This window comes from Lygodium microphyllum, chromosome 27 (assembly GCF_053477565.2).
Source record: "Lygodium microphyllum isolate KBCC chromosome 27, Lygodium_microphyllum_v1.1.10, whole genome shotgun sequence".
Taxonomy (NCBI): Eukaryota; Viridiplantae; Streptophyta; class Polypodiopsida; order Schizaeales; family Lygodiaceae; genus Lygodium; species Lygodium microphyllum.
The window spans coordinates 13,316,846-13,377,793 of record NC_141161.1 but is presented as its reverse complement, the minus strand read 5'-3'; the positions used below and the strand labels follow the sequence as shown (position 1 = coordinate 13,377,793).

The 60,948-nt window shown below is 41.5% G+C and overlaps 1 protein-coding gene across 2 annotated transcripts; it reads left to right on the top strand.

Moving 5' to 3' along the window:
* Positions 1-456: 456 nt before the first annotated feature.
* On the top strand, positions 457-51,427 carry LOC148012062 (lysM domain receptor-like kinase 3). 2 transcript variants are annotated; one of them, XM_087668946.1, is made up of 12 exons: positions 462-1,073; positions 5,375-5,717; positions 18,862-18,906; positions 19,247-19,555; positions 20,042-20,184; positions 48,540-48,629; positions 49,505-49,610; positions 49,723-49,874; positions 50,022-50,122; positions 50,229-50,379; positions 50,696-50,797; positions 50,945-51,427. In XM_087668946.1, exons 1-12 carry the CDS (start codon positions 747-749, stop codon positions 51,107-51,109), a joined length of 2,034 nt encoding a protein of 677 aa, XP_087525072.1. In that variant the 5' UTR covers positions 462-746; the 3' UTR covers positions 51,110-51,427. The 2 variants fall into 2 exon arrangements, with proteins under 2 accessions (XP_087525073.1, XP_087525072.1); XM_087668947.1 differs by lacking the exons at positions 50,696-50,797; positions 50,945-51,427 and having other exon boundaries at positions 457-1,073; positions 50,207-50,365.
* Positions 51,428-60,948: the final 9,521 nt, after the last annotated feature.

The following is a 60,948-nucleotide window of genomic DNA, read 5'->3' as shown; positions in this document are numbered from 1 at the left end:
CACTCTATTATTAAGACAAGACGAAAAGTTAACCGAAAACTCTTTCCACTCTTTGATTGTTTGCTTGTAATAAGGGAGAGTGGGGCAGATACATGCATCCAAAGTGGATGTATGGTGTAAATTTACTTCGGTTTGTAAGATAATAAAACCTATAAAAGATATTAGGAAAACCTTTTTGCATGCCGACGTGGCATTGTCCCATTGGTTCATGTTCCCAAATACTTGTTAGGCATACCGATAGTAGGCCTAGGTTATAGTGGGAGTGAGGCTTTCCAAGTGGCTTGATATAAAGGGAACGTAATATTATAAGGTGGAGGGATGGAGAGAGACAAACCATAAGAGTACAAATGCGAGGAAGCTGTCTACTCGCTGAACCGTCCACAGCCGGCGGCCTCTCTCTCTCTCTCTCTCTCGTGTGTGTAGAGTGTGGTAGTTCAAATACAAGTCAATGAAGATTCTTGTCCGACTAGCATCAGAATTGGAGCGATTACAACTCTCTGTCGACAGAGCGTTGGTAGCAATGTAAGGAAACGTTGCCCGATGCCATGGCGGCAATGTAAGCAGGTGACCAGAAGCGCAGACACAGAGAGAGAGAGAGAGAGAGAGAGAGAGAGAGAGAGAGAGTGAGTGAACGAACCCACAGGGGGAATATCATTAACCAGCGCATGAGCTTGACGATATAGCAGATCGCAATACTAACGCCGGATTGTTTTCGAGACAAGAGGAGGATTACAGTCAATCCATCAATGGCCGCAGTGCTGTCATCAACCGCGAGCTGTCAACTATGGAGGCTGCTGATGATCATGATGATGATGATGATGGCGATGATGAGAACCAGGAATTATATGGCCGCAGGGCAAGTCCAGCCTCTCGCCTGCACCTCTTCTGCTCCTCCTTCCTGTCCTGCCATCCTGTACGTAGCCAATGGTAGACTGCCAGCTGGCCCTACTACTACCCCCGACGACCTGGCCCGCTTCTACAACGCCAGTAGCTTGCTTACCAGCTTCTATGATGGCGTGTTGCTGCTTGTCGACTGTGACTGCCGCACCCTCACTACCCCTCTCGACACACAGGCATGGCATCGGTTCCTTGTGTAACCCGCATTGATTTTGGATTATGCATTACCTTAAAATTATGGGTATCAGTGCAATTCTGTTAGATACTCATGCATTGTGCTTAGATTAATTCCTAAACAGCTTCACTATTCTATGAACGCAAACAAATCCAAAGTTAATTATCACATCCCTTTCAAGAGTACCCTTGTAAAAACCATAAGATCCTCACATAATGATGGCCCCTTACATCCGGCTAAACATAATACCCTTGAGAAGATATATCCTCAAAACCATAAAGTGGTATTATACCCCTTGGTTCCATAACATGATACCTTCACAATTCTCATATTCCTCCACTCTTCCTTAGTAATATCATTTTTGTCGATTGCTGCAATTCTTTTATCATCTCTAATGCCTCTCACCAATATTTCTTACATCAAGCGCTTGAGAATGCTCTCCCAAAATTCTAGTTGTAGAAGCTCAAAGAGCAAATGCTTTGACTTCTGTATCCCTCTCATAGCTGGTGATAAGTGGTGAGACTATGGAAGTTTCACCCCAATATCAATGTTTGTCAAATGTGTTGCACAATACAAGTGCTTAAGGTTCTTGCTAGAAGCTGATAGATAACCTTCTATGTAAGTAGGATTGAGATGGCTAAGGAGGATGTCCATGCGCCTCCATCTCACAATGCACATAGTTTGATAAAGATACGTGTATGCACTCTTTCTCTCCAAGTTAGCCCCAACAACCAAGTGTTGACAGCTCATGGGAGGTACTCCTTCTGTGTGTAATATCCCTTGAGGACATGTTGGTTCACCCAAGCTAAAGGTTCTAAAGGTGTCAAACCAAGGGTGGCAAAGTTACATCTTTGACCCCAAAGGAACTAGTACAAAAGCATCAATTATCATAGCATTGTTAATCTACATGTTTGCCTTTAATATGATGGAAACAACATTGTTAATCTACACGTTTGCCTTTACTATGATGGAAACAACATTGTTAATATGAATATTTGGTTGATTTTCTCTCATTAGTTAGTTTGGCCATATTGTACATAAGATCTATCTATGTCTTGGGTCTTGATCACTAAGAAATTGAATCATTCTTTAACTAGAGATGTCAAATAGTTATCTATAATGGGATTGCACATTTTAAAGGTTAAACTTTAAGTTCGAGTAGAAAATGTGTATATGAAGTTTAAATTATATAAATCTCAAGATATTTGAGCTATACAAATGGTTATTCTACCTCTCTCATAAACAAAGTGAGCCCTTTGAATTAGAGACCTAAACATGTATAGGAATCCACATATTCCACCTTCTCCTACCCATAAGTAAAACTTGGTGGTGATATCCTAAACCTCTATTGTGTGGTATTAGACATCATAACCTTGGATTTTACTAAGGTTGATTGAAAGCCCACTATCTTATGTATAGGACTAATATAGTGCATCTAAACCCTGTGAAGAATCAATTAATAAACAATATACTACACATAGCAAGAGGGTTATATTCTGAGTGTTTATCAACAGGGCTACGCTATTCCCTCCCTTAGAGATATAGTCAAAGATCTCATCAATGTATAATCCAAAAAGTATTAGGGGAGAAGACATATCTACTTCATTCCAATAGTAGATCTAACACATTTAATAAACATAAGGGAGCTAGAATGCCCCTATTTAGAGATACAAAGCATCATTTGGACCCAAAGCTTGGTGCCCTTTCGTGTATTTATTTTAGATTACTAGAACATTCAATCTAAGTACAAAGAACTTGATTTTTGCTATGAAACCTTACCTTTCAAACTAATAGACCATAACCAACATCTTGTTCGTGTACCTACTCTTCACAAATCATCACAACCCTTCTTAGTCACTAAGTCAAAGGTTACCTTCACCGATTGAGACTAATAGAAATAAGAAACTAATAAGAATTTCCTTGAAAATTTCATTTCTACACAATCTGATCCTCAAAAACACTTGCATGCAAATCAACGCTGCTACCTACAACAAACTCTATGGCCTCCAGAGAGAGAAATAGTGCACACATTTTCATGTAACCTAGATAGCCATTCTATGCTAGATAAATACGCTTTAGGCTATCTCTAGTGCCAAAGACTTCAACTCAACTTTCAAGCACAATGTTGTCAAATCTTGTCCTTCATGTACAGAAGAGAATATAGCAAGTCCTTTGCAATAAAATGGTAAAAAACCAAAAAAGGCACCGGTGTGCCATCTAAGATACTTTTCAACATCAACATTGGTGCCCATTGAGGAGAGAGAGTTATACAAAGCCTAAATGCGACCATACAACAAGTCTACACTATCCAAAGCAACCCATAATTGTTACTAGCATAATACCACCTTTTCTAGCCATGCCCATTGATATAGTGCCTTGACCACACATGGAGGAGATGAGGAAACAAGATATCTTTTCATGCATGCTCATGGTGGGGAATAGAGAAATCTACCACTAAAAATAGCCACAACATCTCCCTTGCATGCCGCGATTGTCACAAAAATTGCCTCCATTTATCCAAAAATCACACACCAAATTGATTTACAAATTTCTAGCTTTTTCTTTAACATTTCACATTAAAAAGCATATTTGAATCCAAACATACTAAGTTTTCAGTGTCCAAACCCCAGATCTTGGTCCTAATGCCCGAATTTAATATTTCAACAAAAACTTGGTATAAGGTTCAAAAAGGCCCAATTATTTAAATGTGCACTTTTTACATGCACATTAAATATTTAATTAATATTTGGCTATCAAGTATTGAATCTCTACCGTTGATGGATTTACCTATGTCCTGCATAACTTACACAATAACTTGCTTGCCCAAAGAGCTAGGATTTAATAACATGTTAATTCCTAGTGTGTGCACTACCTAAACAAGGAACAGGATCTCGATAGAGCATAAAGCTCATTTTCTTTCTAGGGAGACAAGTCTACAAGCAAATAATTTTTTTAGCTTTAAGGCAATGTTTTCTACCTATATCCCTTTACCAAAAGGCTACTTTTGTTTGTATCACATGTGAACAAGAGAGCTAACCAAATATAGGATAAAAGTTTTTGGGTTGAGTTTTTATGAAAAGCACAATGTGGTAATAATGTCATTTTAAGAAGTTGATAAATGTCAAGGCCAAACTACCCATGCAAAGCGCATACTTAAGGGTAGTGTTCACTTAGGTATAAATTATATGATTTGAAAACTAGTAGGAAATTGCAATTTGCTTACTTTTATTCTTGTTGTTATAAAGTACATGCCATGGCTTGAAATGGTGTTCAAATGTGTAATTAGTTACCATGTTGCAAAGAATCTCCATGGTTCAATTGACCATTGTTAATTATTTTGTATTGTTGCTACCCTCTTGACATGCTTATTCTATATGTGCATTTTTCAAGCATAGCCAAACCCACTTTTAGGGATGTTCATCTATCTACTTGATTTTACAAGTGTGGAAAAGTTAGCTCCTTTATGTGATAGCCACTTATAAAATAATATTCAAAAAAGGAGTGTCTATTGAAATTTTCCTTTATATGTCAAAGATGCGCCTTCTACCCATTGAGTCCTCTATCATACTTTTGTTTATGTGTATATTGATAGTAATATATAACTTTTGCTAGGGTTTAGACATTTACTTAAAGAATATCTTCAATAAATCAATGAGTAGTTGAGTGTTAGTTGGATAACCTTTTGTCATGAATTGTTGATATTTAAGTAGGTTGTACACTTAAAACTTGGCTTTTTCATGATATGTCTTATAATATCAACATACTTATGATGCTATTAGGATGTTTACTCACTTGCTTTAGAGACATTCTATGCAAAGTCTTTATATTTTAACCATAATGTCTTGAATTGATGTAATGGCTATGGTGCTCATGTGGTGGGTAACCATCTTATGTCTCAAACAACCACATTTGGACTTTAGAAAAACTAGATCCTTTCATGATCCCATCAAGTATTCCCACTATAGCGTACTCACTACAAATATGAGCATGTAACTACCACTTAATATGACGTGAGAAAGAATGAAATTGCCACAAGATTGCTTAGTAATCTTAAATAATAAACAATAAATGCTTGGGATAGACTTAGTTTCCCATCTAGCATTAGAAAGAATATACTATTAATAAAAATTATAAATATATGTAAAATGAAATCTTACACAAGTGTATCTCATTAGCCTCAATTATTCTTCGATGTGTTGTTTAAAAGTGTAATGATCTAGAAATTGCATAAGATCCTCATTGGTACTTGATTAGGAAATTGATCATGTGAATTCTAATGGTTTAAAATATGTTTGCATGCAGGTGTATTTTGCATCAACAACATATGTAGTAACAACATTAGATAGCGGATCAGGAATCGCCCAAATATCAAGTGAACGCTTTGATAATCTTGCAACAAATGAAAGTGATGGACATGTACCAGTAGTAGGGAAACCTTTAGATATCCACCTTGGTTGTGGTTGCCCTCCATCGACACAATACAAGTCTTTGATCACCTATTCCGTGCAATATGGGGATATTGTTGCAGACATAGCCAACAGGTTTCAATCAATTGTTGATGCAATCGTACAGTTCAATAACCTACAAAATAGTAGTCAAATACAAGTGGGACAAGTCATATTTGTACCATCAACCATTGCACCCAGTAAGTTGACTTTTTTTGAAAATTACATATCTACTAACAATGTTGAAATTAGGAACAATAAGACTTAATTGTGAAATTATTGAACCTTCTCCTTGTAGTGCAAAAAGTTAATGGTTTATAGGAGATTCATGCAGTAATTTTTCTTTTGAGAAAGTAAGGACTTTTACAAAGAACAATTGAAAATGATACTTGAAAAAATAATTATCTGAACCATACATTCTAAAGAGACAATCTTATGAATGTAAAACCTATTGAACTAAGCTTCTTGCAAAAATTGTCCAACTACATGCCACGAACGCCTCTTGCTATTAAAAAAGTCATAACAATGTGCACACGTATGCAAGCTTACAAACTAATACTTGCCTTTGCGAGTTTTTTTATTTTTTGTACTTGCTCTTCATATTTTCCATTGATGCATAAAATTGCTTTATGGGGCCTAAAAGACAAACAAGCATCCACGAATTCAAAGGATTAAATGTCTCTAACAAAAAGGTTGTACACTTTATTATGTTGACAATAAGCAAGGCTCTTCAACAACGATATTCTTTGATTTCCTTCTTGCCCATTTTTTAATTTCATGCATCTCTTTTTACTATTACACATGTTAGATGCTTATAAACTAGTCTCCTCATCAATGGACCAGAAAATAGGGTGGCCTGACCCATAGAATCCATGCTGACCCCCACCACAAAATAGACAAAGTGAAAGCATATGATAAACCAAAGTAACATTACCAAAATAAACATCAACACTGCACTAGAGTAACATTACAACACTACACATAACTCAATGCTTGCCCATGCATGTATGTAGCCTAAAACCCTTGGATGTGGGAGGATAGCCAAAGAATTGTACTGCTGACCTATCCTGTTAGTCAATATGCCATGAACTAGGTAAGGGCTACACGATTAGTCCTAGAGAGATTTAAGGGCTACCCTTCCACAACATGAGAATGTGAAAGGAGTGGCCCTTGCTAGGGGTCGTTAGAGATGTTTACCTCCTATGAAGAGCCTCTCACTTAAATATTGATCCTCTTTCTTTAGAACTTTTTATTTTTATAAATTAGTGAGATATTGTGTTGGCTTAAAGAGGCAAATGTAATAGCATTGATTATATTTGTCACCTAGGAACTTGCATGGTAGCTCATAAGAATAAACTATTCCTTTCTTATCTCAAGGCTTGTGCCATCCAAAGGAAGCCAAGACATTGAGGCTAATTTGAACTCCATACTTAGAAACCTACCAAGTACCTTGCCTAGGGTGGTTACCTTTTGGTATAATTATTTAAACCTAGTTCTTTTTATATTTTTTAACATAGATATTATCACATTTTTTCTTTTCTTCGAAAGGCCTCAAACATGGTGGACTTATCAAAATTTGATATTATGCCTAATTAGGCTCTGCTGGGGGTTAAGGCACATGTGCCTAACTGCTCTGTATTCATTACACTAATAATACCCACACACCTATACACTTTAGGTGGCAGGCACCCATCACTGTCACTTTATTCTTTTATTTTAGTGACATTTGAATAAGGGAAGGCTGATCACACATTGTGACTATTGGAGTTCCAACATCCTTTGTCTCTTTCTCTCTTGTGTCTTCTACCATAGCTCTTGCTTCTGCTCGCGTACTTCCACTCAGGGCTTCTCCCTTCAATTGGTGTCAGAGCCACCATTGAGAAGCTTCACCCACCATTACTTTAGCCCGTGACAATACCTACAACTCACTGTTTCAAGGCAATCATAGTTTTCCCTTCTCAAGATATGCTATGATCTTAGCTTGCTCTAGGGTGGTTTCAACTTACATTAGAACCTTTTGAGGGTCATATTCACCATTGGTTGAGCCCAACCCAACTAGCAAACACTCTAGCAATTAGGCATAGCTTGCATGTTTTTTCAGTGCCCTGTTGTATACTTCGAGCAGCTGCACACTCTCTTGTGTAGCCTTCAATACTTGGACAACACTCTTGGGCATTAGATAAAGCCTCCCAACATTGGTTGGCATTGATCTTTGAGTTTATCAACTTCAGTTTGTGGCTTGATACTCAAGAGAGCTTGTTGTCATAAAATAGGGACAGTCGTATCTTTATTGTTTGAAGCTTGTACATGCTTTTCGAGATGCTCATTTGATGCTAAACACTTGGGAGATGCTTGGTACATGTGTTGAGATTCTTGGCACATGTATTGAGATGTACAATCATTTGAGTGTTGTAATAATAGGGCAGCACACCATGTTATTAGTATCCTCATATACCTCTTGCTCTCAAATGCTATTCCAACACTCTTTTGGATGCATTGATGTCTAAAATGGATGCTACATACTTGATCATGCCCATTCAGAGCTCTTGAGCTATGATTTGGGCTTGGTTACATCACCATTGGTTGTAATTTATGCTATTGGGTACTACTTTGGATGCTATAATAAGAGGTTGAAGAAGATATTGTGTCTTATGCTCTTGGATGTGTGTCACATGTAGCTTGGATGTATGGATGCTACACACATGATGCACTAAGTTGTTTTGCTCATTTGGCATTCATTTTCTGTTCCAATGAGAGCTTTCATGCATTTTGGATGTTGAATAAAGCTTTAAGCACTCGCAATTGAGCGTGACCTTACTTTCATCAAGACCATGGAACACTTACTTCGTGTAAATGCTCTCTTAATATATATTGGATGCAGTTACCCTACTGTGGGCTAATTTGACCACTTACTTTGGACCTAGTACTTATGTTTGTCAGTGTGTTGTTAGTGACACTTATATGCTTCTAGGTTATGTATTGAGCTTTGCTCAGTGGGTTATGCATTATTTGGTAGTTCTCTTCTTTCACCCCAAGATCTACTATGTGCATGATGTCTATGCCTATCCCATGTATGGCTACTGGCACACTATATTTGCGACAATTTTTTGTGTCAGTCATTCCTAGTCTTTCTTTCTTAGTTGCTCACAATTGGTTATTTGCGTATTACTATAGTTTATTACAACAACATGTCATTTTAGTTGTATGCATTCTATCTGAGGGTGGTCACTTGGATTTGACCATTGCTTGATTACACTTTGTGGATATCTTACCATTTTGGTAGTTCCTCTTGCTTAGCCCTTGATTTGGTTGTGATTTTGGGGTCGTTTATAGTCATTTACAATGGCTTGTTTGCACCATATTGTGCCTTCATTTCTTTCATTACAGCTGGTGGATCGAATGCCAATGCTATCTTCAATATTAACAAGTTGAATGGTACGAATTATAGCTATTGAAAGGCACAAATACAATAGGTTTTAGTGTAGAAATTGCAAATTAAGCCATTGAGACATGAGGTTATAAAGCTCAAATGCTTTGATGTAGAGAATTAGGCTAAATTGGAGGAGTTATGTAAATCTACAATCATTTTGTCACTCTCTAAGTAGGTCTCCTATAATGTTGTCTCCAAAGGGTAGACCACTGCTGGCAATTATGGGGTGAAATTCGTAATGTCTATGATAAGTAGAGCCTTACCTCTAAAATTTATTGGTTGAAGCAACTCATAGACCTTTGTATGAAGGAAGGGACTTCCATGTTTGCTCACTTAAATGAGTTTTATTCTATTTTCGGTCAGTTGTCTTTGCAGGGGATTGAATTTAAGGACAATCTTCCTCCCCTATTCTTATTGATCATATTGCTTGTGTCATGGGACACATTCTGTATTGCTATGTGTGCAAATATGCTTGGTGATGGGCTGAATTTGTAGGATGTCAAGGGTGCACTCTTGAATGAAGAGGTCAATAGAAAGAATGTAGATGCTTCTTGCACCTCTCATGCTTTGATAGTCAGTGATCGCCCTGGAAGAGACTCTCAGAAGTCTCATTCCTCAATCACATGAATAGTCTTGCAATAAGACCCATGGTCGCAAGTCCGCAGTAACTTGTTATTATTATAAGAAGTAGGGTCATATTTGGTCTTAGTGCTATAAAATGCATAATTACAAGCATAAGGAAAAGGGAAAGGGTAAAGCACAAGAAAAGAATGATGATTATAACATTGTCTGTAGAAGCAAGTCCAATGTCAAGATTGAAGAGATTAATGTTGTGTAGACTGATCTAATAATGACTACATACTTGCAACTTCTTCTCTTAATGTTTCATAGTTTACTTATGCATTGTCCACTTATGCTGTGTTAGTTGATTGATTCAAGGAATTCATTTCATGTTACCCCTCATCAAGGATGGTTCCACTCCTACCATAGCACAACAAGATTTGTCAAATTGGGTAATGACTTAGCATTATATATTGTTGGTATTAGAGATGTCCAACTACAATTTGCTTTAGGCAATATGTTTACCTTGCATGATGTACACCATGTTTCTGCTTTGATTAAAAGCCTGCTCTCAACTGGACAATTGGATGATGCAAGTTATGTTGTATATTCTTGTGATTCCTCATGGAAGCTTACACGTGGGAATCTTGTCTTAGCACAAGATGCCAAGTTTGGTACTCTTTATCCCTTACTTCTATCTGGGTCTATCGACCATGTTTTAGTAGTGGCTGAAGTACCACATGTATTGTTATGGCATCGTCACCTTGGGCACCTATCATTAAAGGGAATGAAAATGGATACCCGATTGCAATATCTTCTGCCCCTTGACTATACATGTTTTGATTCTTATGATCATTGTCTTTATGGTAGGCAGACCTATAGTTTACATAAGAAGTCCGGCATTATGCACACGGGTGACCCTCTAGCTCTTGTTCTTCATTCTAATTTTTGTGGACCTATGCCTTGCAAGTCCTTAAGTGGTGCAATGTGGTTTGTTACTTTCATGGATGATTACTCACATAAGATCAGGGTATATCCCATAAAGCAGAAGTCAAAAGTCTTGGCTACATTTCACTATTGGCTTGCTTTTGTTGAGAATTAGTCTAGGTATAGGTTGAACTGCCTACAATCTAACAATGGAGGCAAGTATGTATCTAAAGCCTTTGAGTAATTTTGTGATGAGAGGGGTATTAAGTGTCACTTGACCATGTACACCCCACCATAGAATGGTATGACTGAGTGTATGAATATGACAATTTAGGAGTGAGTCGTAATGAGCTAGATCTTAAGTCTGTGAAATGCATCTTTCTTAGTTATGGGGATGTAGGTGAGATGGGCTATCGCTTATGGGATCCGTAGGCTCAAAAGGTCATTTGCAACCATGAGGTTTTTTCCCGTGAAGAGAAAATACATAAGTAGCCTAAGTAGGTCATGGAGGTACACATGGTGATATTTTAGAAGGAGTCTCTTGTTATTGTATAGCCAACTAGACAGCTTGCAACAACTAATGCTCTAGTGGCCCAGGACTCTAATGTTAGATAGGATATATAGGCCCCACATCCTGTTTTGCGATAGCCTACTAGAGATAGACGTCAGTCTGATCAATTTGCACCCTTTATAGATTATATTATGGTGAAAGATTTCGGCGAGCCTCTTACCTATGATGAGGCCATATGTAAAGGTGATAGTCACTCTTGGGAGAGGGCCATGCAATCAAAGTATGACTCACTACAGAAAAATCATACGTGGGACTTGGTTCCTTTGCCTAGTGAAAAGTGTACTTTGCCATGCAAGGGGATGTTCAAGTTGAAAAGTACCCCTAGATACCCCAAGCTAGCTTATGAGGCTAGATTGGTCGCTAAAGGTTTTAAGCAAGAGCATAGTATTGACTTTGATGAAGTCTTCTCTCTTGTAGTCAAGATGACAATGCTTAGTTGTTTTGATCTTGGTTGGACAGCTAGCTCTAAACCTCTATCATGTGGATATCAAGATGGCTTTCTTACACGAGGACTTTCATGATGAGTTTTGTATACAACAACCTAAGGGCTTTGAGAAAAAAGGCCAGGAACACCTAGTGTGCCAATTGAGAGAGAGCCTTTATAGCCTTAAGCAAGTACCTAGGAAATGGTACCACAAGTTAGATACTTTCAAGCATTAACAGAGATATACCCATAGTGACATGGATTTGTGTTTATATATATAAAGAAGGCCTGTGATGGCAACCTTATGATTTTGGTACTCTATGTGGATAATATATTGATTACTGGGAGTGCTCATGATGAGCTCGATGCCTTGAAAAGTTAGCTTAAGAAGACCTTTGAGATGAAGGACATGGGACATGCCTCACATATTCTTGGGATGTGCATCACACTTGATCGCTCTAAGGGGCTCCTTTACTTGTCATAGAAGGAGTACATCCAAAAGGCCCTTAAGCAGCTTCATATGCATGATGTTAAGCATATTGGTTGTCCCTTACCTTCTCATGTGAAGGTTAATCATGCCAATTGTCTGTAGTCTGATGAGCAGAAGGATGGGATGGCCAAGATTTCTTATGCCTGTACAATGGGGAGTTTGATGTAATAGCCACTTGTCCTCACATAGAATTTGCAATGGGAGTTGTGGCTCTGAGAGATAGAGAGAGAGAGAGAGAGAGAGGCTGATGATGACGACAACATCGAAGGAGGAAGATGATGGAGTTGGAGTGTGCACCTACTAAGGAAGGAGGAAAAATGATAATGCAATTGATTGCCAAGAAATGGCTATAAATAGGCAATAACCCCAAAAACTGGTCGACCTGAAATTTGAGGCAAAAAATACTAGCATTTAATGCTGGTAAAAATGCCATGAATGCTCACAAAAATCTTGAAAAGGGTGGACAATGTCCGGCAGGTTGAAGGATTCAAAAATTGCCCCTGGAAATGCACATAAAATATCGACTTGAGGAGAAAATGTACTAAAATGCAATAAACTGAGTGCTCTAGAATGAGCTACCTCCTCCGTCAAAACAAGTGATAGACAAGTCAGAGCTCCTAAGGTCCCCGTCTGACTCAGATTGAGGCTCATAGGCAAGAGATGACAAGGCATGTCAAACATGACTGCTAACACCCCCCTCTCAGATATTGGATGTGGTAGAAGGCCAAGGGAGAAACGGATCTTGGGGAGGCAAGAGGAATGCCAATGTCAATGAAGTCCGTCGATGAAGATTGCCGATGCAGAAGCTCCTCATGATCTTGAAAACCCCCCTCTAAAACACTAGGGGCCAGGAAATCCACAACCGCATCACCGAGATCGTCCCCCTTTGAAAGGGATGGGGGGTACGAGGGAACCACTGGAGGAGAGAGTGGGGGATGGGAAGGAACCCATGGAAAAGAGGGTGCACAAGTGGGAATAGGTGTAGCAATAGACAACTGCCTCACAGGACCCTGCATAAGAGAAGGGGAATGGAGGTTGTAAAGCCCACTCTCCTGTTGACCTGTCGCGATAACAGCCCCTGTAGAAGAATCCTCGATACAAACAACGTGCTCAATGAAGACAACCCGAATACTAAGCCTAATAAGGCCATAGACTGAGAGGAGTGGAAAGCCCAAGTCTGGAACATAAAGAGCCTGGGAAAGGGAGCTCGATGTGTAGTCGGGAAATAAAGGCAAAGTGCGGACACCACAAAGAGGCATTGAAACATTGACCCTCAGAAGGGCATAGATCCTACAACAAATCACGTCGAGGAGTCATATGACTAGAAGCTCCACTATCAACTAGCCAAGGTCTCTCAAAAGATGAGGCAACCAGTGAAGAAGGCTCCTCTAAGTCAACAATATGAAGGAACACTGACTCATGGGTAACCGTTGGAGTAGAGGTAGAAGGCTCGGATGTTTTAGCTCCATCCTTCGCTCCCGGACAAAGGTGAGGGTACTTCTTTCAAGTTTTCTCCTCTGGATGTGTCCCCTTCCCATAGTATGGGCATTTAGGCTTCTTTGAGTTGGAGTTAGAACTTGAAGAACTCTCTTGTCTTTTAGCCTGTGACTTCCCTTTCTTCTGTGTCCCCCCTCCCGAACCAACAACAAAAGCTTTGATGGAGGTGGATCCACTAGCTACCTCTTTGGCACGCTCGCCATGCTCCAAAACAAGCGGGGCAAGCTCCTCCCATAGAAGCTTCTCACAGGTCCTCAATATAAGAAGGCTGGTGTAGAAGACATCAAAACAGGGAGATGGCAACTGAGTCAAAAGAATCATGGCCATATCCTCAGAAGAGATCATCTTGCCAAGGGACGCAAGCTCACCCCTCATGTCCTCGATATGATCCTTCATGGAAGAAGAACCATCAACATCGAGCATCTGTAATTTCTTCTTCAGAGTAATCCTATGGGAAAATGTATTTTGATGGTACAAAGAAGCAAGCTTTGTCCACACTTCTGCTACTTTTCGCAACCTGCACACATGCACCAGGACAAAATCCTGTAAGCTCATAAAGAGGAAAGATAGAGCTCTTGAGTTGAGCCGATCCCATAAGGCCGCACGATCCATCGATGATCCAACGGTGGGATCCTCCACTGGACGGGGAATAGGGTGGGTAACAAACTCCCAAAGATAGAAGGTATCAAGGATACACTCCACCTTACACAACCAAAGTAAGTAGTTGGAACCATCAAGCCGGTCTTCTTTGGGCAAAGAAGGGAGTGAAGGCACCTGTATAGAGGGTGCCATGGAAGGCATATGAAGGTCAGCAGAACAAGACTTTTGTGAAACATGGAGAGAACGGGGAATAGAGGGATCTCGTACAAATGGGCTAGGTGACCTCCGGTCATCGCGTGAACTAGCACAAAAGTCTCTCCATCTCTTAGAGGAAGGAATAGAGACCTCATCCTGTGAATTAGCAAATAATTGGTGATAAGAAATATTTGTATATATTTGCAATCACCAAACAATCTGCAACCAACAGACAGTCAAGATGGAGCCGCCTATGTCTCAGAAAAGACCCAGAATATGCTGTCACTTGCAAGAGGAGAGAGAAAATGGTGCCGCATGGAGAGAAAAAACTGACGTCTATCCTCTAGATGATGACACCTTCTCCTCTGCTGATGTGGATGACCTCCTATTGGCTGCGTTTGATGCAAATGCAGGCTACAAACACCTAGAAAACAATTGCCTACTCCTCTTGATGCTGCAAAACAGCAAAACACAAGTATGGAAGGCTACGTTTCAGCCTAGATAGCACCAGCAAGGGTTGGAAAGGATGGAAGAAGGGCTACACTTGATGGTGTCCTCCTCTGCAATGGAAGCTCTCCTTTGTGCTCTTAGTTAGGCTCTGATACCATGTGAGAGTGCGCAACAGAAGAAGAAACACGAACATTAAGGGAGGGAGGGAGGAAGAGAGAGAGAGAGAGAGAGAGAGAGAGAGAGAGAGAGAGAGAGAGAGAGAGAGAGAGAGAGAGAGAGAGAGAGAGAGAGAGAGAGAGAGAGAGAGAGCAAAAAATGAAGGAAGAAATACTGCATTGACGAAAATGAATGTTGAATACAAAGCTATGGACCGATCAGTCCCTGCACATAGCAGCTCGGAGCGTTAGTGAGGGCACCAGATCATGCTGATGATGACGGCAGCACCGAAGCACCAAAGACGGAGGATGATGACGGAGTTGGAGTAGGACTATCCACTACAAAAGAAAAGTATATTGTATCCACTAAGGCTTGCAAGGAGGCTCTCTGGTTAGACCGTTTGGTCGCAGACCTTGGTATTACTAATACCTTGCATTTGAATTCTATGAGTGCTATACAATTAGCCAAGAATCTGATCTTCCATACTACATGAAGAAAAAGCACATTGAGACACATTACCACTTTATCCAATAGGTCATCAAGGACAAGTCCATTGAGCTTGTCAAGATTTCGATTGACCAAAATCTTATAGATTTTCTCACTGAAAGTCTCTTAACTGAGCATTTTGCCTTCCTTAGGAAGCTATTGGCCATTGGATGAAATGACGTATTTCCTCATCCTATTGTACTTTATGTATATTTGTACTTTGTCACTTTTTTATTCTTCTCTCCTCACTAGGGGTACATCCTCTTTAAGTGGGAGGTTGTTGGGGGTAAAGGCGCTTGTGCCTAACCACTCGTGTATTCAATATACTGATAGTTTCTGCACACCTATACTCTATAAGTGGCAGGCACCCACCATCACTGCCACTACATTCTTTATTATTTCAATGACATTTGAATAAGGAAAGGATGGCTACATATTATGACTATTGGAGTTCCCACATCCTGTGTCTCTTGCTCTTGCTCTCTTGCTTCTTCTACCATAGCTTTTTCTTCCACTTAGGGCTTCTCCCTTCAAGCTCTCATATCAAGCTTGGAAAATACTAGGCTCCACTAGGAATAGCCTCGTATAATGCCTACCCCAAGATGGATAACTACACAAGGATAGGATATCATGGCCCCCATCCCTCTAAGGCAATATGAGTCTTAAACCAAGGCCTTCAAGCTACAAATTACCCTTATCTAACCCTTGCAAATAAAAATAGACAATAGAATATGACTTGAGGAAAAATAGGGAAAGGGGATGAGTATACTTGATTGGAAGTTGTATTGTCACTCTCCTCAAGCATCATACCATTGAATCACTCATGAAGAGTGATTCAAATTAAAGGTCTCTAAAACCTACTATTTCATTAAAGAAAACATTTTAGTACCACATGCTCTGAAAGGCATATCCATGGTTCCACCAAACTATTTTTCCTTAGTGGCAGTGTTGCTCTAGGATGGGTGCTCATTATTTCATTTCGAAATCAATCCCTTTGTTCGATTGGTCATTTCTATAAAACAAAACTACTAACCTTCATAAGTCCACATTTATTCAAAACCAAGACACTTTCATTGTAATGGGATTAATTACCCCATAAAACCATCATAGTTTCCTTGTAAGTTTGGCCTACAATGTCAAGCACCTACCAGGATATCAAAGTATATAGGGTCATAGAGCCATTTTTCCCTAGATGAACTATTTTATAGGGCCTACCCCACTTGGGCTTGAGCTTTTGAAGGACCACAACACAATATAAAACCAATTGAACCTCCTTATGGCTAAATTTCTTAGCTCGAATATCATGGAGTGCCTTTATGCAATTCTTTGCACCCTCTTTGTATAATGAGGCTTGCCATCGTATCTTGTTGAGGTATGCCAAAGAGGTGAGACTCTTGGCTTAAGCTTCACCATCCCCTAGAGAATGGTTTAACCCAAAACAAATTGCAGGCAACATAGTCTCTAGGTATAATATGCATTTCTCACTATAAAACCAATTTAAATAGTGTATAATTTGTAGCTAATTTGAAAGAAGTATTGTAGGACCAAACATCCAATATAAAATTCTTATCATGACATGGTCTTGGATAAGATACAAACTGTCAACTTACTAGTAGTCTCCACTTGATAGTTAGCATGCTTATAATCTTATTCAAAATATAAGTGCGTCTATCTATTACCAACTCCTAAGGGTGACCAAATTGGCAAAACAGTTTGCTCCATCAATAAAGTTGGCCATTTCCTTGCATTATCTTTTCAAGTCTAGCCCAAGTCTCTAACCACTTCATAAAGTAGTCTCTAGCTATAATGATGAACCATTTACATGCAAAAAACAATGGGTGATTTGGTCTCACAAGATCTATACCCAATTTGTCAAATGATAGGGCCACTACGATTTTCACAAGGGTCACACCTCTGACAGATGTTGCATCGCTTCTTAAGTGAGCACTTCGTAAAAACTTGTTGGCCATCAATAGCCAAGATGTAAGGCTTTTTTGAGTAGTGAAACAACCATCAAATGGCCACCACACATTAAGTCATGGCATTCCTCCAAAATGAGGGGAACCTCATGAAGGACTATACACATGCAAATAAACACCATCCACTCCCTTTCGATATAAGCTCATTTCTAATAAGGAAAAGTTTATAGCTTATTATTGATCTTGTGATGTTAAGTTTTGATAAAAATGAGGCTGCATCCCCCATCAATAAATAATGAGTAATTGATGCATATCTCAATGAAATAGAAGATGCATCAACATTGTACTTCATAAAATTTGCTAGGATCAAGAATCTCCTTCTTAGTCTCCCCAAAATGAATCAAGCACTTCACAATAAGGTACAAATTTAGTAGTTTACTTCCTATTTCATAATCAAAATCTTGAATGGAGATGAGCCACCTAGCTAAATGGTCGAAGGATTGATAAATATTCAATAGAAGGTGTAATCAATCCACCGTAGTAACGAAAATAACCTTCTTGTAAAGGATATAATTCCAAAAGTTCTTAATGGAAAAACCATCACTGAGCATAGTTTTTTAATGTAACTATATTGAAGCTTAGATGCATCCAACTTTTGACTTGCAAATACAATCAAGTGGTACATTTATGCCTCCCAAATTTAGAGCATAGCTTACATTGTGTACTGCAACAACTAAAAAGATGTGGAATACTACATTTCTTTTGGGTGCTTTGAGGATTGGTGTCTTTGACATTTTATCTTAGCATCCTCAAAGGCCACTTTTTGAATAGATGGTTGTACGATAGTGAATTGATAAAAGGAGATGACCATTTGGCCAATGCATTAATGAAGTGTTGATAACACCCCATTGATGAATAAAACTATGTGGCGAGAAATTGGACAAGGGAGGAAAGCCCAAAATCTAGTTAAAATTTAATGCAGTATAAGTAGAGCTTTGAACTTGATATTTGCAAAGAAGACTTGGAAATTTGAGAATTTAGTTGGTTAGAGATAGAATGAATGGGCACATAGTTTCCTTGCACCTGTAATGCCTTGGAATATGACAAAATTCACGCCCTCTTCCTCAATATAGATTACTTTATTGTTGGTATGCTTTGTGCTTCATATTTCGTTCATTGTAGCACTTGTGGGCAAGGGTGCTCAAGAAAGAAAACATCTTACTTCTAGCAAAAATATGAAGGTTTTTGTGTTGTGTGAAACAAGCATCCCAATTCCTTCATGTTTAGCATTGGGATGGATCTTTTGTGCATATATAGTATGTAAGCATTGTTGTTATACTTTCAAGCAAATTAGGTGATTTTGCTTGATAATGCTTCTAAAAGAAAAAGAAAGAGAAGTGATATTAAGGATAGGATGAATCTTGTATAATTGTTATGATCTATGATATATGCATGCAGGTGTCATTTTATGTCAAAGTGATCTTTCATTTCTTTGCATGAGCACATGAGCATATAAGAGAGAGAGAGAGAGAGAGAGAGAGAGAGAGAGAGAGAGAGAGAGAGAGAGAGAGAGAGAGAGAGAGAGAGAGAGAGAGAGAGAGAGAGAGTATCAATACTTACTGGTCATCTTAATATTAGGCTCTATACATGATCCAAACAAGCCATTAGGAGCGCCAAACCCAGGTTAGCCAATAATCTCATGTTTACAAGCACATATTGAAAGACCATGAAAGAGAAAATTACAATAATGCATCTAGCCTTGGGGAAATTCCTAAAATGCTCATTATTTTTTTCCCTTATGGAAAACCAGTTGAAGCTTTGCTTGCCGATCTAAAGTTAATTTGAACAAGAGAATCAAAAGATGAAAATGTAATTGCTAACATGGGGAGATTCTTTGCCTTGCATGTAATGTGAATATAAGAAATCAAAATTCTAAAGTTCTCCTTGCTTGTAATTTTAATTTTAAACTAATAAATGGAAACTCTTAAAAAAAAAAAGGCCATTAAATTAAAACTAACTACAGTGCCGAGTAAGAAAGGGCATTACGTGAGCGTGGGGTTTGCTGTGGGGGTCGGGATCTTGCTGGCGATTGTGCTGGCCTTCATCATCATAATCGGTCACGCCATCTCCGTCAGACGCAAGAGGAGGAGAAGACAGGAGGAAGGAGGCCAGGACAGCCATGGCCATCAGAAGAAGGTTGCAAGCGCTGGCTTTGTCGACGTGGAGTCCAACTGTCCGGCCAGCAAGGGCAGTTCCAGCTTCTGGAATGCTTTCTTTCGACGGCCTGGGAGCACTGACAAGACTGCGAAGCGGACCGTTAACATGCCTGGAGGTAATGCCAGTTTTTCCTGAAGATAATCTGGTGCCTACCGTACCTTGTATGTGCAGTTTCTTACATCTCCAGGGATTCATTGGTTTTCAGTGCATATACATATGTTTTTTCTTGAGCTAATCTGGTGCCTATGTGCAATGTTACATCCACATGGATACCTAAGTTCTCAGTGCATGCGTGTATGAACGCCTGTATGTGTGTGCATATGCACGTGCTCTATGTGCATGCGTGTGCGCAGATGCATGGATTACATTTATTACAAAGATTTAGTAGGTTATGGGCACATATCAGTGTACTTGGACATGCATGTGTGCCTGCATGATGCGTTTGTTTCACATTTAATGTTTACTACGTTTTAGGCACATACCAATGTACATATGCATGAGTGTGTATCTACATGAAACATTTGCTTCACATCAAATAGACATACAGATCCTAAATGGAACATTAGTGATTAAAATATACCTCTGTCGGTGTGAAATACAGAGGCTAAGGATGTCTTTGAGTCTGAAAAACCGGTTGTCTTCACATATGAAGAAGTTGTCCAAGCTTCACACAACTTTTCGGACTCGGTCAAATTGGGTGAAGGAGCTTTTGGTGCAGTATATCGGGGGCACCTTCATAATCAAGTATGTGGATACCCTGAAACTCATACATACTTTAAGGATGCAAATGCTTTTGATGTTTGGCTTTGCCTGATTGATTGTGCTTGACTGAGCTAATAGATCTTACCTAAAATGCAAACAGAGCACACAAAGTCCTTGGCTATGAAGGAGTGTAATTGGTTTTGTTGTTATTGATAATGCTTTGAACATCAGTATAGAGCATATTGGAAGTTAGTAGACATTTGGAAAATTTACTGAAGTTTGCTCTAGTAAGCCTGCAGAATGGGGAAAGTAATAGGAATTTTGCACTGAAATTTCCTGCTGATTGATCACACACATTTAGAGTGCTATTGATATGAAGTTCTTCATCAACCTTGCACTTACAACTACCAAGGTCTTAATTCAGACTAGGGTATTCAATGTTTAGAGTGAGAGAGAGAGAATCCTCAACTTTTAAGCTCTCTACTTACTCAAACTCTCAAACCCTCAACATCAACTACGTTGCCCTCAAGCTCTCCACTCCTCTACCCTAGCACCTTTTCTCTATCCTCAAGGCTCAAGCTTTCTACCTCTCAACATTAAAGTTCACTATCCTCAAGCTCTCCACGGAAGTAAAGTCTTTAAGTATTTGAAGTGTATTGTTTGAATTCTCAACATGAAGTGTAGGCCTTAGATTATGTCTTGGATGTAGCATTGGATGTACATTCAAGATTTTTTTAGTTCAATTAGCATCGTACTAACATTGGACAAAACTAATTGGACACTGTTGGATGTGACAAATTTGAGTGTCACAAGCCGAACTTAGCAAAGATTGATGCTTCTAAGGCAATTGAAAATATCCACATTAGGAGCATTGACAGTGTATTTGTTCGTCACTTCATTTGTCCTAGGGATGTTAGGTGGAAGCCTGTTTTCCTCATTTCTGGGTAAGCATTCTTTGTCTTGGGCAGATTGGACATTATTTCAGTCATGGACAACATTTAGTACATTTCCTCTGGCATTTTAGGCATTTTATGCTGATCTGACCTGCATAAAACGCAGGTTGGCCAGTTTCAAGGGTTTATCCTATTTATAGCTCCCTGCCTCTCCACCATCATTTACTCAATTGTTGTGCTTGCCCTCCTCATCATTATTATCATCTCTTACTTTTGTTTGGCACCCTCATTGATGCTTGTGTTGGGGTGGGGCCTGAATGAGAGCAGCCTTGCGTCTTTCAGATTTCTGTCAGTTTCATTCTGTCATTTCACTGCACTCCTCTTGCTTCATTCTTCTCTATTACAATATTCTAATTGTTCCTTTCTGTTGTGCACTGTCATGTGGTATCACTTGCCTCGGTGGGAGATGGAGTTGATCGAAGAGGAGCATTTGTTTGTGGTGAAGCTTGCTAGGTGACATCATTCAAGTGCTGATCAGCTGCATTTCAAAGAAAGGCGGCCCTTTTGTGGCTGTGGTGATCAGATTCAGCCTTCCAAAGTTGCAAATTTTGTCCCAGCCCACCTACCATCCTGTGTTTTGCAGTCATGCACCCTCCACAAGCTGCATTTGTGGCGAAAACTGTGTTTTGGCTGTTCGCCACCTCCTCTGCCTGCATTTTCAGGCTGACATCAACATTTCTACCATAAATCAGTCAGGTGGGCTCTTCTACAGGCTGATGTGCATCATTTTGTAGGTTGCCTATAGCATCCAGCCATTTTCTTCGTTTTTGCAGATATCTTCGAAGAACTTAGATGACAAACTAGTATGATTGGCAAATTGTGTGGGTCGAGATTGCAAGGAATGTTGAAATGATGACCAAGACTGTGAAGACGCCATTCCAATAGCTATGACCGTGAGAATCATTGCAATGATTGCTGAGATTGAGATAGAGATCATGATGTGGATCGATAGGTGGACCGTGATTAGGATCCCTCTCGACCACGTTCATATCATCCTCTCTCTATTTCCTCTTTTGTGACATTGAGTCCATGATTGGCGATTATGGCACCACTTGTGTGGGCATCCATCCTATCCTTTCTCTTTGTTTCTGCAAAGCTGGATGGGATAACCTAGTTGTTGTGGCTGTCCAAAGTCGAGTGTATTCTTGATACTTTTTGACCTTTGGGAGTTTGTCATAATTCCTCATCACTAGTCTATTGTGGATTTGAAGTTGGAGCGACCCGGGACTTGGCGGCTTTATGGGATTGGATCATGTGCTTGTGCATGTAAGACATATTTGCACTGCTCTAGAGGTCTGGATTTGATTGGCTTTCTTATATCAAGTTTAGACATTTGGGCATTGGACGACCCTCGAGTTGAAGCTATGGCTTCTCTTTGTTGTAAATTTCCCTATGATGAAGGATTACATCAACAAGATGGATCCTTGGGGAATATCATGGCTTTAAAATACCTTGTTGTGACATTTTTGTTACATATCTTATCATGGAAGTACAATGTGTACTGGTCTTCTCATCTCTCATATATGAGATACTATCATTTTGAAGAAGCTAGTTCCTATGGTGCTAGAATTGGATTCATCTCACAACCAAACAAATTCTCGTGGAGCCAGTGCACAAAGCCATGCTTTTGTGGCCTTATCATCATGTAAAAGGCAATCCAAGCAGAACAAAGGGAAGAAGACTAAGAAATCAAATTTATTTTTCGACTTTGATACAAATATAGATGGGAATCAAAGGATATCCGAAGTGTCCACACTATGGAAAGACATTGCATCTCAAGGAAAAGTATTGGAAGAAGTGCTCTCATATGTCTAGGCATGAAGGAAGGAGTGGCAATGGAGCTTGCATCTATATCTACCTTTATTTCTACCATTACAACAATGTGTGTTTCTTTACATAATTAAGTGGAGACGTGTTCTTCAATGAGCTTGTCTTCAAAGAGTCCTTGACTTATTGACAATGGTGCTTTGAGTCATATGACACACAAGCAGATTGGCTTGGGAATCTTTGTTCTCGAGAGAGTACCATCACTATTGGTGACATCTTGTTGGTGCCTATTTATAGTATTGGCACCTTGCCTTTGTTTCTTGATCATCCATTTGAGATATCCATAGGAGACTTGGTACCTAGGTTTTTTTGGTTAGTTACTATTCATCCCCTTGTGAACACATACTAGTGTGTAAAAGTTTGTGTCTAGGTTCGAACACCTTTTACACCACTTAGCATTAAATAAGGATCAAAGGTGTAGGTGGATACATCAGCCTATATATTCAGGCCCTAGTAGTTGAACTTTCATCAATCCTTCTATTATCATTAAACAACCACCCCAATTCCCCCCCCTCCCCTGCCCACCAAAAAAAAAAAGACGATCACATTCGCGAGCTCCTCCAATTGACGGTGGTATTAGAGTAGATTCAACTCATCATCTCAGCCATCATTGTCTACACATCTCAACCAGCTGACACTAATATTGGCCTTGCATCTCTAGTATGTTTACCTGCTATTGCTGAAGAAGAAGAGCGGCAGTAGCAACAAAAAAATAAGAACGAGGACACGAGGAAGGAGGAAGAGAAGTAGACCTATAGCAACCACTTGACGGCAGCTTGACATCTATTAGCTTGTAGTTGCCACTTGCAACCTGTCTATGCCTGTTTAAGGCATGCTCAACAAGAAAGCAGAGAATACATAAACACACCATCGGGCTAGAATAAAGAACATAAGCATAAACATATTCTCTGTACACACTTCAGTATCCATAACCAAGAACCTTTCATGATCCCATAATGCAGAAATAGAGATTCATACACGTAAAGAACATGACTCAAACATTGAAAACAACCAACAACGACCATAAAAGCATGGCGTTGTTCATTCCTGTGTATTAGAATCCACACATTGACATCAGGAATACTCACGCCTGCATAATAGAATCAGCTCCTAGCATACAGGTATTTTGTCCCATGACATTTAAAGACGCAATTATATAGGCTAATCTCAAACCACTATATCCATATATGAAAGTAAGAAACTAAGGTCACGTATGGAATTTGAGTCCTAGGGATTTGTGCCCCTAACACCTGGCATAGCCCAGTGGATGACTGGCACAGGCATGACCCGAACCTACAAGCATAAAGTAAGACACTGGATGACATAAAGAACATACTTATACCCTGCCAGAGGCCTTGCGCCCCTTGACAAGCCACATTGAGCAGTAGTGAGTAGAACCCCTCTAGGATACTCAAAGCTCTCTGGTGCAGTTGCATAAGCAGTTCTAAAGTCAATCAAAAAGATAGACAAAATACAAAGATCCAAAAAGAAATAACGGCATGAAACTATGAGCAGCTAGAAAGAAATAGGAACATAGACTATGATGTCTCTGCAAGATGACAATTACACTCCAGAAAACTGACCATCATGTCCAACAGGTATAGCTCCTCTTATCTCCTGAAACTCATCATGCACCTCATGCACTACCTCGTGCACAATGTCACTGCTATCACCGGCATGAAAATGCTTCTCCTGCAACAAAGTAGCAATATAATCCTCATTGCTTCTCTTGGCTTCCAAAGCCACCTGCAATTTAATCTCCAAATCATGACATTTGCCCTCAAGCATAGATATCTTCTTATGCAACTCTTCACTTCCATGACTATCAACCGGCTGCTCGACCCTAAACACATACTTAAACATAGCAAATGGGCGAGAAACCAAAGCATCCAAAGTTTGAGCAACCCTCTGCCATGACTATTTTACTTCCAAAAGCAAAGCATGATGAAGTTCTTCATACTCAGATTTAAGTACTACTGACCCATCCACATCCACATCCAAATTTTGAAGAATCTGCTACTTAAGCTTAACCTTTGTCAAAGGATCAAACCTATTCAGCAACAGCATATAATCAACCTGCAACTGTGCATACATATCCATAAAATTGTGCATACTATTTGAACACTGAGACTTCAATTCTTTGGTCCATCTTTCAAAGACATTCACGAGAATTTTGTTATGCTCTATCTACTGCTGCAATGCTGAAACCTGCCCATGATGCTTAGCAAACAGAGCATCATAATCTTCTGCTTTCTGCCTCAACTGCTGAGCCAAATCCTTAGCCCTCATCCTCTCAGTAGTCAACTAATCTTGCAAACTCAGAACGTGTGCTGCAATACGTGAATGATCTCTTTCATGCTGTCTCAAATAAACCATAATTTTCTGCATCATACTCATGGCATCAGTCATATTAGCAATGCAAGAAATATTAGTATCCAACTTTGTTGAAACGAAAGGAGAATCGGCTACATGCACAGACTCAAAGTCTTTGTGCAAAACTTTCTTAACAGCAGCATGAACATCAACCGAAACCTGTTGTGGCTATTCATCCCCCCTTGGACTCACCTTTGAGCCAAATCTTATCAATCTTTGGCTTCTTTTTCCCCATATTACCTGCAGAGTTTAACCCATCCACCTTAACCTTTGCATCCAAATGCTCCACCTTCTCATCATACATTGGCTTCCCATGATCTTTGACAAAATTCATAGCAACTTGTCTTGCATAAGACTCCTGATAACCTTAGGTGAAGACCTTGGTGTTGATGCCGCTTCTAGCTGCTCTGAGGACTCCTCCTCATGCGGATCATACTCGGTGTCATCATCATCATCCACATGAGCTCTTTTCTTCCTGGATAGTGCTTTGGTAGATGTACGCCGAGTATGTGTCATGACGGCCAATGTAGGTCGACACAGACGAAGATGGAGAGAAAGAAGAAACAACAAAAAAAGAACTCTTCTTCTCCATCTCGAAGCTAAAGTCCAAGTCCTCTATGAGTTTGAACCTCGTCGTGCCGGTTGTCATATCAATATGACACAACTTAGACCACTCCATATAATCACTTCATGTCACACTTGAGTTAACAAACCATGCTAAAATAAAATTAACCTTTGCATAATAAGGTTGCACTAATCTTTTGAGCCTAAATCCATTGATTGCAGACTGCAACACCTTGCCTTGCAAATCTTTAAGCAAAAATGTGCCTTGCCCAACATCCTTAAAGATCACAAATGGGCTTGCATAATGGAGTTTCAGTTTGCCTGGAAACTTACCGAGTCGGGAATTATACACCACAACCCAATCACCTTCCTAAAATTAAACCTGCCTGCAATATTTTTTTGCCTGTTATCTCTCCTGGAAAATGACATCGTGATAATCCTGAATGGGCTTTATGCAAAACTGTTGGTTGCTCGAATTTAGGAACACACCTTCTTAGCACATTATCAACTCCCCTTTTATACAGTGTGTTCAAAATCACTTGAAATGATCTACTCTTCAATGCTAACCTTCTTCTCTGATTTGCTGAAAGGTGTATAGGCATAACTCCTGACTCAGGAAATGCAACATCTGGTCATAATATGAATCAGGGTCAAGCACCTGAACCTCAAAAAGTTCAACATCAGGCAATTGATCATGAATTCCTACTTCAGACTCATCAGTTTGCAATCTACTTAGGTAATCGTCAATGGCATGCTCTTTCCCGGGGGTGTGAATAACCTTGAAATTGAACTCTTGCAGCAATAACATCCATCTACCTGTCAATTGAGGCTTATTAATAAAAAACAATAGTGCTTGATGATCCACATGGAAAACAACTTGATTTTCCAATAAATAATGTCTGAATTTTTGCACTGAGAAGACCATTCCAAGGGCTTCTCTTTTAGTAACAGAATAGTTCTTTTCAGCAGCACTCAATCTTTTGTTTGCATAATAAATTGGTCTGTAGTATGTACCAACCAGGCACTTTGTCCTGCATAAGAACAGCTCCCACCGCCGGATCAGATGCATCAACAAAAACATGGAAAGGCAATTCCCATGCTGGAGGTTGCAAGATTGGAGCCACAACCAATATCTTTTTCAAAACACTGAAGGCTCTCTCTTGATCTTCCCTCCACACAAATTGCATCCCTTTCTTTGTGAGAGTTGTAAGAGGAGAGCAAATATGTGACAAATACCTTAAATACCTGCTATGCCACTTAACTTACCCCACAAACTGCATGATTTCCTGCACATTACTTGGAGCCTTAGCCTTTTGAACAAGTGCAATCTTTCTGGGATCTATACTCATACCCTCTTCAGACAGGATATGACCTAACAACACACCCCTTTTGGCTGCAAACACTAATTTGAAAGGATTTAATGACATGCCAAACGTTCTGCATCTCTGAAAGCATAATCTAAGGTGTTTTAAATGTTCTCGTTTGTTGCCAAAAACACAAAAATCATCAATAAATACTCTCATAAAAGTTGTTAAGTATGGTTCAAATGTTTTATGAGCAGCTCCCTGAAACTTAGGCGGTCCATTTTTCAACCCAAAATTCATAACTGTACTAACATAAGCTCTCCACTCTGTAATAAAAGCTGTCTTATCCATATCTTCTGGATGCATCCTGATTTGATTATGTCCTGATAGAAAACTGTACATCTCATGGCCTGCCACATCATCTAGGAGAGAATCAGTAAAGGAATTAAGAAATGATCAGTAATAGTAGCTGCATTTAATTTCTTGTAATCCACACAAACTCTGATCTTCCCTTTTTTCTTTGGCACTATAACAATAGGGGATAACCAAGTAATCTCATTAACCCATTTGATAAACCCAACTCTCAAAAGCTTGTCAATCTCTTCCTTGACTTGTTTGGCATAGTTAGGATTCATTCTATACCTCTTTTGAACTATAGGCTTAGCATCTTTCTTCAAATTTACCCTATGCTGACACACAGTTGGATCAAATCCTTTCATATTTGTATAATCCCAAGCAAAAATATCTTGAAACTCTTTGCACAACTTAATCAAATCTTGCTTGAAATTGTCTTTAACAAAAATACTGACCTTGATAGGTTTAGGCTCTCCTTCACTATTCAGGTTAACCTCTCGGACCTTATCTTCAACTACTCTTGCAAATCTTCTCATTGTATGCTCATATCTTAGTTCAGCTTGAACAATGGCTTTTTGCCCTTCCTCTTCCAGTACGCGAGAACTGTCCATACCAATTTGCTGTTTTTCAAGTCCTTGTTGTATAAGAGTCTCCAATCTCCGACATTATCAACACAACAAAACTCACCCTGAACTTTAGACCAGCCACTTGAATTTGTTGATTCCGTAAAATACCCAAGGGCTGAAACCTTCTCTAATCTGCCATCCTAACTTGAAATGGAGCGGGCAATAACTCTTCTTGCTTGGTTGACAAATATGTATGTTCAGGGAGTATATTAACTCTTGAACCTCTATCCAATAGGACATCATCATGTTTTCTTCCTGCATACTCAACTTGAATAGTAGGCACTTGGTAATCCACAACTTTTTATTGAGTTGGTATAACTGCCTGACAGTCAAGAACTTCCTGATCTTGAACTATTGTACTTTCAAGGACTTCCTATTGCTTTTGCCTAATCTTTATAAGTTACTTCTCTTTAAATCTTGGTATCAAGTCCAAAATTTGCTCCAAGGTTAAATGCAAATAACACTTTGCTAAAGCTTGAAATAACTCTTTTGAACCTCCTTGCTGTAATTTTCCAGCAACAGTGCTATCAGAAAACTGTTCCTAATCATTAGGAAACTGATTCTGCTGTTCAAGAGCATACTCCTGATATTCAGGAAATTGCTTGTGCAGTTTAGGTTTCTGCACACCTGAATCCCCTACATCATCAACTTGATAAGATTCAATTTTTGTAGCAAGTTTTTGCAACTTTCTAACTTGCTTTCCTATATTTTTCCTTGTCTTCTCTTGTTCCTGCCAATCAAGCTTCACTCCTACTTGGCTTCTAGTTACCGCTAAGACCATTGGTTCCTCTTAACATTCGTGTACTTCAATACAATTAGAACAATCACAGTGAACATGCATTCTTGTAGCATTAGTGTTACTTGACACCTCCTTTGCCTCTTCTTGAACCTTCACTTGGTGAATATTCCTACAGCCAACAGTTCCTGCACCTTCAGGAAATTGCCTTTTCTCATCTTGATCAGGTAACTCTATAAGGAGTGCTGCAACTGGGGCAGGTGGATGCTGTTCATGAGATGCTTCTGCAGGTCTTCTGTCATTGTGGGACCTTGCTACTGGCATTCCTCTCTCAGTCAGATGCTTGGCCCAAAGTTCACAGTTTGGTCCAACAAAGTGTCCTTGACCTCCACAATAGTGGCATGCTTTGGTTTGGGTGGTTTACTGTTGTGCTTGAAAATTTCCCTAAGGCTGTCTTGCCTGCATTTTTCTAGTTCCTCTGACGGGTCGTGGTGGTATAGTGTCAGTAATAATCTGATTCACTGTAGCTGGCTGAATAGGTCTTGGCCTAGGTTGCATTACTAGCATCTGCTGTGCCATCCTAACATTAGGATTATACCAACAAGTCCTAGTTTCACGGCCCTTTCTCTGACAAATTTCTCAATTCTTTTCCTTCTTCTTAGTTTCAGAAAGACCCAAATCTTTCAACTTTTGTTTAATCATCTTATCCAACTTGTTGTCCTTTGACTTCTTCTTATCTTTGTCCTTTACTTTTTTCTTTTTAGTCTTGGCTGAACTTGATTTCTTTTTTTTCTTCTTATGCTTTTTCCTACTAGACTCTTCATCATTAGAGTCGCTGGAATCATCATCTGAATCTGAACTGTCATTGCTGTCCTCATTAGCACTATTTGTATACGAATCTGAATCTAAGTCTTCATCAGAATCTAAATCCGAAGAATCCTCATCCTTACTGGTCTTAGATCTGAAAATACCAAGTCTCCTTTCCACTCTCATAGCTACCCTAATCAATGTATCCAAAGTATCATTTCAACCCATCTCCACATTGGCAATGGGGTTCCTAATCTTACCCCTCAAGCCCTTCATAAAATAAGTGATTTGCATTTCCACTGAAGGTGTATCATCAACATCCAACTTGTTCAATAGATTCTTAAACTTATGGGCATAGTCCTCCACCAACATAGTCTTTTGTTTGATCTTCTTAATCTTCCTAAGAATATCTCTTGGAGTCTTGTCCTTACGGAACCTACCCAAGAATGCTGTTTTTAAAGCATCATATGAATTGAAGGTTGCCATACCATAACTGGCAAACAAATCCATGGCCTTTCCTTGGAAGGTAGTAGCAAACTGCTGTTTTTTAACCTGATTCCCATACATCTGGTTGAATCCTCTAGCTGTCCACCTTGTCTCGAATTGTGCCACATGGTAGTCAGGGTCCTTCCTTTTGCCTAAAAATTTAGATGCTCGAACCTGGTTTGTTTCTTAGGCTTCCTTTGAGGTGGTAAAGGATTAAAATTTAGAACCTGTTGAGTTGGAATTCTAGCGTTCCTCAACAAAATTGTTCTTCCTAGCACTATATGTTGTAGCCTCTCAAATGCCTGCCTAGGAGGAGTATCCTGCTGTTCAAGAGGTAATATTGCCTCATCATTTGACAAACTTGGAGAGTCTGTTGAAGTGGCAGGGGAATGATATGTTGTTGAGGTACCTATTGAGGTACCCCTTGCCACAGAAGTCTGCCCTGCCTCACTAAACTGCTCGTCATCTAGCCTGCCCAAGCCTTCTAATTCACTCCTATCATTCAGCCCTGCAACCTATTGTTGCTGTCTTGCTAAGGCCTCCCTGATTTCCCGAGATCTGCTCTTGGTGAGGATAGGATTGGATAAATAAGGGTAATTGTCTGATATAAAGACTGCCCATAGAAGGCACCTTATCCGGTCTCAATGCCATTAGCATTCCAACAGTCTGATTTAATAACTGTTCATTCCAGATTTGCGCCTTAATCAAGAAATGACTTCCATGAAAATTGGTAATGATTGAATATTAGAGCCCCTTTATTTCTTGAATTGAGATCAGCCACAAACAACGCTTGATTTTTTGAATGACATATAGATATATAATATACAACATAATTGTTCACAGCAATATGCTGTCCTAAAAATTGCAGATCAGATATTTCTTATCTTTGAACTTCATGACTGCCTTTCTTTATGAATATGCCACCCTAAAATCCTGATATGACGGCTTCATCTTGCAACTCTCAAAATGATTAGAGATCTGAAAATTTCAACTTGAATTAGAAGCAAGAACTTCAAATTGGAAGATAAAACCTGCACGATTTGCCTTGAATCCCTAGCATTGAAAATTTTTGAAGAGATCGAATTCTTCAAAAATAAGAACTTCAAATTGTCCTCCTTCAAACAACTTGACTGCAGGATGCGTCTTATGCAGAGATGACGTGATACCTGCCACTTGTAGAAGTGCAAAAAAATGCTTGAAGATGCAAAAACGCCTTGAATTTTTGAAAAATCTTGCTATATTTTCCATAAAAAAAGAAATCATATCTCCCACATCTTCTTGAAAAAGATCGGCTTTCTTTGATCAGCAATTACATAACTGCCAGTACTGTCCTCATTCACAGGCTGAACCTGACAACCATATCCCTTTCTTTCTTCCCAGGCCTGAAGCCTAAATCATGAGAACTTTTTCCATGAAACTGGCCGGATTGCCAAAGTGTTTAAGGCACGCTCAACAAGAAAGCAGAGAATACATAAACACACCATTGGGCTAGCTTAAAGAACATAAGCATAAACATATTCTCTGTACACACTTCAGCATCCATAACCGAAAACCTTTTATGATCCCATAATGCAGAAACAGAGATTCATACACTAAAAGAACACGACTCAAACATTGAAAACAGCCAACAGCGACCATAAAAGCATGGCGCTGTTCATTCTTGTGTATTAGAATCCACACATTGACATCAGGAATACTCACGCCTGCATAACAGAATCAGCTCCTGGCATACAGGTATTCTGTCCCATGACATTTAAAGATGCAATTAGATAGGCTGATCTCAAACCACTATATCCATATATGAAAGTAAGAAACTAAGGTCACTAATGGAATTCGAGTCCTAGGGATTTGTACCCCTAACAGTGCCCGTCAGCTTGGTACCAATTGGTCGCCACGCCAGCATTGCATGCATAATCACACGCCTGTTTGGCAGCTGTGCGTTATCTGTTCGCATGTAATGGATCGTTGTTAGTTGACACTGTGTGAGTGTGCAATGGAAGAGGAACACGGACATGGAGAGAAAAGGAGAAGAGAAAAGACAACAGGAAGAGAAGGGAAATCTGGACTGAATTGGAAATAAATGCTGAATACAATGGATTAGGCTGATGAAGAATGGAAGCATGGGAGACGGAGAGTATGTCAAAGTTGGAGTGTGCACCTGCAGAAGATAGAAGAGAATAAGATGCCCTGCCTGGTGCCTGCTATAGGAAATGATGAAATCTGGCCAACTGCTGCCTGTCTGACCTGCTAATAGCTGTCTGACTGCATCTAATGCAGTCCAATTGGCTGAAAAACTGCCAAAAAATGCTGACACGGCAGGTCTGAGGCTGATCACAGCCATTTGAAGCAAATCAGTGACAAACAGGTGGCATAGCCTTTGGTAGGACATGAGAAATGGCTGCAAACGTGTGAACATACCTGACACTGACTGGAGAGAAAAGGAGAAGAGAAAAGACAGCAGGAGGAGAAGGGAAATCCGGACTGAATCTGAAATAAATGCTGAATACAATGGATCAAGCTGATGAAGAATGGCAGCACCGGAGACGGAGTGTATGTCGAAGTCGGAGTGTGCACCTGCAGAAGATAGAAGAGAATAGGCTGCCCTGGTGCCTACTATAAATAGCAGGAAATGATGAAATCTGGCTGACCTTCTGATAGCTGTCTGACTGCATCTAATGCAGTTTAATTGGCTGGAAAACTGTGAAAAAATGCTGACATGGCAGGTCTGAGGCTGATCACAGCCATTTGGAGCAAATCATTAACAAACATGCAGCACAGCCTTTGGAAGGACATGCGAAATGGCTGCAAACAATGTGTGAACATACTTGACACTGATTGGGGAAAGAAATGCACACAAAACTGAATGAAAAACACAGTCAAAGCTCTAATATCTTGGTTAGACTCTAATGGAGCTCACAACCAAGAGATGACAAACTGACATAATAAAATGGTAGACTAACACCCCCTTTCAGATCTTGGGAGTGTCTACAACCTCATGTGATGAAGCATGGAAGCCTTAGTCAAAGGTTTCGTAAAGAGATTCGTCACATTGTTCTCTGTGGGACAGTAGGACATTACTAACTTGGAATCCACGAACTGCTCTTGTACAATGATACTGAACATCAATGTGCTTTGTGCAAGCATGGAACATAGGGTTCTTCACTAGAGCTAGGGTACTATGGATAAGCATGCGCAGCTGAGTGGGTCTTGTCTGTGGAAAGCCAATATCTGCTAACATTTGATGGAGCCAAACTACAACTTGAGCTGTAGAACAAATGGTGCAGTACTTTGCCTCTGTAGAAAAAGCACCACAATGGGGTGCTTCTTACTACTCTATGAGATAGCTCCCGAACCAAGGGAGAAAGCATAGCCTGTTGAAACCATATCACTTGCCCAATTTGAGTTACTTCATCGAGAAATAGTGGCCCCCTCTTTGTACATGATCCCATAGGATTGAGTCCCTTGTCAATAGCGTAGAACGCGCAAAGTAGCTCTCTAGTGAGTCTGAGTAGGAGTCCTTATAAAAGAAGATAGTAATGTCTCTACAAATGAAATACCCGGGTGAGTGTGAATAAGCTAGATCAATAACAAGGCACTTGTAACGGGTAGCATTTAGGAGGCGATCCTTAGTAGCCAAAAACTTGGACTCTGGGTCCATGGGGCAAGAAGTAGGTCGACATTTGATCATACCAAACTCCAAAAGAAGCTCGAAGCTGTACTTGTGTTGGGAAATGAAGATGCCCTGTGCCATTTGATAGATCTCTAGACCAAGGAAGGAGTGAAGGATTCCTAGGTCCATCGTGTTGAAATCCTACTACAAGATCTCACGAGTCCAATTAATCCCTTGAGTCACTCCATGTGGTAATTAGGTCATTCACATACAACAAGATGACTAAAATACACTCGTCATCTGCAACCTTGTAATAAAGGTTGGGGTCATGATTAGATCGATGGAAGCCATTATTAGAATTTGCCAATTCTATGGGCAGTGGCCAATGTTTTAGTTAGTTGGTTTGTAGTGTAAACACAACTACATTAGTAAGTTGTGTCACCACTTCTAGAGTTAGTTTTGGAGTTAAATTAACTCTGGTTAAGGTAGGAATAGGTCTAAGTTACTTGAGACCTATTGTACTTTCATTCTATCATTCTAGCACTTGTATCTTTTGAGTGTGGAATTGCTGCCTACTCTTGCTCAGTGTCTTGTGTTCACACATACACTCTCTCCCTCCATTTTCAACATTTTTTGCAGCTTTGATAAAAAATGCAAAAACCTTGATTTTTTGAATTCGGGGGGTTTTGAAAATTTTTGCAATTTCTCATCCATCTTGCTTGTCTCATATCCGATTTTGAAGAAATTTCCAATTTCTCAAACATTGTGCCAAGAAATTTGAGGATTTTCGGTTGACTTTCTCAATTTTTAAAGTTTCTCAAAATTTCTTTGAGAAAATTTAGGGCTTTTGCTCGATTCAAGTTCCCATGCATGAATCTTCACCGAAATTGCCAACATTGCGCAATTTCTTCGACATTGGTGTGAGATATTTGGGGCTTTTCAATTTTTGGGCTTCGGCCTACATCACAAGGTGCATTACAGCTGTTGGTTACTATCAACACGTGTGTTGAGGCAAAATTTTTGCAAAGATTGGGAAGGTAAGGCATAAGTTTTTTCAATTTCTTTGAAATTTTGCAAAGAAATTTGGGGCTTTTGCTCGACATGCATTCCAAGGCAAATAACAGGTGGTACAACAACATTAATTTGCTATGACAGTCAGTTTCGACATCAAAATTTGGGGAGATTCAGTAAAATTTGGCGAGACTCAGCATCAAGCTTTTGTAAGCTATATTTTTGGGTACACATTTCAAGGCAAGTGTGATACAACAATGCACGGCTAATTCTAGACCGCCATCAAATAAGGTTGTCCAAGACACAAAAAAATCCAAGCAAAAGGGAAAATGTCATTATTGCAAGAATCGTGGTCATTATATTAATGAATGTAGGAAGCGGTTGGCCAAAGAGAAGAAGGACTCCGGTTTGGCTTTCTACGAGACATCAGCCAGCAAGTCTATTGATAGTGATGCTTTGGTCAACTTTGTGGAGGAGGACTATGCATTTCTTACATGTAGTTTTGATTCTTCGATGGTTGATTTGGTGTTTAATGCTACTAAAACGCAGCACACATTGTATTTTGATAGTGAAGTGTCAAAGCATATCACTTCCAAGAATTGTCTCTTTAACTCTTTGCATACAACCCTTGCTAGGATGAGTGTCACATGTGTGAACAACAACAATTATGATGTATGTGGCATTAGTTCAGTCACGATTACTGTTGCAGATGGTTCAGGTCATCTTTCAGGATAACAAATGCATTGTCAAAGATAGAGAGATGGATTATGCGCTTAGGCTATCTCACACCTTGTATAAGGGTCTCTTTTTTTTGTTGGCTACGTACAATAGATAGTTGCATGATGCTCAAGTAGTTAGTACTTTTTCGCCTGCATCAGAATGTGGAGCTACGGCAATCCTGCTATGAACATATGAGTTTTGGTAGTATGATGACCCTTCAAAGGTGTCAAATGATAGATGCATTGCCTCCAATGGAGACCCCACCTCCATATACATGTGCAGGATGTATTTTGGGCAAAATTGAAAGTTTGCTTTGAAGGATGGTATAGTGTGTTCTGTCCGGAAAATGCAGCTTATTCACTCTAATGTTTGTGGTCCCATGAGGATAGGTGTACTTGGGGGTCATATTTATTTTGTCACCTTTATTGATGACTGCTCTTGGTATACACGGGTGTATGGTTTGAAAGAAAAATCTGACGTGTTCATACATTTTAAACATTTTATTGCAAAGCTTGAGGTTGAAACTAGCTTGAAAGTGCAAACACTTCATACAGGGGGGGAGTACATGTCTCTTGCTTTTGAGACATGTTTGCTTGACCATGGCATTACACATAAAGCCATTGTTAGAATGACACCTCAGCAAAATGGTGTTACTGAAAGAAAAAATTGGACACTTATGGAGCTGACTCATCGTATGTTGAAAAGCAGGGGCTGTCTCATAAGGTTTGGCTAGAAGGCCTTTAGTGTGTCTCATGTATTAAATTATACACCCACTAAAGCATTGAAGATGATCACATTGTTTGAAGCTTGGCGGCATGGTAAGAAACCTAGAGTTGACTACTTTTGGGTGTTTGGATGCACAACCTATGCACATGTTCGAAAAGAGGTTCGTGGAAAGGTTGATGACAAGGTTGTAAAATACATATTTATTGGCTACAGTTCAGAGAGCAAAGCCTATCATTTGTATGATTCACTCACGAAGAAAGTTTTTGTCAGTAGGAAATTGGGATGTCATATTTGTGGAAAATGTTGCATTTCACATGATGAGTTTCAGATGCTAGCCACCCATGACATTGTGATGTCTTTGAGGGTCTTTTGTCTCTTTCTTTGGAGTTTATGCTTGCTGTAAATGGCCTGACATACATAATACAACAAGCTCTTACTGCACCACATTTTTTTGCAAGTAAAATGTGGTTGATTATATTACTCAAAAACTGATTACAACGGAGTGATCATACTCAACAGACTAGCTGGAGCCAATGCAAAGTCACAAATACATAATGTATACAAGCTTCTCAAGGTGGTCTAGGGGAAATGGGGGCAAGAAGCCATGGAGGGGGGGTGTATCGCCACCTGGGGCTGCTTGCCTGCATCATGAAGAACAGGTCCTGGTCGTCCTAGGTGTGCAGGAAGTGAAAACGAAGCTCCTGATGAGCTCGAGACTTGCCTTGCACTTGGTCCCACTGGCCATGGAGGGAGTGGATGATGGAAGTTCAAAGCTCTGCCAAAGTCGCCTGTGCTAAAAGGCTCTCTCCGCCAAAAACCTCCTAACAGCGTGCCTTCCAGATGTGCCATTTAGTAAGACTCCCTACGATCTCCCATACCTCAGAGCGGTCTGTTGTGGGCTCCAGTACCTGGCGGTTGGGTAAAGCCTCCAAGCCGACCATTGTGCAATACCCAGCCTCAATGATGAAAATCGTGTCCTGCATCTTGGCCCCATACAAAAGGTGACGGCCCTGGTTGATTGCATGCTAGTAGAAAGCTCCCCACGAGATACATCCAAGGCTGGATGCCAAACGGCAGAGAATGCAGCATGCTTCTCTCCACATGAGTTGTGCCGCCTTGCACGACTAAAGGCAGTGCTTTGGAGTTTCCAAAAGCTGTTGTGGGCAGCGTTTACACCCTCCATCCTACTGTATTTGAGCTAGCCGACTCCCCATGGCTAGACCTCCATGTGCCAAAAGCCATAGGAAATACGATACCCTCCCCGGTCTCCAGCTGTCCCATAGGTGGCGCCAGAAAGTCCGACGGAAGGCATTCGTGATGCTGTGCTCCGCCCAGTATTTGCTACGCAAAGGTGCCCAATCCATGTCCTTCTGCATCAGTACATGTCTGCCAATCTTGGTTGTGCACTCCAATAACCTTAGTGGCTTCTTGGTGACTGCAGTGGCCGGCTATAGCTACTCTCCAGGGTTCCACTCCAGCTCATCAAGTGGCCTTCTCTTCCATATCCAAAGGCGCCACTCTCGGAACTCCTCCTAGAACACTTACGGGTCTAGACGTCAGGTCTTCCCCTGAAGACCAACCACACGGATCCTTCTTTTAAGGAAGGACAACGATCTCCTCAACTTGCTATTCTTTGTCAAGGACCAAACGCCCTCCCTCCTGCACGGTGAAGAAAGTCCCATAGGGGGCGTTGCCCACTCTACCTGTCACCTGTAGGGGGATATTTGCCGGTGAAAATCTAGTGGCCCATACCTCGCTAGGCTCTACCGGCTCTTGTATCTAGGGTCAAGCCACTCTTGAGGTATCGTTGCGTCAATCTCACTTCTCCTCATCTTAGCTCCTCTTTGACAACTTGACGCCTGCTGCAACACCTCTTGGTGCACCATCATGTACACCTCCTGCCATGTCCTGATGGTACGAGCAGGGCCGACCTCCCAACTAGCCCACTGGATGTGGGGGCGCTTGCCAATCTGTATCCCGTCCTGATCTTTGACCTAGGGGTTCTAGTGGCGGTCTATCTTCTGCTGGCATCTTAGGGGACTTTGAATTAGGGCCTTACAGAGGCCTTGCCACACACAAAGTAGGTTGCGGAGGAAGGAGGATCTGGGGGGCGTGATCTGGGCCATCGTGAAGATCCATCTCAAGGATGGCCTCCAATCTCCACCAAGCCTCGGTTTGCACTCTTGGAGACTCCTACAGTAGGACCTTCCAGGTGTGCCCTCCAGGTGTGAGCTGGCGGACTACTACCTTGCCCAAAAGGGCCAGACTCTATAACTTTGAGTCTATGATCCCAAGCTCTCCCTCAAATCGATGCCAGATGATGGTCGCCCACACCACCTTGGCCTGAGAATCCGTGGAACAGTTCTAGCCCAGGGAAAATTCCGCACTAGGCGGCGAAGTTGACTTGCACAAGATGACGAAAAGCACCAACACGAGGTGATGTACCAAGCCGTGGCTAGGAGGATCAGGTTGACCACCAGGGCTCGACCTGCTAAGGAAAGGCGGGTAGTACTTCAATAAGTCAGCTTCCACCTGATAGAGTCGAGAATTGGAAGAAACTACTGGGCAGGAGTGATGTCGAGTCCCACCTAGAACCCTAGGTTTCGGACGATCTACCCTTAGCACACCCATTTGAATCCCAAGTGGACGCCCCACTCCGTGCTAGAGTTCGGGCCTGTAAGAAAACCAACAAACTTTCGCCAGTTGATTTTCGCTCCTACTGCAGTGCAAAACACCTCTAGAGCTAGTCTCTCTCTCTCCAGCATCAGCTCATTGTCCTCTATATAAAGCGTAGTATCATCTGCATACTTTGAATCTAACAACTCCGTCTCCTCCCTCACTAGCCTGCTCACATGTGACCTGAGGAAGTAAGACATCGCTTCTACAAAGAGTAGGAACAGATACGGGGCCAAAGGACAGCCCTGTCGGACTAATCTCTCTAGTCGAAACTCCTCCCTCTTGCCACCTATGAGAACCTTGTTGGTAGCCAATCTGCAAAGTGCAAAGACCCCGCGGATCCATGCTTGGGGGAAACCCAACCTCACCATGGTGCCCTCTAAGAAGTCCCAATCAACCTTGTCATAGGCTTTCTCGAAGTCTAGGAGGAGTACAACCAATCCCTGACTACTCTGCTAGGCCCACTTAGTCGCCTCAAAGAAGGTGAAGACATTGTCTAGGATGCTCCTATCATGGACAAAATCTGTCTGTGTGTCACGAATGATGTCTGGAAGCACGGGATGGAGTCTCCTACCGATCATCTTGGCTAGTGCCTTATAGGCCATTGACAACAGGGTGATCGGTCTCCACTGGGATAACTCCAACCGGTCTCCCCCTTTGGGGAAGAGACTGATAAGACCTGCTGATAGGCTCCCTGGCATTCGTCATGAGTTGAAAATCTCTTGAAAGGCCAGCAATAGGGGGTCCTCGTAGAAAGACCGTACTCTCCCGAGCATTTTTACCCGTCCTGTGCATGGAAAGCCTCCTCTAATTCCTTCTCTGTGAAGGGGTCTAGGAGGGAGTGTCCCATCTCCTCTATGATGAGGGATGGGATGTGGTCCTAGACCCGCTGTCTATAGCGCTGTCCTCTGAGACTGACTGCCTCCTGCTGGAAAAAGTGTCTGTAGTAGTCAGTGGCAATCTCCATCACCTCATCTGGGCTAGAGCGAATCCTCCCATACTGATCCTGGAGACTGCGAATTTGCTATCTTGAGGTGCGAGGCTGATGTACCTGGAAAAACCCCGTGCACATCGTGTCCCCCCTTCCGCGCCCAAAAGGTTGCTGTGGTGCGGAAGGAAAACTCTGAGCACTTGTCCTCAAGGCTGATGAGGGCTGTGTCAAAAGAAGACGTACCAGCAAGACAACAGGGTTGGCGGGGAGGAACACTGAGTGAAGTCGGCAAATATGGAGAAGAGAAGAGAAGAGAGAAGAAACTCTGATGAATGGAATGATGAAGTTTCGAATCATGGAGTGAATGTGATACAAGGGAACAAGGGTGCTGTAGCACAAGAAAGATGATGAAGACATCCACGAACCACGAACCACAATTTCCTCTTGAAGGGGTGTGAGGGTAGTGGAGAGGTTGGAGAGAAGAGGTGACGGACTGAATGAATCAACCGTAAGGAATGAATGAGAGAGTGGCCTATAAATAGGCACAATCAGTCTAGGATGGCGCCCCTTTTTGGGGCTGCAAACCCTAAACGCAAAACGCAGAAACACAAAAACGCAATCTGCAGGTGAAGGGTTTCTCAACACCCCCTCTCAGGCCCAAAAAGGGGGACAAGAGAAGAGTGAGGTGGAGATGCAATGCTACATGCTGAAGAATGCTCATGCAGTAAGTGCCACTTGGATAGTGTCCCTCATGGGGAAATTGTTCACTTGCCCAAGCGCCCTAGTACAAAGATGATGAAAACATGCAATACATAGGAGGAATGTCGGACTTTGTGTGGTGCCGAGAACCATAAGGATATGCCTGTACTCAATCTCGGGAGGTGGCTCCATGTTGAGCGAGGGATGAAGAAGATCCACCCTGTAATCTGAGAATAGCACCTGAAAGGAGACTTGTGAAGATAATCAGGAGACAGGATGAGCTGTAGATACCGAAACTCAACCTTGGGAGAGAAGCTACTAGCTCCGTGACTCCATGCTAGTAGGAATACGAAGGCCTAGCCACCAAGTCGTTGCTGAAGACCCAAGGGTTCCGATCTAGGTAGACCCTCTAGATAAGAGCCACCCTGTAATCTGAGAATACCACCTGAAAGGAGACTTGTGAAGATAATCAGGAGACAGGATGAGCTGTAGACATCGAAACTCAACCTCGGGAGAGAAGCCACTAGCTCCGTGACTCCAAGTTGGAAGGGATACAAAGGCCTAGCCACCAAGTCGCTGTTGAAGACCCAAGGGCCCCGATCTAGATAGACCCTCTAGATCTTGGGTATCAATAGAAGAGATGACTGGTCGAAGACAGCCACCCCAAGAAAGTAGAGGATGGGTGAAGAACTTCATGTGGAGTAGGTTCCCCCTCCGATGTGAGAGGTGGAAGGGCCCCTACTGAAGTCGTAGAAGAAGTAGATACCTCCTTTGAGGGCAAAGAAATAACATTCCCCTTTGAATCCCCCTCTGAAGTAGATAGGGAATCCAAAAACTCATGGATTACGGATGCCGAAATGTTTGATGATGAAGAAAGTGCTGTTGGTCGTGTCGAAGAAGGTATCTGGGGTGCTGAAGAGCTCCTAGAGGTAGCCTCTCGAACGTGAGTAGTCGAGGTTGGGGAAGGGTGGGGCTCATAATGAGCAAGAGGTGGGCAACAATCGCTGTCTCCCAGCGGAGCGGATTGGGTAGCCGAAGAAGAGGAAGGAGTTGAGCAGCCATTGTCTCTCGAAGGAGCGTACTGATGAGGAGATGGTATCAGACAATCGCTGTCTCTCGATGGAGCGGATTGCAGATCCGTAGGTCGTGGAAGCCATTGTACCGAAAAATAAGTGGGAGAAGATTGCCATTGGCATTGTGACGATCTCTAGGAGGTTATAGTGCCAATTGATTCTCCATGTGCTCAAAAGGACTTAGTGCGCATCGAATGCGTCTTATTGCCTTGAGCATAGTACTTTGATAGTCGATGTAGAATGATCTCTGTGGCCTAAAAAGGAGATGTGGCACAAGGAGTGCCTGGTGGAAGATGCATATACTTCGGGGGGGTGGGGAGCAAAGGTTGAAGTCGGCAAGCATCGGTGGTGTGGCCGGTGATGCCACAATAGGAGCACCTAGTAGTTTGGACATCTGTTGGTAAAGAAGCCATGGATACCAGTGTGCCTTACTGAAGAAGGAAGAGGTCAGCCACATGAACCACGAACGGCAATGTTCGCCTCAAGGGGTGTGAGGGCAGTGTGAAGCACAAACCGCAATGTCCGCCTCAAGGGGTGGGAGGGTAGTGGAAGGACTGAAAGTGAGCTGCTAGTGGGAGGATGATGGGACCAATAGTAAGAGGTTGCAACCAGTAGGAAAACGTAGGTGAGGAGAGAGAGAGAGACTAGAAATGCAGGCAGCAGGTGAGAGAAAAACTAAAAACGCAAGCAAGACAGCCTGCAGGAGAGAGAAAGACTAAAAACGCAGGTTGTAGGACTGTGATGACGTGGCAGGCTGTACGGCAGCAGGTCTGCGCAGGAACAATAGTCGCCTGACTGGAATTAGATCCAAACTGCGTGAAGAGGGCTGGAAATCAGGCGCCAATTGATGGAGACAGCAATGGACAACTTCGGCTGAGATGTCCTCCGCGAACGGGGTGTGGGCAGCAAGCTGAAACATTTGAAATTTGCAAAAACGAGATTTTGATGCAGCGGAAGAAGAAGAGAAGTGAAAGCCGAATCCGCCACCCATCTTTGCCTTCGCTAGAGTGGAGGATCTTTGCTGCTGTTTGAGCAGATCTAGCTCTGATACCATGTCAAAAGATGACGTAGCAGCGAGACAGTGTGGTTGGCGGGGAGGAACACGGAGTGAACTCAGCAAACATGGAGAAGAGAAGAGAAGAGAGAAGAAACTCTGATGAACGGAATGATGAAGTTCCGAATTGTGGATAGCAAGGAGAAAATGTGGTTATTGACCAAGTAGGTCCTTCAAGGTCACAAGATGCTAATGACTAGCAAGGAGATGAAGAACATGATGACCAATTTAAGGCTCGGTTGAAGGCAACACCTGATATCCTTGTTTAATTGACCAAAGATCCACAATTTGAGAGATTTTTGAATTCTCCCAAAAAGGATAGCAAGGGCAAGAAGAAGATGTCATCTTCAAAGGCCTCTAGGTAGCAAGGCCACCATAGCCTAAAGATACACCCAAGGTTGGGGATGAGAAAAAGCGAATGATACCAGTGGGATTGGATACCTAAATGCATGGCCATCTTGGTAGTGCCAATCAAATGGATTTTGACAGTTGGGCATGCATGCAATGATGAGTAGCTAGGATACTTTGGTGGTGGCACTATTTTTCATGCTCTGATGGGTTAGGAATTGTATACATGAATGTATGGCATAATTGCTTATAGTATGTCACAAGACTGTGACAACTATTACGTTTTTGCTGATTTCGTTATTATTACTACTTTATTTGGTTTTTCTTTTTGGAAGGATCCCTCTTGAAATCTAAACGCCTAAGTTGCATGGCCAGTATGTGAAAGGGACAGGAATGTCTAGTGAGTCAAGACTAGACAGTTAAGGTCCAGTACAAGTCTGGAAGAGACTGATGGCACTGTAGATTGACAAGCGTGGAAGAGACTTGTGAAAGTGTATATGGACAAGTGTGTTGAAGAACTAGCCTGGAAGAGACTAGTTCAAAGTGAAGATGGACAAATCTGCAAGAGATTAGTCCATGTGGGGTCATCAGTGGAAATTCACTTTCAGTTGAGCTACATTAGAAATTTGGATGTAGCTATAGTCTGCAAAGATGGTCAGAAGACTAGTGGGGATGCAATGGAAGCAACTCCTAAAATTTAGGGAGTTACTATTTTTGGATCCCAGAATCTGTTCGCGTCATTATCTTCGTTTTTTGCATGAGGATTAATCCTCTGGTCTGTGTTGAGGTCAAATTCTGTACCGAGCATGGAGAATTTTAGACCGGAAGGCTAGAACGGGAAACACCTTCCAGTGCTGCCATTTGGCACAAATTTGTGCACTTACCTCTTTAAAGAGGGGCTGGCGTGCAGTTTTTGGGCTGAAAGGGGCTTATTTGTGAAGGAGAAGATGAATAGCTGCAGATGGAGGGCTATTGAGAGCTTGCCTACCTTGTTTATGATGCACAGAGGGTTGAGTTGGCTCCCTACTCTCTCTTTCTTTCTCCCTGACAGTTATGGTTATGCCTCAGTGGAGGGCTTTTCTGCTGATTCATGTACAGTTGTGTGGGAATATGCTGTTTTTGCATGAAGCAAGAGCCTCCTTTCTCCAGGAATAGGAGCAGTTGTTTGCTGCCCACAAGCAGGAACAGGTGAGGGTGGTAACCTCACCAAGCAAGTGTTTGAAACAGCACTAAATCAGTATTGGTTTTGGTTTGTTCAGAGGTTATTTCAGAGCCCAATTGATGTCAGAATTAAGGGGCACTTGGCACAGATGATGAAGAACAGTACATGGAACAATAAGAGCTGAAAACAGGTTTCAGAACTGGTCTGAACCAGTAATTACAGCAGGCTGGAATGGTCAATTCTGCACTCCAACCAGAAGTTTCAGACTAGGGCAGAGTTTCCCCTCTTAGTCAGCTTGTTTTGGGTCAGTAATTGTATTGCTATGCTGCCAAATTTCACCCAGAACAGGTGAAAGACAGCCCATTGTACTTTCTTTCTTTTTAAAAATAAAGAAATACCGCAAGGGGCGCTTGACTTAGGGGCCAACAAGGTGTCTATGTCACAACAGGAGCATTCTAGCTCCCTGTATGTCTTCTTGATTCTGTGTCTTTAAGTTCAGGTAAAGTGCCCGACTGTGAATTGGGTGAAAGCATTTATATATTTTGGTTGTACACTACCGCCTTTCCAGTGAACAGGCTGGTTACAATAGTATGTAGCAACCAATGCATGGTGTGCAAGGCCTAATGTATTTGGGTATGACTAGTAATATATATAACCCCATGTATGGCATCATTGACATGATGTTTGGGGCACAAAGTTGCTTGTATAGTAGTGCATTTGCAACCCTTGGTGCTTTTGGGGCAATCATGGCATTCCAAAGTTGATCATCAATGATTGAGACCTTGAATGATGAGTTGTTTTGGAAGGGGCTATTTGAAAATATAGGTACTACGTTGAATTTTCTTTGTTCTTCTATCCATAAACATATGGCCAGTGATCAAAATATGTGAATTCTATAGTGCTTGATCTCTTGAGATGCTATATATCTGAGCATAAGTCATAGTGAGAGCATTATTTGCCTTTGCATACAATATTATAGTGTATAGTTCCACTGGCAAAGCTCCATTTGAGGTTGTGAAATGTGGCAAGAAAGTGCCTCCTATTTTGCACACAAAGGATAAGATCTTTGAGGGTGATTGGTGTATAGAGAACATGGATGTAGGCTATGTAAAGGTTGAGTATGCTTTTCAAAGGTCTCAAGGGAAGCAAAAGAAGGTAGCTAATTGCTATAGACGTGCTTTGCAGTTTGTAGAGAGTGATTATGTGTTGTATTTTGAAAAGGTATGGCTGAAAAAGATGAGTAGCACACATACATACTCACATACGCTCATAGTGAATAAGCGAATAAGAGAGGAGTGTTATAAGGTTATATCTACTATGTGAGAATGATACAAAAGTACAATTTCTAAGGTACTCAGTACCATACCCATTGATGGGTATTTGCTCAGGGAAAAAAGCTTGGAACACGATAAGTGTAACAAATGCCACTCTTGCTCAGTTCGTGGCATAGGCTCCTATGGGGATTGATTAGGTGTGGAAGTGTTCGATGCCATCTTCCCTTTTGTAGTTCTTGCTTTTGGGATGAACTTTTTTGATTGAGGGCCTAGGTTTCTTTAGTGAATACCTAGCTCTAATAACATATAAAGAAATGCTCTACTACAAAAAACACAACACAATCATATGACAAATGCATAGATTGATAAAGAAACATAGTTAGGGTTAGGGTAACTTAGAAACAACGAGCACAATGAATAATAATGAATGAATACTGAATGGGATACAATGATCAATGTAGCAAATATACTATGTAGTGAAGAATGTTGACCCACTTGAATTTGTGTATGTTATGAGGACATGTATTTTTGAAACCTCACTTAACATGTGGATTAATTTTTAATCACATGATTAAGTAAATGTTGCACATGTGAGGTGCAACTGGGATTAGAGTAAAATTACGAGCCTAGGATTCGAGAAAATCATGGGAGGTCAAATGCAAAAGTTGCTATAAGTTATGTTGCATACGTACTTGGTGGAATCTGGTGTTAATTGTTGGCCTAGGTCATTCAGTTGGTGACTCTAGAGATGTGGTGTTTAATGGTACCTAACACCAATCTAATGGTCAAAGATGGCACAGAGAGACTCAGGAATGAAGCCAATTTAATTATTGGCCAGTCAGATAATTTTCATGGGCATCGAAATAATTGCAGTAATTAAAGGCTGAAAATTAATATTTAGTGATTGATGATGTTGAAAAAACAATTTGGGAAGGCTTCCACTTGGCAAACTTGCCCATAAGGCTGGTAAAAGGCTGAAGAAGAGGAAAAACCAGATGATTCTTGCTGTAGCAAAGGTGGGAGAGCTGTGAGCAGCCATGGCCAGTCTATTTTCAGCCATTGCAGCCAGCATGAGTGAGTTTTGAGGAGGCAATTGCAGTTTTGGACCCTCCACAGCTGGGTGATTGCATCTAGGTACAAGGTGACAACTGATTTGGATGTCTCAGCTGTAGGCGACAGCATTTAATGCTGTTGTGGTAGGGTAGCAAGTTGCAGTTGATTGATTTTTAGTCGTTCTTCATGACAAAACTTTGAATTTTCTCTCTCTACAGCTTTCTCTATTATCTCCCAGCCATTTCACACCTTGCTCTGAAGATCTTAGCATTTGGACCCTTGGAGGTTGAGAAATTGCAAATTTCTCTGCTGTAAACCCTAATTTATAGCAGAAATTAGGGTTTAGCAACAGCCTCGAAAAGTGTGCCAGAAATTGGAAGCTCCAAGACTTGGATTTTTTAGGGCTGAAGGTGAAGTTCAGCTAAATTCAGGTGGAGGACTAGCCAACCAAAGGGGTACCAATTTTGGGGCCAATGGGGTGTGCGTTGTCCAATATCAGTAGGTAAATTTGTATTTTCAGATTTGCATTTATTGTTTGCTGCTGTAATTAAGTTGTAATCAGCGATTTACCATCTATCCATGGAGGGAAGGCTGGTTTCAGTGCACCTCGAGGATCGGGCTAGAGACTAAGAGTTGGAGAGTGTGTTGTATTTCGATAGATCTTGAAATGCATCAAGGTAGCCTCTGAATGTGTTTGGCAGCAGCAAACACAACAATAGGATGTCGGAGATGGGTAGGAGACAGGCTAGAAACTGCAAATGCGGTAGGTAGATGATGATATTGCAGCTGGCGATGGTGATGATCAGAAAAATGCAAAAGGTCATGGACAGGCTGGGTGGCAGTAGGATGCAGCAAATGCAGCTCTTGGAGGTCCAAAACAGGCGGGGCAGCAGTATGAGCAAAACATAGCTGTCTAGGTGGTCACTAGCTTTGTAAGCAACAACAGATTTGGCCGAAACGCAAGTTCTTGGGAAGCATGCAGCAGTAAACACAGTTTTATTATGATGACAACATCTGCTTGGTTGGCTAGTAGTGGAAAGATGGCTGGAAATAGTCCGAATCTGCAATGGATGGCTGAGATGCAGGCGCTTGATGATAGAAGACAATGGTGAACAACTTTGGCTGAGATATCATCCCCCGAACAGGGTGTGGACAACAAAGCTCTAGCACCTACAAGCTGCAAAAACAAGATTGTGGTTGAGTGGAGGGCAGCATGCCTATTTATAGGAAGTTTGGGCCCTCCCAATTAGGCTTGGTGCTTATGGGACACACACTCTCTCTAGGAATGCATTTCTTTTAAAAAAAATGGTTTTAATTCATCAATTAATTATCTTTTGGGGCTGTTTTAATGAAGCCAAAGGATTTTTAGCTCAACATTGTGGGGGTAACTTTTTATGCTTGGGTTTTTGGTGATCCTTAGTTGCAAAAGATGTTCATTTAGTGCATTGTTTCATGCAATTTCCCCCTGGTTGTTTATGGATAAGATCACAATGGTTGTGTTTGAGTGGCTTTGGCATATTGTCATGATTGATTCTTGTTTTGGGCACAAGCATACAAATAGGGGAACTGGGAAGAATGTGAAGAAGTATGGTTATGGAGGATCCTATAGTATATGGGAGTATAGGATGAAGATCCAAGAGTGCTAAGATATGACAATCAGAGTTTCATCTTCATTGCTAAATATCAGTTTTTCATATAAGCACAAAACACATTGAGATCCAGTATCACTTTGTGTATGACTTAAACATATCAGTCTTTTCCTTTATGAAATATACCCACAAATTTCTTATCATTAACAAACATGAAAATATATTTGCTACTACCAAGAGATATATTTTGTATAGGCTTCCAAACATTTGTATGCACAACATCAAGTATATTCTTGCTCACATCTGTCTTATGCAAAAAAGGTTGTCTTGCTCTATGTTTGACGTCTTTTTTAGGCCTTGACTCTGAACATATAGTTTGTGCTCTAATAACCCTCCCCTCTTTCTTTTTGAACACATTCTAATCAGAGGTGTTTTCTGCAGGAGGTGGCTATCAAGAAAATGAAGGCATCAAAATCAAGAGAATTTGCAGCAGAATTGAGAGTCCTCTGCAAAGTCCACCATTCAAATTTGGTATAGTTACAGAGAGCCTTGGGTATATTGATATGTTTAATGAGAGTACTTCATAGGCATATGCGAATTGGTCAACATCTTGAATGACTATCTTTCTTACAAGGCTGGTCAATATATGTAAAGCTAGTTGCTTGTTGACTGTTTGCCTTGCACAACTAGAAACTGTTTAAAAATTAGTAAGTGCTTGCACGTTGCAATGTGTGGCTCAAGCTTTCAAGTGGGCCACCATACGAAATGCTTTGTACTTGCTATGGAAACAGAGTTTGATAAGCATAGGTCTGATGCACGATGATTTCAAAGCACATATTTCATAAGATGAAGATGATAGTAGCAGGGAGGTACCCTTAATGCTTTGAAATGCATGACTTGCAAAAAACTTATGAGACTCAGTTTGGTGTTCTGCAATCTACTTCCCCTGTATGAAGTTGGTGTGAAATTTGGCTGCTGCATAGCATGGCAAAGTAACTGACAGTTGGAAAATGCCATTCATGTGACATTGTACATGACAACATTGTTGAATATTGATTTGATCCATTATTTTATGGCCGAAAACTGGCACATGCAATGTCTCAGCAAAAGCTTCAGAGAGTCCCTTATGATGAAATTGCTCTAGAAGTGTTGGTGATATTTGTTTCTGTGACATAAATGATGCTTCTTATATTTGTTTCAGTGACAGGATTGGTGCGTGTTATGTTCCTGTTTTTTTTCAGAAGAACTGTTATATTTATGTTTACAAATTTGCTAATATGACAACGTTTGTTTGCAAGCCTGAAAACTTGTGTAGCTTATGAGAAAAAGCCAGGCTTAAGACAATGAAAGATCCTGACTTGTTTGTGATTTCACTTAACGAAGGTACATTTACATCTTTGTTACAGGTGGAGCTGATCGGTTATGCAGTTGGAGAGGAAGAGTTGTACTTGGTATATGAGTTTGCAGAACATGGAAGTCTTAGTGATTGCCTACAAAATCCTGTTGGTAAAGGTGTGATAAACATCTGATAGAACATCTGCAGTTATGAAGATTGGAAGATATTTTACTTTTAACACTGGTTTATGTCTTTGAAGATCTCATTTAAAATAATTCAATTTTGCAGGCTATCGACCCTTGTCCTGGGTGGTTAGGGTACAGATTGCTCTTGATGTTGCAAGAGGTTTGGAGTATATCCACGATCATACAAGAGCCCATTATGTACATCGTGATATTAAGACCAGTAACATTCTTCTGGATGAGCATTTCAGAGCAAAGGTGCTTTCACAGTCTTTATACAAACTTAACAAATAACCTCTGCACCACAAAATTTAGACATCCATAATCAGGCGCTATGATACAATCATAATATGAATGTAAGTATCCACTAAAAAAGTTGTTGCTGAAGCTTTTTCCCACTTTAAGGTTGGAGATTTTGGCTTGGCAAAACTGGTAGAGCGAGCTGGTGGTGAAGGCGAAAATCTTACCACCCAAGTAGTTGGCACTGTTGGCTACCTTGCCCCTGAGTAAGTTAGTTTGCTCATGGAACTTTGATTTCAAGAATTAAAAGGTGATGGAAAGGGGAAGTATCCTGTATTGAATGGTTCAAGTTTGAGTTGTTATTATCTGCAGGTATATTAGAGATGGCCAGGTTACATCTAAGAGTGATGTGTATGCATTTGGAGTAGTGCTTATGGAACTCATCACGGGTATGGAAGCATTGAGTAGAAGCAGGAATGCAGATAAGGCCAAGGTGTCTGAACAGCGTTCATTGGTTTCGCTGGTGAGGTGCTTGCCTTCTTGTTTGTGATAATATTAAATGCTTTTACTATTTATAAGTTGCATTCAGAGTGGCTTCTGACTAACTTTCATCCAGACAGCATTCATGAGGTGCTTGTGTGTGTGTGTAAAACATGAAAATGTATTCCTGTCTGTCATTTTCACATTTTCTCCTCCACTTATTCAATGTTCTTTATGCTGATTTATATTGTTGGTTTTTAGTTCTTCCGTTGGCTGAATCAAAGATGCTGGGGTTAATAGATGGATGTGAAATTAATCATACTCACTTTTCATTGTACTGTGCTTGATATGTGGTGAAGCTGTACTCTCTCTCTCACAATGGCAACGTTGAGTTTGAGAAGCTACAAGTATATGTGGATCCGAACCTCAAAGATAACTATCCGGAAATAGGGCTGTTCCAGGTACAATACAGTACAGGATTTTCAATCACGACAGTTCTTTGACCTACTAAATAGTTCAGAAGTTAGAACCATTAATCTTTCCTGTGCAACTAAGTTTTGAGTCTTGCAAAAGTGTTGAAGGAATCAACTTTTTGGATTTGTTTCCAGATGGCTGAACTGGCAAGGTCGTGTGTAGAAGAGGATAGCCTTGCGAGGCCAGACATGAGGGAGGTAGTTTTCAAACTGTCACGAATACTGTTATTGTCCATTGAATGGGAAGCCTCTGTGGCAGGAAGCAGCCAGATATTCAGTGGCTTAGTGCAAGGAAGATAGCCCTTTTTGTGAATACAGCAGAGATCTTTACACGATGCTTCACAGAGTCTTTCCCATCATCAGCCATGTAATTGCACATACATAACAAAATTTTCTTATGAAACTGTTATATAGTGTAAATTACATTTGATCAAATTTGGAAATTCATCTAAGGAATCCATGACAAGGTTTTCAAAGCCCATGATGCAACAAAAAAGAAATAGCTAGTTGCTGGAATATGTACCATACACCTGTTGAACATGCAAGATGATGACAATAGAATACTTGAAGGAACGAGATGCTAATAAGTAAGGATATATACTGTCTCCAGTTTTTGATTGACTGTATTGTGGTTGGAATAAATACTAAATCTTTCTAGCAACTCTAGATTTACATATTTGGTGCACAGTTCGTTTACTGTAGGAGTGTTCATTATCACAGCCATGCAGTCATGAACACATGCCTTCATGTGTCATTTTTCCCCAGACAGGTAAGGTAGTGGGCCAACTCCAAACCAGTTAACCACAGAGGCAGTCTGTCTGCACAAGAAAAAAGAAAAAGGGAAGCATAATTTACTTATCTCATTTCAGACACATGATTGCACGGTGTGGTTGTCCACAATGATGTCAGAAGATTCCCCTCTGGATGCAACATTAAAATTTGGCTAAAGGTGAGCTATACGGGTGATCTAATGGGCTCACCTCTTGTAGAAGTGCAAGATGAACAATGGGAGAGAATGTTTTAGAGCTTCATGATCAAGAGAATTGGAGGCTTGTGTGGTAGCATTATTGGATATCAGATCTTAGGTTGGTAAGAACTGTATCACTATCTTCTCAAATCTGTGTAAGCTTAGGAGGCTACAGGTTTTGATCTTAACCAGTGTCAAAGAAGAATTGACCTTATGAGGTCAGAAGAACTTTGAAGCTCTAGTGGAATTTGGAACACTTGACCATGCCCAGCAGCAACATAAGCTATATTGAATGTTCACAGAAGCAACAAAGGCAGCTGCACAAGAATTTCGGTGCTTGTAGCGCTTCTGATTAATCCTTACATTGAGTGGGATAGTAGTGACGAAAGGACGGTTACACTTCGAGAATCTACTATCACTCATATCTTCTAAGAGACTCATGCAAAATGCTGTGGTAAGAGAGCGGCCCTCAGCATGAGGCGAGTCATTGCACAGCTATCTATTCCGGCATTGGCGTCAAAGTAGAGCGGTGGCAAGCGCTCTTCTTGTGGTATTGGCTTTTGTTTTAATAGGATTCGCAAGAGACGGAGGTAATTATAGGTGGTAAGGAAGGCGGGGTTATGGCATGTTGTGAACTCATCTAGGAAATGAGTGACGGAAGGTCAGAGGTCTTGAGCTCCAAAAACAAGGCACTCTTCAGGACTGGAGGTGTTGACATTATATATCAAGGGGAAGTCATACTTGCGATGCTTCCCCTAGTCAAAATCCACACCATGATGCCTCAGGTAAGCCATGTAGGTGGGGTCATTCCTTTCGTATGGGAGAGTATTACAAAAGGCCATCTCCTAGATAATTGCGATGAGCACAGCTCCAAATCCTATGCTTGAGACCTTGCCTGATGCTTTCTTCCATACCTTCCCCTCGCTATGGAAGCCGGGGACTCCCCGCTTGCTGGTCTTGTATTTGTGGCTAGTGCCTTTGTTGAAGCTTCAATGGTTTTCCGCACATAGCCGTTCCAATTCACTTTGTCTAAAGACTTGGTCACAAGGCTCTCTAGCAATGGTACTCCAATCCCTACTTATTAAGGTGTTGCAACTTTGATTGGAGAATAGAGCATGGATTCTCTTCACTTGCAACAACCTTTTGACCTTAGGGTCTAGAATGTCAGTTAAGTTGACTCCGTTGTTGGTGCAGACTAGGGCCTTGTCCATTCTTAGCATGATGTAGACATCTCTTTTAGGCCGCCTCTCAATTTTTTGGACCAAGCCCCGTGCTCTTTTCACCATTTTGGGGTTTAATTCAACTTCGACCTTGCGGGTTTCTTCTCCTTGTCTCACCGTTACAGTGTCACGATTCGTGTTAGCATCAAAAGTTCGTAGGAACTCCATATGCTTGTAATCCATAGCTTGTCCAACCTTCTCTCTAGATATTTTCTCAAGTTGCATTACTTGACAATTTGCTTCACAGCCTGTTCTTCCATGACCACGTGTTTCAAGTTCAGGATGTTCTTGAACTTAAACTGGTTGTAGGCCCTTATTTCTACCGCTAGGCCGTTCTTCGCCTATTCTTCTTTCATAATCGGAAGCTTGCTGCCTTTGTCTTGACCTGCCATGTTAGATTCCTGTCATGACATTATAGCTCACCATTAGTTCTCTTGAGATAACTCTCGACAAGATAAGTGGATAATGAATGCAAGCTATGGAAATGTAAAATGCTTTAGTCTAGAATGGAAACTTTGCTTCAAGTAGTCCATACACTCCAACAAAAATTCCTAAAATTTTCCTTGATCATAAGTTAACTTTGATCTATCTTTTTAGCTTTTAAAATTCGGTTGAGATTTTAAGACATGTCTTCTTTTTCACCTTACCCCCTCCCCGCGGGAATGATGTGAATCCTTTATAGGATTGGAAGATAAAGGGTTAAGGGCATTAAGTGCATGTTGCGGTGCTTCACTTTTGCATGAGCCAAGCGTAGAAGTGTGGGTTATACTCCAAGTGAGCATGTTGGTCCATGTCGTGAGGGCGAATGTCTACGTGTATAATGTAGGTCTAAATATCAATTAGAAAGTCATCAGAGTTCATTCTGCTAGTAATATGAAGTTCTTTCTTAGTCAAGTTTTGATCGAAATAGGGGTGGGCCATGACATATTCCTCTAAAGGTTGTTTGCACATGATGGCCAAGTCTCGAATGAGGTAGGAGCCACATAGGTAGGGTCCTACTCAACGGTTTTGATGGTATGTCTTTGCTCAGCATTGGTCATGATTGGGTAGCCCTCTTGTTCCCGTTGGAGATGGAGAGCATACCATTTGCGTAGAAAGGAAGAGTTAGTGGTTGGCCAGCTTTTTAAGTTCTTCTAGCTCGACTTGTGGCAGAGACTTTGCTCTTGCTGTAGGAGGTGATTAGCCTCCATTTATGAGCTTGCTCTCAAGAAATGTCATTGACAATCGACTACCATGGGGATTTTAATGAATATGAATTTAGATTCTTCCCAGGTGCATAGCAGCGTGCGTACATTAGTTGCTAAAGGCTCTTTTAGGAGACCTAAGTCCAACCACTTGTAGCTTTTAGCAAGCATAGAGAGAAGGTGGCATCCAAATGTCTAATGCGAGTGACCAAGTTATCCCCCATGTTCTCAGCTAAATTGGAGCCCAAAGTGAGAATAGATCGACGCTCATAAGAGGGTCTAAGGCCTTAGGAGGTTGGGATTTGACTAGGCTAGAGAACTCAGCAATTGATGCCTAGTGCATGGATTGGTTAGTAGAGCTCTCATCAACAACTTGTGTGAGGGGCTTGTCTTGGGGCTTCGAGGTTGCACTGCTTCGTGTTTATGGAACATCAGGGACAATGGGAGTGTCAAGTTGCATCAGTTTAGGGGTAGTAGATTGGGTTTTGGTCGATAGACCCATTGAGGCTCTATGGGTTTGGTGGCCTTTAGTTTAGACAGCTTCTCAGTTCTAGGAGGTTTAGAAGGTTTTGGGGAGATGGTGGGCTAGGAGTTGGTGTGGTTAAGGGGCGCGCATGCCACTCACGATCTTAGGCAACGAAATCTGGTTGTTGCCTTCATAGGCCATTCGTTTGGTTCTATACCGCCGAATTTGTCTCCTAGGCTTAGGGCATGATGTTTGGGAATTATGGGCCCGTACCGGTTGGCTTTTAGGTAGCCGTGATTGTCGTTTAGGTACCTATTTGAGCCATGGCTCAGTGGTTTGGGTCATTTCTTTGGGTTGTGGTTGGTTTGGCCTGGTGGGGTGGGACAAGTCACAACCCCCCTTCTTAGACATTGCGCTAGGTTTCCCTATTGGTGGCTCTACGGGCCTGTTGGAGCAACGTTGCCTTTGTTGAAAGCCGTCACTATGAGAAAACTGCAAATAACAAGGTGAATGTGCTGTGAGTCGTAGTCAACATTGCAATGGTCTTGCTTCTTGAATGCGTGACCTAGTAGCGATTTGCTACCAGCATCCTTAGTGGTAGGTAACACATAGAAGATCATAGGGAGGCTTCAGTCCCGATAGAGACCGCTACTTTGTACTTTCCTAGTGGTGGGTAGGATTGCCCCCCCAAACAGGTTGAGCTTAGTATTCATGGGGGACTGCAATTGGGGCTAAACAATGCTCATGTGTTAGGATGTTGAAGTCAGCTCCCTCATTGATAAGCATGTCAAAAGTGTGTATTTTTTGGAGAATGACTATTATTTGCAAGTCAGCAAAGTGTTATTGCTTCCTCTCCGTATCCTCAATATCTGTGATAGTGGCCACGCTTACATTGACAAGCGGTTTCAGCATTTGCAGCTCATGCAACAACGGATGGGTTGGAGGGTAGTACTTCTTGAGGTGACTACCATTGAAGAAGCCTATGCCCTTGCTCTCTAAGGTCTCGAGCTCAACATTGCCGGTTTGACTAATGTTGCGGACTTTGAAAGGCCCTAGCCTTTTGAACTTCATTTTCTGCTTATGACCCTTCACAGAGTACAGCAACACGAGATCGCCTTGCTCAAAGTCATGCTGTTTGACATGCTTGTCAAACCAACTCTTGCGTCGTGCTTTTCAAATTTGGCACCATCACGAAATAGGGTGACCCACCACAGTTGAGATTGTAGCACCTTGCGGGCCGTGGTGTCTCTGCTAAAGTGCCTTCCAGCAATTCCAACATGTGCTTCAGTCAGCACGTCATGCATTTCGTGCGCGCACACACACATCTTCGCAATAAGCCATCCTATCCCAATCTATAGAGTTGGTTGTAAATTAAATGATAGGGCTGAATCTTAATAAGGATAAGGTGCTTTAGCTTGGCATTTTTGATATGTCTCTCCAGTAGTCCATGCTCTAAGATCTGGACTATGTCATTTGCCCAATATGGTGTTAAGTCCCTATACAAGTCTTTTTTTCTTGACATGCTAAACATGTGGGCATCAGGTAGGTAATCTACAATCCCTTGTTTAGTGGCTTCTCTTGTAGGTATGTGGTATATGTGATCAACCATGTAATGTTGCTTGCCCTTGCGTACAACCCCGGAAAAGTCAAACTCTAAAAGCAAAAGCAACCATCTAGCTATGCGTCCTATAGAGTAGGGTTTATTTACAAGATAAAGAAAAGCTTGGTGGTCCATAAAGAAGGTGAAAGGTGTAGCCAAAAGATAATCTCGAAACTTCTTTACAGCAAATACCATGGCTAGGACTTCCCGTAGTTCATCTCTATATCCATGATTTGTTTGCTAGCAAAGCTCATCGGATAGTCAAGATTATGTTTACCAGGTTGGCATAAAACAACTCCCACGACAAACTTTGATCCGTCAATGTGCACGTGGAATGTCATGCTCCAATTTGGGGCTCATAGAATTGGTGTGGTAGTGAGAGCCTTTTTCAATTCCTTATAAGCGTGTTGGCACTCCTCGGTCCACTCGAATACAATCAACAACTTGTAAAGTAGTCTAACAATCAATGTGCAGTTCAAGACGAAGCATCGATAGTACCCTCTGTGTCCTAGGAAGCATTGAACTCCCTTATAGTTTGTTGGTGGTGGCAAGTTGACAATAACCTTGATTTTGGAGAAGTTAGTGGCAATGCTATATTCTTGGATACCACGCGCCCTAGGATACATCAGTATTTTACCTAGAACAAGCACTTTAAGGGGTTTAAAGAGAGACTATACAATCTATACTATTCAAAGGCTGTGCGAGCCGTATCTAGGTGTTCTGCCCAACTAGAGTGTATGCATAGGTCGTCAACAAATACCTCCAGTTCTCGCCTAAGCATGTCCTTGAAGATTGCACACATTAGATGTTGAAAGGTGGCAGATGCGTTAGTTAGCCCAAATGGCATGACTATGTAAGCGAATACACCCCACTCCGTGGCGAATGTTGTCTTGTGTCTGTTGTCAGGGTGCACCTGAACTTTTTTATAGCCCGAGAAGCCATCCCAAGAAACTGTAGCCTTCTTTTTCTGCTACTCTCTCACGCATGTGCTCCATGTAGGGCAACGGATAATTGTCTCTCTTAGTTGTAGCATTGACTTTTTTGTAGTTTATACACACTCCTATTTTTCCATTATTTTTCAGGAAAATCACGATGGGTGATACCCACTCCATGTGCTCAATCTCATAGATGAATCCGGCCTTCAATAGTTTATCAATTTCTTCCTTGATGGCATGAGCATGTTGCAGACTCATCGGGTAAGGTTGCTCCTTTATTGGTGTTGCATCTGGAGTCATTGGAATGTTATGCGTTATGACTCTCGAATTGACTCCTTTGAGTTCATCTAAGGGCCATGCAAAAATGTTTATGTGCTCTCGCAAAAGAGGAAGGAGATCAGCCTTCTCTCGCTCGGTCAGGTGGTTAGCTATAAACATGGGTCGAGGCTTCTCTTGTTCCCCTACAAGTTGACTTCCTTGACTTTGGCAGGCCCTTCTATTAGCTCGCTTGCCTGCCTCTTCACTTCCAATAAGATCACTACCCTATCTCCCTTTTTGAATTTAGTGAAGCGCTTTGGTAGCTCCTAGGGTTTCCTTTGTTGTTTGGCCTCCAACCCCTTTGGTTGTCCTCGCTTTTCCTCCTTCAATCATCTGCGCCTTAGATGGAGTGGCAAGTCCCCCTTGGTGTGTCTGGTTTTAGGTGGTCAGGGTATCTCTAGATCGCTCTCAAAGCTCACTTTTGATTTCGAGTTAAACTCACAACCCTCGTTAGAGGATCTGGGAGTCTCCCCTAGCAATTGCAGCTCTGAGGGTGATTTTGTTTTGAAGAGAGGCGTGACACTAGGCTGGACTAGCCCTGCTTGCTCATAGTTTGTCATGCCTAAGTGATCCAACCAAGTGCAATCACATTCAGTTTTGAAGACTCCTCTTTCAATTCTAAAAGCATTGGCTCTCCACGGAGTCTACTCTTATTTATCCGATTAGTCGGCCATCTGTGTTGTACTCTATCGTCTTGACCTCTTCTTCACTTTTCTCATTTGAAGAGTAGGAGTCCTCGTACTTGTCGTCCGAATCACTACATTCTGATTGCTCATCGTTGTCTAAGTCTCTATTCTCAACCCTTTTTTCATCCGTGTTGAGTTGTATATAAGGTTTAGGCCATGCACCTTGGTTCATTGCCATTTTGGCTCATTCATGAGGTCTTGGAGTGGCTTGAGATTGGCAGCTAGGTTATCGGCTAGCTCCCTCATCAAGTACTCAAGAATCCCTTGGAGTTCAAGTTTGTTAGAAGGAATATGGAAAAGGGCATGAGTTTGTCGTCTGCTAGGGCTTCTAGCCATCATGCAAAGCGGTGCTGAAGGTGGGGTCTTACCCTTTGGTAAGCTGGGATGTGGTGGCTTTACAGAACTCACTTGTTGTCCTTGTAGCTTGCTTAGAATTCTCTTATTCATTTGAAAATGATAGATCGATAGTGGCTAGCACATGCATCCAATCCTGCTTGACTTTAGGACAAGGAATATACTTCTTTAATTGCCCATAGGAATTCCTAGCCTCTGTGAGTCTCCCTTCAAGATAGAGGAGATGGCATCCAAGTCAATCGGTGTGGTCTTCTAGGTGTCCATCTTGACTCTTACTGCCTTTGACCTGTTACCTAGAAATATAAGGTCGTTACCCCAGTCTTTGATTACTCGTGCATTTTGCATCCAGGGTTGGCGACCTAGCAAAATGTCATAGTCCACTCCCTTCATAACTATGAAGTTCACTAAGAACTGGACACCCGCTATTTTCAAGGGCCAGTCCTTCAGCACTTTGAATGGCCTAATTTTCATGCCATTAACCAATGTGACATTAAACCTTGTGGTCTCCACTAGCGGGGTACCCCATGCCTGTAGGACTACATGGTTGAGCAACTGATTCTTGCTCTTGTGACTACGATCCCCTTTCTTGTGATGTCTCCTAATGCTACCCTTGGTAGGACTGCATGCATCTCTATGCCCTCCTAGAAAGCATTTACGTGTAAGGACTTAAGCATTGAATTCAATGTTAGGCTCGATATTTGTGTGGTTGCATCATGGTTGTGCAAATTGCCTGCTCTTGGCTTGTTAGATTGCTCTACCCACTACTTTAACTCTTCCATAATGAGCAATGTTACCTAAGTAGATCCCCCATTGGCAGAATCACATGGGCCGATATCAACATTGTAAGTAAGCTACTAGCTGCTTGTCTTTCATTATGCTCTACACCCTTTTGCCATTGCTCTTGGTGGGTAGTCTGCTTGCTTGTGGTGCCAAGGCTTCATCTTTATGGTGCTACATGGGGTGCAGATGCTTCTTTAAATTCTATGCGAGTAGGCAAGACGGGTGTGCTCACACTTTCAATTGGTGCCTCGGATTGAGGTATTCTCCAACCTTGGCACTCCCCTTCTTCAATATCTTAGGAGCAAATGTTCCTGCTTCTGCATTTGTGACTTGCTTACCCTTTGGTAGTGTAGTGGCACTATCAGTTTTGAGTGCGATTTTTGTCTTAGCTCTCTTTCTTCTCCTCCTACGACTCCTCTTCCCTATGGAGGCTGCGTCAAGGTTCCTAGGTCCAAGTAATGAGATATTGGCATGCCTTGTTTGCACCCTAGTCATGACATTTAGTGAGATGGGAGTGGCCTCGCCATCAAGTGTCTCGCCTCCAAATATTCCCAAAGGTACAGATGGCACGATTAGCTGAACTAGTGGATAGTTTTCACCTAGGGCACTCAGTATACAAATGAGTGATTCCACACTCAGGGCATCTCAAGTTGGCCTTTTCTTGATTATCTTGCTCTCATTTAGGGCAATGAGATGAGATATGTCCTAGGTGGCCACAAGTCCAACATGCATGGTAGGCTCTTGGTTTTGACCTCCTAGGCCTCTACCCCTTCCGCGACCTAATGCCACCACCGGTACTAGTCTAAAATCCATTAGAATGGGATTTCCCTCTTTGTCATAGGAGACGTAAGGGTTTACGTATGCCTCTTCCTCATTTTGCTCCTCGACATATGCACTGGAGAGTTGCTTGGTGGATGGGTTACGAAGGGTTTAGGTGGTCTAGGTATCTCTGTGAGGTTGATGTCTATCCTAGGGATAGCTGGCCTTGAATCATTAGGGTTTGGAAGAACCAATGGAGCTCCCCTTCGGTAAGGTGGCTGTCTATTCCTTAGGTAGTAAGGTTGATTGTATGGCTGTGGGTATGGCAACCGCCTCAGCAATTGTCAATGCATTGTATCATGGCCAAACCTACCACAATTGGCACAAGGTCTAGACCTAAATCCATGTACTCAGTTGGAAGGTGGTTTCCTCCACAATGCACGCATTGCACATGAGGTCTTACAGGCCTTCTCATAAACTCTTGAAGCTTAGCCAACTCTAGCTTCATGTCCGCCAACTCCTGGCTTTGATTGACATTCTTTCCTTTCTCTTGGGCACTTTGACTCAATCTATTGCTACTAGCGGTCATGGCCCTCTCTGAGGTTCTAGAGGTTGCACTATCTTGGCTTGTGATCCTTGAGCTTCTCTCTTTGAGTAGGTCCTCCACTCATATGGATTTTTCAAAGACCCTAGCTAGCACGTCCCTTTGTAGGTTTGAGTTTCTCACCAAGGCCTTGTAAAGCTCTTCACTCCTCATTCTGCTTATGAACACAGTGGAGACCGCTCATTCGCTAGGTCACTCTGCGGCTGGGATTCTCTTGAAGGAGACTCCGCACGTAGATGATGTAGTCTTGAATATCCTCATTGTCC

Coding starts and splice junctions, on each gene's coding strand:
- LOC148012062 (XM_087668946.1), top strand. CDS start 747: ATGGCCGCAGTGCTGTCATCAACCGCGAGCTGTCAACTATGGAGGCTG. Junction 5,718..18,861: donor ACCATCAACCATTGCACCCA/GTAAGTTGACTT, acceptor TCTTAATATTAG/GCTCTATACATGATCCAAAC. Junction 50,380..50,695: donor AGCGTTCATTGGTTTCGCTG/GTGAGGTGCTTG, acceptor TATGTGGTGAAG/CTGTACTCTCTCTCTCACAA.